Source organism: Manis javanica, chromosome 12 (genome assembly GCF_040802235.1).
Source record: "Manis javanica isolate MJ-LG chromosome 12, MJ_LKY, whole genome shotgun sequence".
Classification (NCBI taxonomy): Eukaryota; Metazoa; Chordata; class Mammalia; order Pholidota; family Manidae; genus Manis; species Manis javanica.
The window spans coordinates 64699478-64771566 of NC_133167.1; the positions used below are offsets into that span (position 1 = coordinate 64699478).

The window sequence follows — 72089 nt, forward strand, 5'->3', positions numbered from 1 at the left end:
CATCAAGACACATAGTAATTAAAATGGCAAAGATCAAAGACAAGGACAGAGTATTAAAGGCAGCCACAGAGAGAAAAAAGGTCACCTACAAAGGAAAACCCATCAGACTTCTCAACAGAAACCTTACAGGCCAGAAGAGAAATGGCATGATATACTTAATGCAATGAAACAGAAAGGCCTTGAACCAAGGATACTGTATCCAGCACGATTATCATTTAAATATGAAGGAGGGATTAAACAATTCCCAGACAAGCAAAAGTTGAGGGAATTTGCCTCCCACAAACCACCTCTGCAGGCTGTCTTAGAGGGACTGCTCTAGATAGGAGCACTCCTAAAAAGAGCACAGAACAAAACACCCAACATATGAAGAATGGAGGAGGAGGAATAAGAAGGAAGAGAAATTATCATCAGACTGTCTTTATAATAGCTCAATAAGTGAGTTAAGTTAGACAGTAAGGTAGTAAAGAAGCAAAAAGGCAAAAGAAGTAAAAGGAAAAGTCTCACAAACACATGGAGGCTTAACAACATGCTACTAAATAATCAAGGATCAATGACCAAATTAAAATAGAGATCAAGCAATATATGGAAACAAATGACAATAACAACACAAAGCCCCAACTTCTCTGGGATGCAGTGAAAGCAGTCTTAATAGGAAAGTATATAGCAATACAGGCATATTTAAAGAAGGAAGAACAATCCCAAATGATTAGTCTAATGTCACAATTATGGAAATTCGAAAAAGGAGAACAAATGAGGCCTAAAGTCAGCAGAAGGAGGGACATAATAAATATCAGAGAAGAAATAAATAAAATTGAGAAAAATAAAACATTGGAAAAAATCAATGAAACCAAGAGCTGGTTCTTTGAGAAAATAAACAAAATAGATAAGCCTCTAACCAGACTTATTAAGAGAAAAAGAGAATCAACACACAGCAAGAGAATCAGAAACAAGAAAGGAAAAATCATGACGGAACCCACAGAAAGACAAAGAAGTATTAGAGGAGACTGTGAAACCCTATATGCTAACAAGCTGGAAAACCTAAAAGAAATGGACAACTTCCTAGAAAAATACAACCTTCCAAGACTGACCAAGGAAGAAACACAAAATCTAAACAAACTAATTACCAGCAAAGAAAATGAATCGGTAATCAAAAAACTACCCAAGAACAAAACCCCCAGGCCAGATGGATTTACCTCGGAATTTTATCAGACATACAGAGGAGATATAATACCCATTCTTCTTAAAGTTTCCAAAAAATAGAAGAGGAGGGAAAACTCCCAAACTCATTCTATGAAGCCAACATCACGCTAATACCAAAACCAGGTAAAGACGCCACCAAAAATGAAAATTACAGACCAATATCCCTGATCAATGTAGATGCAAATATACTCAACAAAATATTAGCAAATCGAATTCAAAATACATGAAGAGGATCATACACCATGACCAAGTGGGATTCATCCCAGGGATGCAAGGATGGTACAAAATTCGAAAATCCATCAACATCATCCACCACAGAAATAAAAAGGACAAAAACCACATGATCATCTCCATAGATGCTGAAAAAGCATTCAACAAAATTCAACATCCATTCATGATAAAAACTCTCAATAAAATGGGCATAGAGGAAAAGTACCTCAAAATAATAAAGGCCATTTATGAAAAAACCAACAAACAAAATCATACTGAACAGTGAGAAGCTGAAAGCTTTTCCTCTGAGATCAGGTACAAGACGGGATGCCCACTCTCCCTGCTGTTATTTAACATAGTACTGGAGGTCCTAGCCATGGCAATTAGACAAAAGAAAGCAATACAAGGAATCCAGGTTGGTAAAGAAGAAGTTAAACTGTCACTATTTGCAGATGACATGATATTGTACATAAAAAACCCTAAAGACTTCACTCCAAAACTACTAGAACTGATATTGGAATTCAGCAAACTTGCAGGATGCAAAATTAACACACACAAATCTATGGTTTTCCTATACACTAACAATGAACTAATAGAAAGAAAAATCAGGAAAACAACTCCATTCACAATAGCATCAAAACGAATAAAATACCTAAGAATAAACCTAACCAAGGAAGTGAAAGATCTATACCCTGAAAACTATGACACTCTTAAGAGAAATTAAAGAGGACACTAGCAAATTAAACTCATCCCATGCTCTTGGCTAGGAAGAATTAATATCGTCAAAATGGCCATCCTGCCCAAAGCAATATACAGATTCGATGCCATCCCTATCAAATTACCAACAGCATTCTTCAACAAACTGGAACAAATAGTTCAAAAATTCATATGCAAACACCAAAGACCCCGAATAGCCAAAGCAATCCTGAGAAAGAAGAATAAAGTTGGGGAAGGGGATCTTACTCCTCAACTTCAAGCTCTACTACAAAGCCACAGTAATCAAGACAATTTGGTACTGGCACAAGAACAGAGCCACAGACCAGTGGAACAGAATAGAGACTCCAAACATTAACCCAAACATATATGGTCAATTAATATTCAATAAAGGAGCTATGGACATACAATGGGGAAATGACAGTCTCTTCAACAGATGGTGTAGGCAAAACTGGACAGCTACATGTAGGAGAAGGATACTGGATCACTGTCTAACCCCATACACAAAAGTAAATTTGAAATGGATCAAAGACCTGAATGTAAGTCATGAAACCATAAAACTCTTATAAAAAAATATAGGCAAAAATCTCTTGGACATAAACATGAGCAACTTCTTCATGAATATATCTCCCTAGGCAAGGGAAACAAAAGCAAAAATGAACACCTGGGCTACATCAAGTTGAAAAGCTTCTGCACAGCAAAGGACACCATCAATAGAACAAAAAGGTACCCTACAGTACAGGAGAATATTTTCATAAATGACAGATCCTATAAAGGGTTGACATCCAAAATATATAAAGAGCTCACGCACCTGAACAAACAAAAAGCAAATAATCCAATTATAAAATGGGCAGAGGAGCTGAACAGACAGTTTTCCAAAGAAATTCAGATGGCCAACAGACACATGAAAAGATGCTCCACATGGCTAGTTATCAGAGAAATGCAAATTAAAACCACAATGAGATATCACCTCACACCAGTAAGGATGGCCACCATCCAAAAGACAAACAACTACAAATGTTGGCAAGTTTGTAGAGAAAGGGAACCCTCCTACACTGCTGGTGGTAATGTAAACTAGTCCAACCATTGTGGAAAGCAGTATGGAGGTTCCTCAAAAAGCTCAAAATGGAAATACCATTTGACCCAGGAATTCCACCTCTAGGAATTTACCCTAAGAATGCAGCAGCCCAGTTTGAAAAAGACAAATGCACCCCTATGTTTATTGCAGCACTATTTACAATAGCCAAGAAATGGAAGCAACCTAAGTGTCCACCAGTAGATGAATGGATAAAGAAGATGTGGTACATATACACAATGGAATATTATGCAGCCATAAGAAGAAAACAAATCCTACCATTTGCAACAACATGGATGGAGCTAGAGGGTATTATGCTCAGTGAAATAAGCCAAGCAGAGAAAGACAAATACCAAATGATTTCACTCATCTGTGGAGTATAAGAACAAGAAAAACTGAAGAAACAAAACAGCAGCTGTGTCACAGAACCCAAGAATGGACCAACAGTTACCAAAGGGAAAAGGACTGGGGAGGATGGGTGGAAAGGTAGGGATAAGGGTGGGGAAAACAAAGGGGAGTTCTTACGATTGGCATGTATAATGTGTGTGGGGGCACCAGGAGGGATGTGCAACACAGAGAAGACAAGTAGTGGCTCTACAGCATCTTACTACGCTGATGGACAGTGACTGTAATGGGGTTTGTGGTGGGGACTTGGTGATGGGGGGAGTGTAGTAAACATAATGTTCTTCATGTAATTGTAGATTAATGATAACAAAATGAATTTTAAAAAAATGAACAGACATTTCACCAGAGTGGATATACAGATGGCAAGTAAACACATGAAAAAATGTTCAACATCATTGGCCACTAAAGAAGTGAAAGTTAAAACCTCAATGAGATATCAGTACACACCTATGTAAATAGCTAAATTAAAAAATTGTGGCAACACCAAAGGCTGGCCAGGATGCAGAGAAACTGGATTACTCATATATGACTGCTGGGAATGTGAAATGATATAGCTACTCTGTAAAAGTTTAGAGTTTTTAAAACAACTAAACATGCACTTACCATATGACCCAACGATTGTACTCCTGGGCATTTGTCCCAGAGAAATGAAAAGTTAGGTTCACACAAAAGCTGTACACACATTTTCAAAGCAGCTTTATTTGTAATAGACAAAAACTTGAAACAAACCAGATGTTCTCCAGTAGGTAGAATGTTTAAACAAACTGGTACATCCATTCCACAGCAATAAAAAGGAACGAACCATTGATACACACAACTTGGATCTCCAGAAAATTACAGCGAATGAAAAAAAGCCAGTCCTAAAAAAAGTTCACATAGTGTATGCCTCCATTTATATAAAGTTTTTGAAATGGTACAAGTCAAGAAGTGGAGATTGTCAGAAGTTATTGAGGAGTGGGTGCAGAAGTGAAGTGGTTGTGGCTAGAGAATTGCAACAGGAAGGATCTTTGTGGTGATGGAAGTGCTGTCTTGACTGTATCACTGTCAATATCCTAGTTACCATACTGTACTATTAAGTTTTGCAAAATATTATTGGGAGAAACTGAGTACAAAATATACAAGATCTCTAATATTTTTTATGGTTACATACAAATCTAAAATCATCTCAAAAATTAAAAATTAATTTAATTTTTAAAAATTGCCTTGAATTTCCAATGGGCCAATTGTTTTTCCATATATCCAGCTAGTTTCAATCATTCTTTTGGCTCAGACCCCTTACTTCAGCCACTTCCTTCTCAACAGATAACTACGATCACAACCACCATTTCCAGCTATCATTTACTGGGCATTTGTTATGTGACAAAGGATTTTACGTACTAAGAACTTTATATGTATTAAGTCTTTTACTCCTCATAACAGATAACTCTGAATTCTGTTTTTCATAGGAAGTAGCAGCCTCAGACACCAGTCCCTCTACAACCTCATATATCCACATCTTTCCCTTCCTTTAATAATGAAAACAAGTGTCCTGGAAGTCTGGAGAAAGGAAATGCTGAGGCAAAATACTCCTAAAAACCAAAATCAATCAAAGGGAGAAATAAAGTTCAAAACCTGTTTATTGCTCACAAACTGCAGTCCCAGGCCATCTTTCTTCTCTACTCAAGCAGCAACCACACCGGCCCTCCCCCTCACCTCTCAGGTACAGATAATCCCTCTGTTGCCCAGGTAATCACCCAATGATATGGAGATGAACTTTTCCACCCCTTAGGAAAGATGCAAATGCACTAAAGCAATACTGCTTTCCACCTCTGAACGCCTATTGATATGAAGATATACTAAAGCCAGGTGAGATATTCTGGAAATGTTTCAATTTTACCCACAGGCCACCCCTCCAGAAATCTCACCTTACAATTTACTCAATCCCTCTCTTCCGACCAATCTAATTACATGCAATAGCAACAGCAATAAAATCTTGATAATCCTCAAGCCGGATGATTCAGCTAGGTTACTTTATAGCACAATCTCTCACTAAGCACAAAAATACGTTTCTACTTGTTTACTCATTCTTAACAATCATACTAGATTGCTCACAAAACTTTTACAAAAATTAGACAAAGTCAAGCCTCTCTTTAAACATTATTTTCTTGATAACAGCAACACAATCATAATTCTCAAGCCAGAGGATTCAGCTTGGTTTAAAGTCCCATGCAGATTAAGTCCAAAGCTAATCCATTCCAGCCATCATGCAGCAGCTGCAGCCAGGGGGCACATCCAGGACACAAAGACCGTAGAAGCAAATAACCATGATTGCTGGGGGCCAATTTGCTGTTATTACAGGAATACACAGAAGGCCAGCTTCCAGGCCTTTTCCCCAAGGTGCCAGAAGAGCCAGCCATTGCTGATCCTGTGTTGAAATGTCCAGGGCCATGTCCATTTTACTCCTAATTGCTGCACCCATCCTTGCAACACATGTCCAATAAAATGGGTACCTCGATGGCTCTCTCAGTAACCGGCGACCGACCATAGGCTGCAGAGAGACGCTCTAGGCCCCTCTTGGTGGTTTGGTGATCTGCACAACGTGCAGGGCACTCCTTCCAGGGTCAGCTGACTTCTTCAAAGGTGAAAGGCAAGCCCCACCGACAGGCTCACATTGTCTTTTGAGGTGTCTGTGCCACACCACTCCGTGGCCTTTGGGTCCAGTCTCGCACACACCCCACGATGGTATAGGAGGTTATTACCTTGGTTGGAGCTGTTCCGGCGATGGGCTCTGTAGCCAGCAAGGCATGGTACACAGCCGCCAGTTGCTTCTCTATCAAGGTGACCCGGACCTCTGCTCCTTTTCATGGTTGTGGTCAGGCTCCGGCCTGCAGCAAGAGCAGCAGCAGTGGCAGAAGCAGTAGCCTTAGGCTTGGGCCATGGGCCGGGGTCGACGTGGCCAGCAGCGGTGGTGGCGCCTCCGTGACCACACGAGTGTAGACACATGTCCCTTGGCGCGAGCGCCACTTCTCCCCATCATTTCTAGGGGCAGCCCTCCCAAAGGTCGCACCATTATGACAGGTTTCGGGTTCACAGGAACCCTGCCGACTTTTGTCAATTGTAAGTCTGGGGAAAGGAAATCCCAGGGCAAAATACCCCTAAAAACCAAAATCAAACAAAGGGAGAAATAAAGTTCAAAACCTGTTTATTGCTCACGAACTGGTCCCAGGTCGTCTTTCTTTCTTGCTTGAGCAGCCACAACCCCGGCCCTCCCCCTCACCTGTCAGGTACAGATAAGTCCTCTGTTGCCCAGGTAATCACCCATTGATATGGAGATGAACTTCTCCACCCCTGAGGAAAGATGCAAATGTACTAAAACCATACTTCTTTGCACCTCTGAACGCCCATTGATACGCAGATATACTAAAGCCAGTCGAGATGTTCTGGAAATGTTTCGATTTTACCCACAGTCCATTCCTCAGATTAAAGGGTATCCTTTCCCTTGAACACTGGAACTTATCTTCTTAAGATTCTAACTCCTTTCAACATCCTCTTTCTGGTATTTTAAACTCCTGTCTATTAGCTATACACTGTCTGAATTTAGGTAAGCTCCTGTCTCCCCCTATCGTTTAAAAGAACAAACTTCCCCCAACCTCACTTAGCATCAACTATTCTCATGCCTCTTTTTGTAGCCACTCTCCTTAAAAATTGTTTACATTTACTCTGATTCCTTACATTACATTCAGTTCACAAACCACGACATTTCTGCTTCTACTCTATGAAAGATGACCTCTTCCCAGCCTTTGACACTGTAGGATCTGAAGAATCAAAAGTTAGCATAAGCACAGCCATCTTAAAAAGCTTAAACACCACCCTCTAACCTAGAAGGAGGAAAATTATTAGAACCTTGAAAAACAAGTTAGTCAGCCAGTGTTAATTGTAGTGACCTTTAGTTAGCTAACCTCAAATCAGTTAATCATACATACCAAGCTTATCTTGCTAGAACCACCCTAAACATTCTGAAAGTGATTTTATCTAACCAGACCCCCAGGATGTGGTGACAGCCGAAAATTTATGTGTCTATGGAAAAACACTGTATTGTGGCTGTGGAAAATGCTGCCCTTTTGAAACTGCTATAAAAACCTCTGGCTTTGTGTGTTCAGGGTCCTTGTTGAGACCCGCTGCGTCGGGCTAACTTGGACCCTAGCTAGCTGGTTCCTGAATTAATTCCTCTTGCTTGTTGCATCAAGAGACGCCTTTCGTGAGTGATTTGGGGCGGCGTCCTCCTCTGGGAGTATCCAACAACACCACCACCTATTCCTTCCTTTAAACAATTTTTGGACTTTTCTGACATCACCATTCTGTGACAGTTGAGGTAAGTGACACAAGTGACCTAAAGGGAGGTAAATAAATTTATAATAAAGTTAGGTAAATGTAAGATAAATTTTAGCTGAAATAAGCTGGCGAAGAGGGGCAACAAAATGCCAGGTAGTTTATTTGAACGCAAATTCCCGGGTGATATTTTCCCGTCTATCACAGGCCGGGGAAATGACACTTAGGGCAGGCAGCGAGTTTTGAAAGCAGGTAGGGGGAGGCAGAGCTTAGATTTACGGCGGCACGAGGATTGGCTCGCCTGAGGCACATTTTTCAGGTTGGGAGTGGCAACAGCTGGGGACTTAAGCACGTCCTCAGTGTCTTACGTGCTCACCCCTCCTCCTAGTGCCTCCAACCTTACAGTAAGGAAATGGATTTAGCCATTTAGGTAAATGGGACTGAAGGTTGCTACCTTTTGAGAGGAGACTTGGAGACAGGAAACAGAAAGGACACTGACATTAAAACAATGTGACCGTGACTTTCAACGCTCTCTTCCCCATCCTTTAAAGGCCTGCAGGTACTCAAGGAAAAGCTAAAGGGCGAAAGGCAGCGGGGGCCGCCCGGCGCCTGCGAGAAGGGCAGGCTGTACGGCGGTGCAGATCTTGCCCCGTGGAGGTGAAGGAAGGTCCTGGGTCGCTAGCGGAACCCGTGCGCAGGACCCTGTTGCAGCCCGGCGCCAGGCGGCGGTGCGGTGGGTGCCACGCGCGTGCGCGGCGGCGCTTCCGGCTCCGGCAGCCTCTGCAGTGTGCACTCTAGTTCCGGGTTCCCTGCAGTTCCCGAGGCCGTAGGTGCAACCGGCTTCTGCGGACCTCGAGCTCGGCGCCGGACACCCTGGAGGCGGGCCAGAGGCTGCCGGAGCCCACGCTCGTCCCCGGCGCCGGCGCCGGCACCGGGAGGAGAGCGGGAGCGGCGTGCGCTCTCCGAGCCTGGCATTCCAGGCTCGACCGGGCGTCGCTGGAAAAGGGACCCGCGGCGGGGGTGGAGGAAACTTGGGTCGAATAGGTTTCTCAGCAGATTCAGGGCTATGAAGCCATTCGAGCTCGCACTTTTTAAAAAAGATGAAGAAATTAAAGCTTAAGGAACTGGAGAGTCGCCTGCAACAAGTGGATGGATTCGGGAGGCCCAAGCTATTTCTAGAACAGTATCCGACGAGGCCGCACATTGCAGGTAGGGCGGCTGGTTACCGCGGCCGTGCTTGCCGGGTTAGTCCTGTCCATCCACTCCACAATGACAAATAGAACAGTTATCTGGGCACAAAGAACGTCTAGAGGAAATTCCGTATTACGCTAGAGAGGACTTCCTTGACTCCGAAGCTGGAGACACCATCCACACACACTTCGTTTTCCTGTTTGGTTTTCTGCATATTCCTTAACACTGTCAGACATCTTTTTATTGTGTTTTGTTTCTTTCGTTACGCTATAAACTCCTTGAGGGCAAAGAATTTCCAGGTCTTGTTAACACAATTACCAGTGCCTCGGAGAGTTCTGATACTAACAAGTTAGGAGATTAGAAAATATTTGCCAAACAAGAATTATTTTCCTATTTCAATGAATTGCCAGTGCAAAGATTCCTGTGCTATATACACTGCCTTATAAATGAGTGCTAGAGTTGGTAGCAGGAAGACTTGAGTTTAACAAATCGACAATAAGTACTATAGATAAAGATGAGGATGCATTTCAGTTTTAACAAATGATCTGAGAATCAGCAGTGTTGCTTGACGCAAAAGATTGATACTAAGAGTTACAGGAGAGAACACTGGAAAACCCATTTACATTGATAAAACCTATTGCCAAAGTCACTGGGGACTCTTAGGGAAATTAATTTGTTGGGAACCCTGCAAGAAGGAATTCCGTTGCAGTTCCAAAGTAGTTTTGTTTCTGAACTACCAATGAAAGTCAAGGAAAATACATGCATACCTGCGTTTAACACCAACATACTGTATGTTTTTTTAAATCAGTTCTGCACCCAGTGTGTATGTAACATGCATGGGGGTGCTAATTCTTTGAGATACCAGCTTCAAAGTCACACCTGTAGCGATACTCAGGACAACAGAGTCAGCCTGAGATGTCCCTGGGTAATTGTGTTTTGATAAAATCTTTGGATCCTGGGGGTCATTTTTGGCAAGTAGTCTTTGCTAGGTTCAGATATCCATAGGGAGATACCAACGGGTATCTCTACTTATACCTCACCTTCAGTGTATCCCAGAACTCTGTATGTTTGAAAGGTCCCTTTCCAATCTCAGCAACTTCTGCTCTGTTCCTCAGTAGTTCTCTTATTAGGTCTCATTAGATTTTGAATATATTGTGTCTGTAGACCATGAATATATGTGTCTAAAGGCTGTATTGTGGATGTAGGTCTTTTCCTTTCCCATTCTAGCTTGAATTTACGGCATTTGTGTTCTGGTGACAAACTTGTTGCAAAAAGTTCTGTGCCATTTTAATGTTAATTCTTGTTCTATATTTACAAGTGATTCTCCCAGACTTACAGGTTTCACAGATTGGTAAAAATTTCAAAACTATTTTGAAAACTGACACAGGGTTGCCAAGTTTTTATTTTGACAAGGAAAGATATTTTTTAAACCTTTACTCTTACCATCCTTTCATAAAAATGTCAGTATCAAAGAAAGAACTGATATATATGAATGGCAAGATTTTGAACAAGCTGAAGAAAAAACATTTTTACCTTATTTTTCTCATTTTACTTAAAAGTTTTGTCATTCCTGACATTGTCAGCAGAGACTACTTTTTGGAAAGCTTTGGTATGTTATCATCCTTTGTGGGTCCTCTTACTGATGCCGGGGTTCTTGTTCACGAAGCCGAAGAATGAGCTTCACAAACAGTCAAGGTAGGAGAGCAAGGTACAGGCTGTTATTTAGAGATAAAATGAAAGGACAGAGCTCCCGGCTCACGCCAGGAGGGGACAAGAGAGTTCGTAGTGGTGCGTTGTCTATGGGGTTTTATAGGCAGTTGAGGATTTTTCGAGAATGTGAAAAAGAGTTTAGGGGTGTGGACTTGTTAAGTGGACCCTGAATATTAAAAATTAACTTAACGTAAGAAATTTCCTGCCTTGATTTCTCTCTGGGACACCGGCACCTTGGTCTGGGAGCACATCAAAAGGCTGCCTGCCCAGCCCCCAAGGTGGGCTGAGGTATTGTCTATTTGCTAAAAGAATCCTGCCTCTTGAACTTCCTGGGTGTTAAAATGCAATCTTATCTTTAAAATGGAATTCTTCCTGCCTTTTACCATGTCGTCTACAGCTGGGTCTGCATGCTAAGTAAGTTGCTCAGTTTGCAAAATTACCTCGTCAGATCTGAAGGAGGAAAGACAGCACATAGGCCTGGGTCTTTTAATATGCTAAAGTGAACCTTACACATGGTTACAAATGATTAGCATAATAAAACATGTGCTACTCTCCTTTATCTGGGGAACATTAACTGATGTCACTGAAGAATGATTCTAGAGCTCAATGTTTAACCTAGAGTTTTAGTAGGGGGGTTTCCTTGCATGTAGTTACATTGCTCAGACTGCAAATATCCCACCCTGCCCCCTCCGGAGGCCCTCACCCTACTCTGACTACATCCATGGTCCCTGTCTCAATACCGCATACCAAGTTACCTTATGTGTTTTTAATAATCTGCAACACCATTTGGGGGAGAACTGAATAATGCAATACAAGATATTGTTTTAGAAGAATCGTTTGTACAAATTTGATTTTGGTCATCACCTTGCTTATGTATTCCCCAAAATGTTCTTTGATCTTTCAGCATGTATGCTATATACAATCCATAACACATATGATGATATTGAAAATAAAGTGGTTGCAGATCTAGGATGTGGTTGTGGAGTGCTTAGCATTGGAACTGCAATGCTAGGAGCAGGGTAAGTGACCCAGTGTGTACTACTTGGGTATGGGTGGCCTTGGTAAGCATAAATAGAATCAACTGAATTATAGTTATGGGACTCTACAGTATGAGATGAGTAAGAATCTGATACTGTATATTTTGAATGGGTAGAACAGCAAAACAAACTAAAAAACAAAATGGTGACACATCTGAGTAACACTCCCTAACACACCTGCCGGGATGGGAAATCATGCTGTTGAAAGGTAACACTCACCCTTACTTTGCCAGTTGAGTTAAAAAGTATGTTTTTGGTTTTGTTATTATTCTGACTTGGGAGCTGTAAGTAGTCATTCTTCGTGTTTTGTATTTATAGGTTATGTGTTGGATTTGACATAGATGAAGATGCACTGGAAATATTTAACAGGAATGTGGAAGAGTTTGAGTTAACAAATGTTGACATGGTTCAATGTGATGTGTGCTCATTGTCTAACAGAATGTCCAAGTCATTTGATACAGTAATTATGAATCCTCCCTTTGGGACCAAAAATAAAGGTTGGTAATAAGAATCAGGTATACTGGTGTATTTGTAGAAAAGTACGTTTTAAAAACCACTGTCTCGTCATTGGGTCAAGTGATTTTATCAGTGTTTACTAAATAAACCAACCTCTTACCTGTATAGTTATTATAATTTCAGTTTGTTAATGCATGGCTATGGAATTGAATTTTTAAGTCTTTTTCACAAATTTATACTAATAAAGTCTTTTTATTATTACTTATACTACATGTTTTAAAGAATGATTTACCTAACCCTGTATATGATTATGAGTCTTATAAAGGATATTAAGCTTTCAGAACCTTTTAATACCTTAACACACTCAAAGGTTTCAACATATGTCTGTCAGTGACTTACTGTGACCACTTATTTTGTGCATGCTATGGGCAAGGAGCATAGGAAGTTAGTAAGAGGAGGAAAAGAATGCAGTTTAAAAAGTCATCACTCCAGACCCCACTTGATTCTGATTGCTACTCTATTCCCTTCTCCCTTCTTTCGAAGTTGTTAATTTGGAATTTAATATTGAAATTTTTACTTTAACCTTACTTAACACCAAGATAGTATCATTCTGGTTTTATTCTATCAATCTTAAAAAAAAGTATTTAGATATTTTATTTATTTGTACCCTCTCATTGCAGAAAGAATTTGAAGTGGCTATTTTGGAATTTAGAAAAAAATGTTTTAAAATACCTAGTATTCATTTGATTTTCTGTTCTGATAACAGGTATATAATGTAAACAGGAGCTTTTTCTACTCTTGACAGGGACAGATATGGCATTTCTGAAGACTGCTCTGGAAATAGCAAGAACAGCAGTATATTCTTTACACAAATCCTCAACAAGAGAAGTAAGTTCAAATCATTTTCTGTGTCATTTGTTTTGAATTTATGACTGTTTTAAGGATTTGCTGTGAATACTAAATACTAGGGTATCTATTTCTTCTGACATTTTTTAACATCTGGTACTTAGAAACTGAATTTTCCCTTTAACTACCTAGCATTTGTAATCAGCTTTTTCCCAGCCTCTATATAACTTCTTTTGTCAAAAATTTGTTCTGGCAGAAACTGTTAATGGGAACAAGATTATAAATCAGTAGAGAAATATGGTATACCCAGGGTTATAGTATGTCCTGGTTTTCCTGGGTAAATCCTGATTGATGCCTGTAGTCCCAGTGTCCCTGTGTGTGGTTTGGTGTGCATAAGGAAGGCAGTTAAGCCCTGATTTTTAAGACCAGTGAACCTGGAGTCAAACTGATCTGAGTTCAGAACCTACCTCCTTCCATTATTCTCTTGCCAGTCATGTAATACATGGGGATGTATAAGATGTATTTCCAGAAAATTGGGGGTGAGAGTGGTGCATTTTTTTTAGTGTCTATATAATATAGTGATCAAGAACATAAACTGTAGAGCCAGACAGCCTAGGTTCAGATCTGGACTCTGCTGCTTCCCAATTGTTATCTTGGTCAAAGTACTTGAGTTCAATTTCATCCCCTATACTGTATTTACCTACACTCTTATAAAGAACTGAAAGTACCTTATACCTTGCAAGGTTGTTGTAAGGATTAAATCAGCCAATATTTGCAAAGACACTTAGAAGTGTCTTGCATATGTAACTGCTATGTTAGCTGTTACTTTAAATCATACATGTATACTTTAAATCATACATGTATAGATTTTGAAGTAGTTTTGTAGGAAAAAACTGTAAATACACTGTACTGGAATCAGGTTGGAAAAAATAAGTTCTGCATATGCAATAGTCTGATTACCCTTTAAAATACATAATTACGTGGCTACAAATATATACACTGCTAACATGAGTAATGGTACATGTAGAAGCTTGTGTTGAGGAGGTTCCCAAGACCCCTCAGGTTTGATGATTCACAAGGAAATCACACACTATCGCATACAGTCATACTCATTATTTACTGCTAAAAGATACAGAGCAAAAATGGCAAAGTACAGGGGCAACCAGGTGCAGGCTTTCAGAGTTCTCACTTAATTCCTCAGCAGCAACTTTTTGTGACAAAGCATGTGAATGTCAACCAGGGAAGCTCACAAAGACTCAGTGCCCAGGCTTTTTATTGAGGTCTGATCACATAGGTACTCCTCTGCCTGGCAAATCCCTAATTCCAGACTCCCAGTAGCAAAACAGGTATTCAGCATAAAAGGTTAAGCACAGTGAGCCACTATTATCAATTAAGGGGATGGAGAACAAAAATTCTCTGAAAGTCTAAGTTTCCATATTCCAGCCAACTAAGGGCCAACCTTCTACGTAGGACTCCCTAAGAAAAAGCAGTCAGGCCTGCTGCTGTGAATTCTCTGTGCAGCTTGGCATAACACAAATTTTATGTTACTCATATACAGCAGACCAAGTAAAAATAGAAGCAAGCAGCAAGTCTAATTTAAATGAATTCTTGTCGCCATGTTACCAGAGAACTCCCATCTTGGTTGTTTGGTATTGCCATGTTCCACTATTAGGAGGCAGCGTTATCGGCATTTTATTAAAAATTTTAAGCAAATATTTCATTAAGTGCATTTTTACTTAGTACAAAAGTATTTCCATTGAACCAATGATGAAATAATGTGTGTGTGTATTGTGCATACTGTGAAGGAGGTATGATGAGGAATGAACTTCTAATATTAAGTCCTTATTTTATCCTTTTGTAGAGATATATCTGCTCTAAACTTGTGAAAATGCTTATTACTACAGTAATAATTCACTGAAGATTACCCCAGATCCCTTGTCTTTTAAAAGTGCTTGGCCATCTATTTGTAATATAGTTATATTTGACATAGAATAATTTTTTGCTAGAAGTACTTACGTGAAATATGTGTATCCTGGCAGCTGTTAATAAACTGTTAACTTTCAAAGCTGTTGCCATATCTTCCTTTAGACATTGTGAATATTTAGCTTTTGGCTTGTAGTAAGTAGGTAAGCCAGGCACTGTTGTTTCAGTGTTTATCCCAAACTTAGCCCATTAATTCTTTGACATTTCTGTCACAACCAAATATATTCCACTGTATAATCTAACATGTAAAATCTCTTTCATTAACCTTAGGGCTAAGACAGCAAAGAAATACCATGTTTCTCCCAAACTTACCAAGGATCAAGCTTCCATTAACTTGTATTGTTTGCGCTAAAGGCTGTATCCTTATACAGAAATTCTAGATTTCAGTTTCCTCAGAGGAAAAGCAAGCCTAGAGTTGGGACTATTTAAATTCAAGAAAAAAACTACAAGCACAAACATTGTCAGTTTGTTTATAATGGAAATATTTGAAACTAAAATTTAGGGAAAGTTAGTTTTATCAGTCAATTTAATGCCAGTTAAATACTATTATGAACACTACCAACGTGAACAAAAGTTTTGATACCAAATATTGATGTCTCTACTATAGTATTTCTAGAAAATTATGCACATAACTTATTTAAAGGATTGTGGGAATTTGTTTCCATTTCTATTAATGTTGGAGTGTTGTATATAGATTTTTTGAAATTCATGAAACAATTTTTTATAACAAATTGAGAACCAAAAATTTTATGAAGTAGTTTTGAAATAGCTAACTTAGTACTACTATCTGTGCTGGCACAGTTCAAACTACTGTTCACATTCTTTAATAGTCTGATGAAAGATACTATTATTCTGTTCTAAAAATGCACTTAGTGAAGTATTTGCTTAAAACTTTTAATCAAATGCTCATTAAATACTAGGTAGATACTACTATGCTACTATTTCCTCATTTAACAAAATGGTTGCCAGGATAGCTGTATATATTGATGAAATAAATGCTATAAAACCATATGAATACATTGTGCATATTGGATGGGTTTCTGAAAAAATAACTATTTCTTTAATTGTAATTTGGTTCAGATTGTTAAAAATATATAAATGGCTTGGTTTATTTCCAATATACTCTCCATACAATTGAAAATTTTTTAAGAGTCTAAATTCTAAGGAAATATTCAGAGCTTTAAAACTTACTATCAAGTATTAGTAGAAAGCAGTTTTCAAAAAGTATTTAAAGATCAGCTCACATTAACATGTTATTTATATTCAGCATATTCGAAAGAAAGCTGCAGAGTGGAAAATAAAGATAAATATTATTGCAGGTAAGACAATTTATAAGTTTCTTACAAAACAGAACTATAAGGCAAACATGCACTAGTGCAGCTAGAATATTTATACAAGTGCTGAGGAGATACTATAGAACACGTTTTCCAGTGTGGCAAATGTGCTTGCTGGGAATGGGTTGGAAATGGAATGAAGGCAGGGTACCAGTGTTTGCCTAGATGGTCCCAATTTATGCATTCCACTGAAAATTTCTAATAGTACCCAAGTATGTGGTCACTACAGGCTAAGAGAACCCTGTATAGCATCACAGTGACAAGAACTTGGGCTCAGAGTTGGTCAGACCTCAGCTTGAAATCTATTCATGGAAAATACACTACCAAATTATAATTGTCTTTCTACTCAATTTTCTAATTGTCTCTAGAGTCAAGTAACATGAAACTTTTTTTAAGTGGAAGATACAATATAATCATCCACACTCTAAGTAAATAATATTTGATCCTTTTATTAGTAAATTGATAATATTCACAAACGTCAAAATGGGAAAAGCATGTTAATAGCTAAGTATAATCCAAATAATTCTGAAAAGCCTCAAGTAAGAGGCTTGGTAAGGGGAAATGTTTTTTACATAACCAACTACGTATTACCACTGTGATGTTTACCATATAAACAGATACATTACTATTCATAAGTAATGTAGTGTGAAAAAGGTCTATCACTCTTCCTATTTATATTCAGTATTGTCATTCCTTACCCAGTGTAAGGTATTGTAATATGCAACATGGAGCATCTTAGAACAGTTCCTGTAGCATACAAAGCCAGAACCTTGCTACTTCCAAATAATGTCCTCAGACCATCAGCACAGCCATCCCTTGGGAGCCTATTAGACTTGTTTCCCCTAACCTTTTTGGCCAGAGATGTAGGTTACGTGCTAGGTGCTAGACAGAAAAATGGCGTGACAGCATGTGGTTTATAATGTCTTTTGCTTTTAAGCATATGAGGTTATATATAAAGTTTATTTATATAGTTCATATTTAGAATCTAGTTATAAGATACTCAGGTTATAAGATTCTTTTCTAAGCTAATACCATCTTATACTCATTGTCTGCCACTTGGGTTTACACCCAAGTTATCCATCCCCATCCTATTTTAAGGTATGGGCCCTCACAATCTGGATCTAATTTCCGTATACAGTATAAACATTTTATTCTGTCATAATAATCATTTCACATTTTTTTTTTTTGAGAGAGCATCTCTCATATTTATTGATCAAATGGTTGTTAACAACAATAAAATTCAGTATAGGGGGGTCAACACTCAATGTACAATCATTAATCCATCTCAAGCCTAATTCTCGTTAGTCTCCAATCTTCTGAAGCATAACGAACAAGTTCTTACATGGTGAACGAATTCTTACATAGTGAATAAATTCTTACATGGTGAACAGTACAAGGGCAGTCATCACAGAGACTTTCGGTTTTGATCATGCAATATGACCTATAAACAATCAGGTCAAATATGAATATTCGTTTGATTTTTGTACTTGATTTATATGTTGATCCCACATTTCTCCTATTATTATTATTATTTTTATTTTTAATAAAATGCTGAAGTGGTAGGTAGATGAAAGATAAAGGTAGAAAACATAGTTTAGTGCTGTAAGAAGGCAAATGTAGATGATCAGATGATCAGGTGTGTGCCTATGGACTAAGTATTAATCCAGGCTAGACAAGGGCAGCAAGACATCCACGGATGCAGAAGATTTCTCTCAAAGCAGGGGGGGTGAGGTTCTGAGCCTCACCTCTGTTGATCCCCACTGCGACTGTGCCTGTCTTAGGTTGTTCCTCCCTTGAGGAATCTTACCCGTCTCTGGCTAACCAGTCATCTTCCGGGGCCATACAGGGAAATGTAAAGTTTGTAAGTGAGAGAGAAGCCATATTGTTTGAAAAGGTTAGCTTTTTACTTCTTTGCAGATTTATGCCCTGTGGCTTCTATGCCCAGCACTTCTCTCGAGGTATCTTTACCACCTGGAGGAATTATGATACTCGGTAAATTCGATATGAGGCACGAATTCTATTTAAGGGTTGTAATTAGGAAGGAAGAAGAAAAGCTATAGATGTAGCATATGAAGGAAACATGGGAGGATTGATTATATCTTTGACATATCTTCTTGTACAGTACCTTAAGTATGTATAGGTTTTAAACTACTAACTAATTTGCACACACATATTAACATAATAGGAATACGGTGACATAAACAAAGCAAATCTATAATTACCATCCATCTCCAGTGAAGCCAAGAAAACCATTTAGGCACCCTAGGCATTTGTGAAAATTTATCTATGATATGATGGATATTGTCCAACTGTACTTGAACCATCAGACAAATTAAAGCAGCCCATTTCTGGGATCTGTTCACATCCCATATGTTCTTTTAACCATAGATAGTCTATAGTCATGAGATTTTGGAGTGCTACAACTTGCACCCCTCCCAACTCCTGGTTGAGTTCCAACAGTACAGATCCGGTCAAATTTGTTGTCTCACTGTATGCACATGCCAGCCTAGACATCTCCCTCCTCATTCTTATGGCAAGTCCAGGAGACGGTGGGCTGGATGCAGCCACAACCGCAGCATCGTCCGGATCCCTGTGGAGGCTTTTTGATGATCATCCCCCGGCACAAGTCCTCCAGAGAGTGCTGATGCCGGAAGCTCCTCCTCATATCGTATCTTAGTTCATTTTCTGGGTATCCAAGCTAGGCCTTGATCTTCTGCGTAGAAACAAACAGACCCTTTGCCCACACTTTGATATGCCCTCTATACCACTGTGCAGAACTCATTGGAGGTCAGCACACAGTAACTGCTTTTTTTTTTTTTTTTTTTTTAATTAAGAGAAAGGAATATTATCAGAAAAGAGTACCTCCATAGCTGATCATCTGACACCCTTTAAGTGATCAACATTAAGGATATTTAAAGCATGCGTTGATCTTTGATTTACCAATAGTTTTACCCTATCAAGGAGTAATCCCCCTTTTCTTTCTTTCTTTCTTTTTTTTTTTTAATTTTTAATCCACAGTTACATGAAGAATACTATGTTTACTATGCTCTCCCCTATATCAGGTCCCCCCTAACAACCACATTATGGTTACTGTCCATCAGCTTAGCAAAATGTTGTAGAGTCACTACTTGTCCTCTCTGTGTTGTGCAGCCCACCCTCCCCTTTCTCCATCCACCCCATGCATGCTAATCTTAATACTCCCATTCTTCCTCCCCCCCCCATCATTCCCTGCCCACCCATCCTCCCCAGTTCTTTTCCCATTGGTACCTGTTAGTCCATTTTTGGGTTCTGTAATTCCGCTGCTGTTTTGTTCCTTCAATTTTTCCTTTGTTCCTATACTCCTGAGATGAGTGAAATCATTTGGTATTTCTCTTTCTCTGCATGGCTTATTTCACTGAGCATAATACTCTCCAGCTCCATCCATGTTGCTGCAAATGGTTGGATTTTTCCACTTCTTATGGCTAAGTAGTATTCCATTGTGTATATGTACCACATTTTCTTTATCCATTCATCTACCGATGGACATTTAGGTTGCTTCCAATTCTTGGCTATTGTAAATAGTGCTGCGATAAACATAGGAGTGCATCTGTCTTTCTCAAACTTGATTGCTGCGTTCTTAGGGTAAATTCCTAGGAGTGGAATTCCTGGGTCAAATGGTAAGTTTATTTTGAGCATTTTGAGGAACCTCCATACTGCTTTCCAAAATGGTTGAACTAATTTACATTCCCACCAGCAGTGTAGGAGGGTTCCCCTTTCTCCACAGCCTCGCCAACATTTGTTGTTGTTTGTCTTTTGGATGGCAGCTATCCTTACTGGTGTGAGGTGATACCTCATTGTAGTTTTAATTTGCATTTCTCTGATAATTAGCGATGTGGAGCATCTTTTCATATGTCTCTTGGCCATCTGTATTTCTTTTTTAGAGAACTGTCTGTTCAGTTCCTCTGCCCATTTTTTAATTGGGTTATTTGTTTTTTGTTTGTTGAGGCGTGTGAGCTCTTTATATATTCTGGACGTCAAGCCTTTATCGGATCTGTCATTTTCAAATATATTCTCCCATAATGTAGGGTTCCTTTTTGTTCTATTCATGGTGTCTTTCGCTGTACAGAAGCTTTTCAGCTTAATGTAGTCCCACTTGCTCATTTTTGCTGTTGTTTTCCTTGTCCGGGGAGATATGTTCAAGAAGAGATCACTCATGTTTATGTCTAAGAGGTTTTTGCCTATGTTTTTTTCCAAGAGTTTAATGGTTTCATGACTTACATTCAGGTCTTTGATCCATTTTGAGTTTACCTTTGTATATGGGGTTAGACAATGGTCCAGTTTCATTCTCCTACATGTAGCTGTCCAGTTTTGCCAGCACCATCTGTTGAAGAGACTGTCATTTTGCTATTGTATGTCCATGGCTCCTTTATCAAATATTAATTGACCATATATGTTTGGGTTAATTTCTGGGGTCTCTAATCTGTTCCACTGGTCTGTGGCTCTGTTCTTGTGCCAGTACCAAATTGTCTTGATTACTATGGCTTTGTAGTAGAGCTTGAAGTTGGGGAGTGAGATCCCCCCTACTTTATTCTTCTTTTTCAGGATTCCTTTGGCTATTCGGGGTCTTTGATGTTTCCATATGAATTTTTGAATTATTTGTTCCAATTCATTGAAGAATGTTGCTGGTAATTTGAGAGGGATTGCATCAAATCTGTATATTGCTTTGGGCAGGATGGCCGTTTTGACGATATTAATTCTTCCTAGCCATGAGCATGGGATGAGTTTCCATTTATTAGTGTCCCCTTTAATTTCTCTTAAGAGTGACTTGTAGTTTTCAGAGTATAAGTCTTTCACTTCTTTGGTTAGGTTTATTCCTAGGTATTTTATTCTTTTTGATGCAATGGTGAATGGAATTGTTTTCCTGATTTCTCTTTCTATTGATTCGTTGTTAGTGTATAGGAAAGCTACAGATTTCTGTGTGTTAATTTTGTATCCTGCAACTTTGCTGTATTCCGATATCAGTTCTAGTAGTTTTGGAGTGGAGTCTTTAGGGTTTTTTATGTACAGTATCATATCATCTGCAAATAGTGACAGTTTAACTTCTTCTTTACCAATCTGGATTCCTTGTATTTCTTTGCTTTGTCTGATTGCCGTGGCTAGGACCTCCAGTACTATGTTAAATAACAGTGGGGAGAGTGGGCATCCCTGTCTGGTTCCCGATCTCAGTGGAAATGCTTTCAGCTTCTCGCTGTTCAGAATAATGCTGGCTGTGGGTTTATAATATATGGCCTTTACTATGTTGAGGTACTTGCCCTCTATTCCCATTTTGCTGAGAGTTTTTATCATGAATGGATGTTGAATTTTGTCAAATGCTTTTTCAGCATCTAAGGAGATGATCATGTGGCTTTTGTCTTTCTTTTTGTTGATGTGGTGGATGATGTTGATGGATTTTCTAATGTTGTACCATCCTTGCATCCCTGGGATGAACCCCACTTGGTCATGGTGTATGATCCTTTTGATATACTGTTGAATTCTGTTTGCTAATATTTTATTGAGTATTTTTGCATCTACATTCATCAGGGATATTGGTCTGTAATTTTCTTTTTTGGTGGGGTCTTTGCCTGGTTTTGGTATTAGGGTGATGTTGGCCTCATAGAATGAGTTTGGGAGTATTCCCTCTTCTTTTATTTTGTGGAACACTTTAAGGAGAATGGGTATTATGTCTTCTCTGTGTGTCTGATAAAATTCCGAGGTAAATCCGTCCGGCCCCGGGGTTTTGTTCTTGGGTAGTTTTTTGATTACTGTTTCAATTTCTTTGCTTGTAATTGGTTTGTTTAACTTTTGTGTTTCTTCCTTGGTCAGTCTTGGGAGGTTGTATTTTTCTAGGAAGTTGTCCATTTCTTCTAGGTTTTCCAGCTTGTTGTCATATAGGTTTTCATAGTAGTCTTTAATAATTCTTTGTATTTCTGTGGAGTCTGTCGTGATTTTTCCATTCTCATTTCTGATCATGTTGATTTGTGTTGACTCTCTTTTTCTCTTAATAAGTTGGGCTAGAGGCTTATCTATTTTGTTTATTTTCTCAAAGAACCAGCTCTTGGTTTTGTTGATTTTTGCTATTGTTTTATTCTTCTCAATTTTGTTTATTTCTTCTCTGATCTTTATTATGTCCCTCCTTCTGCTGACTTTAGGCCTCATTTGTTCTTTTTCCAGTTTTAATAATTGTGATGTTAGACTATTCATTTGGGATTGTTCTTCCTTCTTCAAGTGTGCCTGGATTGCTATATACTTTCCTCTTAAGACTGCTTTCGCTGCATCCCACAGAAGTTGGGGCTTAGTGTTGTTGTCATTTGTTTCTATATATTCCTTGATCTCTATTTTGATTTGTTCATTGATCCATTGATTATTTAGTAGCATGTTGTTAAGCCTCCATGTGTTTGTGAGCCTTTTTGTTTTCTTTGTAGAATTTATTTCTACTTTTATACCTTTGTGGTCTGAAAAATTGGTTGGTAGAATTTCAATATTTTGGAATTTACTGAGGCTCTTTTTGTGAGCTAGTATGTGGTCTATTCTGGAGAATGTTCCATGTGCACTTGAGAAGAATGTATATCCTGTTGCTTTTGGATGTAGAGTTCTATAGATGTCTATTAGGTCCATCTGTTCTAGTGTGTTGTTCAGTGCCTGTGTGTCTTTACTTATTTTCTGCCCAGTGGATCTATCCTTTGGGGTGAGTGGTGTGTTGAAGTCTCCTAAAATGAATGCATTGCAGTCTATTTTCCTCTTTAGTTCTGTTAGTATTTGCTTCACATATGCTGGTGCTCCTGTATTGGGTGCATATATATTTAGAATGGTTATATCCTCTTGTTGGACTGAGCCCTTTATCATTATGTAGTGGCCTTCTTTATCTCTTGTTACTTTCTTTGTTTTGAAGTCTATTTTGTCTGATATTAGTACTGCAACCCCTGCTTTCTTCTCACTGTTGTTTGCCTGAAATATGTTTTTCCATCCCTTGACTTTTAGTCTGTGCTTGTCTTTGGGTTTGAGGTGAATTTCTTGTAAGCAGCATATAGATGGGTCTTGCTTTTTTATCCATTCTATTACTCTGTGTCTTTTGATTGGTGCATTAAGTCCATTTACATTTAGGGTGACTATTGATAGATATGTACTTATTGCCATTGCAGGCTTTAGATTCGTGGTTACCAAAGGTTCAAGGTTAGCTTCTTTAGTATCTTACTGCCTAACTTAGCTCGCTTATTGAGCTGTTATATACACTGTCTGGAGATTCTTTTCTTCTCTCCCTTCTTATTCCTCCTCCTCCATTCTTCATATGTTGTGTGTTTTGTTCTATGCTCTTTTTAGGGGTGCTCCCATCTAGAGCAGTCCCTGTGGGATGCCCTGTAGAGGTGGTTTGTGGGAAGCAAATTCCCTCAGCTTTTGCTTGTCCGGGAATTGTTTAATCCCGCCATCATATTTAAATGATAGTCGTGCTGGATACAGTATCCTTGGTTCAAGGCCCTTCTGTTTCATTGCATTAAGTATATCATGCCATTCTCTTCTGGCTGTAGGGTTTCTGTTGAGAAGTCTGATGTTAGCCTGATGGGTTTTTCTTTATAGGTGACCTTTTTCTCTCTAGCTGCCTTTAAAACTCTTTCCTTGTCCTTGATCCTTGCCATATTAATTACTATGTGTCTTGGTGTTGTCCTCCTTGGATCCTCTCTGTTGGGGGTTCTGTGTAATTCCATGGTCTGTTCGATTATTTCCTCCCCCAGTTTGGGGAAGTTTTCAGCAATTATTTCTTCAAAGAGACTTTCTATCCCTTTTCCTCTTTCTTCTTCTTCTGGTATCCCTATAATACAAGTATTATTCCTTCTGGCTTGGTCACATAGTTCTCTTAGTGTTGTTTCATTCCTGGAGATCCTTTTATCTCTCTCTATGTCAGCTTCTATACGTTCCTGTTCTCTGGCTTCTATTCCTTCAATGGCCTCTTGCATCTTATCCATTCTGCTTGTAAATCCTTCCAGGGATTGTTTCACTTCTGTGATCTCTTTCCTGACATCTGTGATCTCCTTCCGGACTTCATCCCACTGCTCTTGCATTTTTCTCTGCATCTCACCCCATTGCTCTTGCATTTTTCTCTGCATCTCTGTCAGCATGTTCATGATTTTTATTTTGAATTCTTTTTCAGGAGGACTAGTTAGGTCTGTCTCCTTCTCAGGTGTTGTCTCTGTGATCTTTGTCTGCCTGTAGTTTTGCCTTTTCATGGTGATAGAGATAGTGTGCAGAGCTGGTACAAGTGACCGCTGGAAGAGCTTCCCTTCTTGTTGGTTTGTAGCCTTTTCCTGGGAGAATAGCGACGTCTAGTGGCTTATGCTGGGCAGCTGTGTGCAGACAGGGCTTCTGCTTCCTGCCCAGTTACTTTGGGGTTTATCTCCGCTGTTGCTGTGGGCTTGGCCTGGCTGGGGCTGTTCCTCCAAAATGGTGGAGCCCCGTTGGAGGGGGAGCGGCCAGGAGGCTATTTATCTCCGTAAGGGGCCTCTGTGCTCCCTGCTGCCCAGGGGGTTAGAGTGCCCAGAGATCCCCAGATTCCCTGCCTCTGGTTTAAGTGACCTGTCCTGCCCCTTTAAGAGTTCCAAAAAGCACTCTCCAAACCAAAACAACAAGAGGAACAATGAGAGAGAGAAGAGAAAGAAAAAAAAAAAAGGAAAAAACACGCGATTTTTTTTTTTTTTTATCCTCAAGTGCCTGTCTCAGGCACCCGCTCACTGGTCCTGCTGCCCTGTCTCCCTAGCACCAGGGTCCCTGTCCTTTCAAGGCTTCCAAAAAGCACCCACCCACCGGTCCCGCAGGGAAGGAACGCTCGATATTCTTTGTCCTCAGGTGCTGGTCCCAGGCACCCGCTCACCAGTCCCGCCGCCCTGCCTCCCTAGCACCGGGGTCCCTGTCCCTTCAAGGCTTCCAAAAAGCACTCGCCAAAAAGAGAGAAAAAAAGGGGAAAAACGCGCGATTTCCTCCGTCCTCAGGTGCCGGTCTCAGGCACCCACCCACCGGTCCCACAGGGAAAAACACGGGATATTCTTTGTCCTCAGGTGCCGGTCCCAGGCACCCGCTCACCAGTCCCGCTGCCCCGCCTCCCTAGCATTGGGGTCCCTGTCCCTTTTAGGCTTCCAAAAAGCACTTGCAGAAAAGAGTAAAAAAACAGGGGGAAAACGCGCGATTTCCTCTGTCCTCAAGTGCCGGTCTGAGGCACCCACCCACCGGTCCCACAGGGAAAAACGTGGGATATTCTTTGTCCTCAGGCGCCGGTCCCGCCACCCTGCCTCCCTAGCACCTGGGTCTCTGTCCATTTAAGGCTTCCAAAAAGGGCTCGCCAAGAAGAGAAAAAGAAAGGGGAAAAACGCGCGATTTCCTCCGTCCTCAGGCGCTGGTCTCAGGCACCCGCCTGCCGGTCCCGCAGGGAGAAACGTGGGATATTCTTTGTCCTCAGGCGCTGGTCCCAGGCACCTGCTCACCGGTTCCGCCACCCTGCCTCCCTAGCAACGGGGGCCCGTCCCTTTAAGGCTTCCAAAAAGCACTCGCCAAAAAAAAAAAACAAACCACTCCGGTTTCTTTCCACCCGCCCGGAGCCGGGGGGAGGGGTGCTCGGGTCCCGCCGGGCCGGGGCTTGTATCTTACCCCCTTCGCAAGGCGCTGGGTTCTTGCAGGTGTGGATGTGGTCTGGATGTTGTCCTGTGTCCTGTGGTCTCTATTTTAGGAAGATTTTTCTTTGTTATATTTTCATAGCTCTATGTGTTTTTGGGAGGAGATTTCCACTGCTCTACTCACGCCGCCATCTTGGCTCCGCCTCTCATTTCACATTTTTAACTCCTTGCATCTTTCCTCTCATGTCCATAGGCAGTATGGTTTTCTAGCTCTTTTCATCCTCTCATATAGTGTGCTACTTTGCCATTGATGTAACAGTATTTTATGTTTTCATCATAAATTCCTGTGTAAGGGATATCTGTAAATGTCCATCTGTCTATTTTGCCCATAGACTTCTTTCCCCTGGGAGGATACCAGAGGCGTCCCCTTATTTTATAAACAACATGGGGAGGCCCCTGACCGTGGAGATTATTGGATCTTTTAGTTTCACTTTGCTGTTTCATGTAACTTTCTAATAAAAATGGGATTTTCAGTGGCCCAAGTTCCCGTAATTCTTTCTTAGCCAATCCAGTAAAGAAGTCTTCATTAGTCATGTTTGTGTTATTGCAAAAGGGGGAACAGGCCATATCTAATTCTGTGAATATTTTAGGTTGTAATGTAATTGCTCATGGCAGCATGCGTGGGATGGCAAGTCCCAGAGCACTGCTTTCGTTCCCAGCACTATTATTTTGATCATAGCTTTGGGTCAGATTAGGGTTAGATTGTTAGTCAAAGTATTTGTCATGACAATTTTCCCATACATGAATCCAATTATCAGCATCATAACTGCAAAAACAAATACAGGGACTAACAAGGGGCCAGCTGTGAGGTTTCCTGACTTTCAGGATTCCTCCTGGTGCCTGGACCTTGTCAAACAGCATGAGTAGCATGGCCCGTGCCAACTGCCATCAACTGATCAGTAGTAAGTTTAGAATAGCTAGACTACTGCCATCAATTGAAAAGTAAATTGGTTTTTACTTGAGAGTTTAGTAGGGAAATAACTAATATAACTACATTACTACCATTACTAAAATCCAGGTAAGTTTTTCAAATAAGCATTGTTAGGAGATTGCTAAACTATAGATTATTAGCAAATTAAAATTAGGGAGGTACTATCATTTTCAAAGGATATACTTTTTTTGTCCTCATCACCCTTCTAACTTCCTCATGACCTCAAATTTCCACAACTAATATATAAGTCATGGGGATATATATGAAGTCAGCCCTTGTGTAAGTCAAGGTGACAGGACTAAAATATTGAGCTTACCAGCATTTAATACTTGCGGGGTTTTTTTTGAGTCAAGTGTGGTAAATGTTTGAAAATGTAATTTTTATCCTTTGATGGCTTTTGTTTTTCTAGAGCTGCGATACGACCTGCCAGCATCATACAAGTTTCATAAGAAGAAATCAGTTAAGTCTCTTGATTTTGGCTTATTTACATTTAGTACTGAAAAACTTTGCAATAATCAATAGCCAGTGCTCGTTTAGGATAAATTCTTAAGTGCTTTGGGCACAAAAAGAAAAACTAAGATTTTGCTCTTTTTATGTATGTTTTATTGGTTTGTACTAATACATTCTCATATTACAAAGGCAATGTAGCGGAAGAATCCTTTGATATTTGAATTATCTGCAATAACACAAAACAACTATACATTAAAAAAAGAAATCTTCATTTGGATTAACAAAAAAACAACAAAAAACTTTCCTTTCTTGCAGGTGGACATTGATGTGGACCTAATTCGGTTTTCTTTTTAAAAGCCTCCTAAGACAAAAGCAGCTTAAAACCTAATTAAGATGAGTAAAAAAAATGTCTACTCAACTACTGATCTCCAGCACCATTTTCTGTTTTCTGTTGTTTTGATGCAGGTTCTTCTTTGTCTGTTTCTTCTCTTGCTCTTTTTACCAGTCCTATGCAACAAGAGAATTAACTTCTGTTAAGTTTACTGTATTACTCTATTTTCATACTGAGCCTGAAAAATAATTGTTTAAAAAGATTTGCAGTAACTTCCTACACCAATGAGAAAAGTATTTTCCTTTTGTACAGACTTGTTCTCTAATCTTACCTTCCACACATCTGTTTCCCACTTGTCAAACAGAATACCCAGTATCACAATCCAAAACGTCACTTATACAGAAGTTGAAAAACCACTTGCCATTCTGTCCCACAAATAATTTCTTATGAAAGTACTAAAGGAGTAAAAAGCTTACCCGAGCAGTAAAGACAAGTAGTGACTCTATAGCGTCTTACTATGCTGATGAACAATGACTGTAATGGGGTATGTGGTAGGGAGCTTATGTATATTAGTGATACCAAAATAAAATTTAAAAAATTAAAAAAAAAAACTTACCTGATGCACGATTTTCATCATGTTCTTCATCACTATCAAATTTAGTTTTCTTGCCCTGAAACTGTACTTTTCCTTTAGCAGACCCAGTCTGGGCAGTTTTATTTCCCTTTCCTTTTCCTTTAAATCTGCGACCTGTGGAGACATAATGCAGAAATCAGTAAAGAAATGTTTTAAATCTCTTGTCAATGTCTTTCAACACATTAAATTTTTTTCTTCACATTAAATTTTTTACTCAAGCAAATGAATTAAAATAACAACTGTCAAAGAAAAATCAGAACTAAGGACCTTTTGACTTCCATTTGCTTAGGGATTCTTGTTGATCTTCAATGATTTTTTTCAATGCTTCTTTTTCCACATCTCCTTCTAGTACTTCCCATGTCACTTCTTTGTTTCTTAATTGTAAGTTACCATTATTTGCATCTTTGGCTTTATCCAGTGCTTCCTTAGCTCTTTCTTTAAATAGAATTATTCCCTACAGCAAAGACAGATGAAAGCCACATCCTATTTAGTACCACAGTTAATTTCTTCACACAAACTATTTTTCCTACACTGCAAACCTTGCACACCATTACCAGTTTCAATGAATTTTACTGAACATCAGGAACTTACTGTAAAACTTCAAGTCTTAACAGTTATTCACAGCAAAATTCAGAAAATATGAGACATCACATCCAGTGATAGTAACAAAATGGAAAGTAAATGATCAAGTAGAAACTATTCACAAACACATTAATAAAAAATTGCTTTTCTATTAATTTTATCTTCTAAAAGGTAAGTTTCTATGGATTTTTAAGCTGATTGCTAAAAAGCATATGAATGTTTCCAAACCTCTTTTGCTCCTCTGACAAAGTCTATCCATTTTATTTCACCATGATTTGAGAAAAGGATGTGCAAATCTTCTCTACAGGTCTGATCATCTAAGTCACCTGAAAACTTCAGCAAGCAGCCAATCTTTTCTTCTAAAGATTTCTACAAAAATATACAAAGTAATAAAAAAGTTTCTTAATGCAACCACCAGTCAGAAATGGCTTATACCACTCTATACCTACACAAGGAAAAAGCTAGAAATTAAAATGCTGTTTTGAAGTAGGTTAATGGTGCACTTCCCTTTGTCGTCCTTTGTTTTACAGTGGCTTCTGATTTTAACTCACCTAATATCTCCAAGTAGTATTTGTTGTGTGATATTAGTTATGTCTGTACTACTAAGTAGTAATTTTAGCCAATATTATTTGGCTATAACTTCAGTGTAGTGACAACTACAGAATTTTTTCCATATATTCTTTAATGTTCAGTCTCATAATTATGGATTACAAGATTTCTTAGATACCATTAATACTCACCATTTCAGCATTTTCTGCTAACTTTTGTTTTTCTTCCTGCTCTCTACAAATAAAAATGTAATTAGAATGTTTCCATTCACTGTGAAAAAAATTAAATCCTGATAAAGTTAACTTTGATCATGATCACTAAACTAATTAGTAACCAAAGCCAATCCTTAGGTTTCCTGATGGTCTGATGCTAGAATGCAACAGAGTGGCCCCAGGGTTATCAAGGCAGCTTATGACCTCAATATTTCACTAGCAAAAGAAGAGCCTACTGCTACTCATTTCAGTGCACCTGAGCTCCACTTCCTGGAACCACTTAACTCTACCCCCTTGTCAAAGCTTTAAGGAATTAAAATGTTATGATTAGCTCAACATACTTACTGTTTAGCTCGTAATTTAGCTTCCACTTTATTTTGCTTCCTTTCTTCATTTTTTTTCGCGAAGTAATCTTCCCTAAAGGACACAACATAGAGGCTAAAGTTACTCTAAATGATTTAAGACAAAGTACAGGAAGGAATATTTTCTATCTAAAAATTAAAAAGATGCCAAGGCAGTTACTTATTTTTTAATAACAGCTTCACTGAAAGATAATTCACATACCATAAAATTCACCTGTTTAAAGTGTACAATTCAAATGTTTTTTAATATATTCAGAATCACCTCTGAATCAGTACTAAGATCCAGTTACTACTATCTAACCACTACTAATTTCAGAATATTTTCATGACCCCCAAAAGAAACCTCATATCCACAACAATCTCATGTTGGTTTTCATTTATCATTCATGTACAGAAAAAATACAAATAAACCAGAAGTGATGTTTCATAATTTTTTAGTATTTCACAGAAGAAAAATCTAAAATCCCTCAGACCAATTAAGAATTATGAAAATCACATGTTAAAAAATACTTTTTGAGGCTCTAACACTGATGATTCATCACAGTGCATCTCCAAGTCCATCAGGTTTAATACATAGCATTTAAAAGATTGTATAATAAAAAAGTAGGAGACTATGACCATATAACTAACTTTATTATGAAAATGTTCTCGTTCATCCTAATTTGTGGACACACACAGGCGTATTAAAGAATATAGTCCAACTCTCTTAAATAATCTTGTATGGTATAAAAAGTTAACATGTATATATACCAAGAATATGAAATATGACCAAGAAATATGAAGAGAAAAACTGTACAATGATTTCTTCTCTAACCACACCAAAAGCCCAAATTTTAGTATCAGTCTGTTAAGTACTAAAACTTAGCCTACTTTATTAACTGCTAACAGTGAAAAGGTACTAATAAACACTTTCCTATAGTCTCAAAGGACTAGTAATTCACACTGAGCAAATTTCTAGCATTTCTCAAAGGATACCTAAGGATACTAAAAATACTGGCCTTACAGGGGATGCTATCTATCCCATGCATCTTAGCCCAGTGCCTCTTCCATAGAACTAAATGATAGCCAGAAGAAACATCAGCAAAAAGACTTACTTGAAAAGTATTAGCAGGTCCGTGTCTTTGTACTTCTGGCCAGAGGTCTCAACGAACTTCTTAGCAGAGTCAATGCTATCAAACACAGCAAATATTGATCCCTATTTAAACGGGAAGACAAATTTTTGAAAGTTATGTCCCATATATTTTCAACTACAAAAAGTCTGTAACATTACCCAACCATACCTTAAATGCTTTGTGCAATGTTCTTCTCATCTGAATATTTAGTACTTGACCTTTATCTTCTAACCACTCTTTTATGTCATCAAGGGTTGCATCAGTTGGGAAGCCTTTCTGTGAGTAGTAGGGAGAAATACACAAATGACTTCTCAGAAAAAAAACAAACCATTCACTAGAAATTGATTCATTTTGTTCTGAAGCCAAGCTCTGCGTCTCTTAAATGTCTAACAGCTCGGGTTAAGAGCCATTGTTGTCTAGTTCAACAAAAGTGACTTACTGATCTGGGATTCACTTCAAAATAATCCAGTTGGGGCAGAGATAAACCAAGATTAATCATATGTTAATAACCGTCCACGTTGGGTAATGGTACATTATCTATTCAGTCTACTTTTGAATTTCTGGTATTTTCCAGAATAAAAAAATATATACTTAAATATGCTAAAAAGAATTGCTATTAAGTTTAGCTACTTATAAATAAGAACAGTTGATATGCACTAGGTGCTTAAAATATGCCAAAGATTTTGTATAATAGTGGATGGAATTTTTTTTCATTTAATTCTCTCAATAGTTCTACAAGGTAAAAAATAATATCCCCATTTATGAAGGTAAGGCTTAGAAAGGTTAAGAACATTGCCCAAGGACATTACACTACATGGTGAAACTATGATTCCTGAGCCCTTATTCTTAATACACCCCACTATATATTCTTTCTAAATAAATTTAAAATACAATTAAATGCATTAAAGACCAACTTACAATATAAACAGATCTGTTTTTTACATCATTTTTATACTCATCAGTCACTTCAGGGAGGGGTTTGGTTGGAGATCTTCGGATTTTAGTTTTATCTTCACTTATTTCCATGAGTTCTGCCTTTGATTTACTCAGTGCTTCTACTATTACATTAAAGTCTGTTGTTAGACGGTTTAACCTGAATATACATAAAAGAATTATAACACTTAATAGTAGAACTTGTTAATAAAAAATCTAAAGATGATTTTTAAAAAGGTTTTTACCTATTGAATTTTATCATTATCTCCAGAGGTACCCAGCCTTCATCCAGTTTAATCTGTTCCTTTAAAAATTTGTCCCGAGGTAAATTGAAATCACCAAAATAATACTGCAAGATAATTACAATTTATTTCAGAGCATTGTATAATATTGACTCTGATCCTGGAGTTTCTTTTCTTACCATTGCATCACTAAGTTCTAATCTATTAAAAATAACGTCATAGGAGGCAAAAAACACTCTCCTACATACACTAAAATGCAAAATATTTATAACAAATTAAGAAAAAGGGCAAACTAAAAATTGGATTACTGAAAATATAATTGATAGATAGGTCAATAGATTAGAAAGCCCTAGATATAAAAATATATTTAAGGATTTAGCATATGAAAAGTCTCATTTCAAATCAGTGTAGAAAGAATAGATTATTAAACAAAAGGAATTGGAATAAACTGGTTAATCACTAATTTTTAAAAGTTAAAAAATAAGCATTTATCTATTTTAAGTAGAAAGGTATTCTCAGTATAAAAAAACTACACATGAAAATAGCCAAGTGTGACTACCTGATATGCCAAAAGTAGCATAAAAAGTAAATAACATGTAAGTTTGTTAATAAGTCTTATAACTTAAGGCAAATTTAAATAACCAAAAATAATACTGCAGGATAATTATAACATATTTCAGAGCATTGCATAATATTCTGATTCTGAAGAAAGAAACATTCATTTTGGCTAACAGAAAAAGAGACATTAAAAATAGAAATGTACTACAAACATTTAAAAAGTTCAACTACATTATTAATCACATGCAATTTAAAACAACTGAAATAGCATTTTTCACCTAACAAATTGGCCCAATTCTAAAAACAAGAATACCTAGTATTGGCCTGAACGTAGTAATGGTCATACAGGTAGGAATGTATACTGGCAATAAGTGACAAAACTTAAAAAAAATTATGCATAATCCTTGAGCCAGTACTTCTCCTAGGAATTTTACCTTAAATCAGTAAACATGTTTACTAAGATTTATATATAAAAATATTCATCACAGCACAATCACAACTAAAAAATTGAAAATATACTACATATCAAATAGGGGATTGGGTTAATTTTTGACATAAATTTTACTCCCCCCAAAATGCATTCCATGTTCGGTGGGGGAAAGTATGTTGGTGAGAGCACCAACCAACCAAAGTGTGAAAGGGTATTCATCTGGCTTTTAGCCCTTGATTACCTCAGGAGGGTGGGATTTGAGAGGCGGCAGGTTGTTGAAGAGCCATTAACTTTTTCTATATACAGCTTTATATTGTTCTAAATATTAAACACAAAATAAATCATCTGTAATTTTTCTTAAAATCGTAAGGAAAACACTAAAGAAAGTTGTAAAATAGGAAATTTGAAATGGCAGAGAAGCACAACTTAAAAGACACCAAACAATATGATCTTAAGTTTCTCAGAATACAAATGACTTAAATTATGCTATAATTTCTCATGGAGCCATTATTGACACTGTAAAGCTTCAACTTAAATACCTACGTTCAAAAAAATGCTAAAAGGACTTTGAAAACAGGTATTATGTTAGAAGTTACAATAGCGGAGAACTAACTGGGCAGAAAAAAACTAGTAGGACCTTTAAGAATAGAAAGTGTTATTTAACAGAGAAGGTACTTTACAAAGAATTCTTATGTGCCAGGCACTCCACTAAATGTTTACATTTTACTAAACGAAGGTAATCCTCACAAACACCTTAAGAAGAGTGTACTATTATCCCCAATTTATAGACTAGGAAACTAAAGCAAAAAAAAAAAAAAAAGTAGCACTAGTTTACAGTGTTATCTTTTGAAATGTTTGTAGTGCTTAGGTACAGAAAACTACTTACTCTTACATGTTAATCTAATTCCAAGAATCAAAGGCAAGCCAAATAGGACAGTATGACATTAAATGTTCCTTCTGTATTCGTTTTGAGACCCTAAATTTCCTTTCAAAGGGCTTGTTTTTGCAGTTTAATAGCACAAGAATCATACCTCAATTTGATGACAGATTTTGGCCTCAAGAGCAGCCATTTTTTCATTATCGCCATTTTCGGCCATTGTGGCTATCTGTAAATTTTCCCAAATTAGCATAAAGAAGTTATTTTTTTTTATATAAAACTCAATACCAGAAAAAAAATGTTTTGAAATGATCACTATCGCATTGTTTTCTTAAATATCAGCAATTTTTAATTTCACAGGTTTGATTACTCAATTCTCAAATGTCAACAAAAGAAAACTTTGGAACAAGTGATGTAAAGTTGAAAAGCTATCAATAATCCACACAATTTTCAGTAAATCACTGTTCCATCTTCTATAACAAGCAAGTGGTTATCTTCATTTTTTGGGGTCAAGAAAAGTTTTGGGGGAAAAACTCCAACTACTCACCAAACATTTCCAGCTTTAAGCAGAACACTATGTATCAGTATATTACTTTGGACCTCAGTCCTATATATTTTGGTGTGGGTCACATTTCTTTCAAAATTAATCACAGCTTACGTGCCAAAAACTTCTCAGCAAAGATTAAGTATCATAACTTTAGGTGAAAAAAAATTCACTTACTACAGTCAGGGTTAGATTAGTTGCTGCCTGTTAAAGAACATATGAAAATGATAATTTGTGAGGGCATGGACACTAAAATAACGTTAAATGGGTGTATACCTACTAATACACTAACATACTAGTCAATCTTGCAGCCAGTTTCCTATTTCACACCCCTGACATTAACAATGCAGGAAACAACGAAGGTTGTGAGGTTGGTTTGCTAGAGATCACAAAACAAGTCTTCTGACATCAAATTGCTAGCTTCTGGTGCTCTATTTAGCCAGTCATCCATCCACTTTGTACAGAAGTATATTTTTAAGATTTCATCATGGGTGTCTACCATTGACTCTACTGAAGAACTATCATTAACTACACTTAAGAGATATAGCTTTAAACACTGTAATTGCTATGCAATAACCTAGATGCACCCTGGAAGCTCTTGCAATAAGAATTTGGATGGTACACATCCCAATACAAAATTTGCTTAATCATACGTATTGCTTTGACGACCACAATCAACATTCCTAAATTATCATGACCTAGAGCCCCTTATAAAGCAAGGGAACTATGTAACCCTTAGAAGACTTCTCTGGCCTATCCAATTTTGGAATTTCGTTTCATGAAATACTTTCCTTATGAAATATACCCACACTTTCCCATTTCGCACAGAAGCTTTGATGTGAGCGTATGAGGACCTTAAAAACCCAAGAGGGATGCCAGAACACCTGCCCCAGTCTGTCCCACAGGATACAACGAACCCTCCAACACCTAACCCACGCCAACCTCCCCAGAACCCCACTCAGGGGGCGGGAAACACCCGCCTTCGGATACGCGGGAAAGCTGTGGAGGAAGGAAGCCTTTACGGCGCAGCGGGGTTGCGGACAGCCCCGTCTCAAAGCAGCCACCACTGCTCGCCTGAGCCCCGGCCCGCGGCAGGAACCCTCGCTCCCGCCCTCCCCGAAGGGGCGGCTCGGCAGCTCGTGCGCCCGCGCCCCTACGCTCGCATAGGGCGCCCCGCCTGGGCCCACGCGGCGCGCGCCGGGACGGGAAGCAGGCACGCGGTGACGCGCCCACTGTGAGACGGCCGCGCAGGAGCGCGCCACCGCGCCCCACGCGAAGGAGGCCCTTTTGTACCGTCCTCTCTTGAGCCACCGAGGGTTGCTCACCTGAAGGTCCAGGCCCTGCAGAGCTCCGCCACAGGACCACTTACAGCGACGGCACTGACTGGGTTTCGAAGCGCCGCTGGGGGCCTGACGCGCGAAAGGAAGATGGGGGCCGTCCCAGGAGCCCTTGCGGCCAGAGCGGGCGGGGCTGGTGACGGGCCGACGCCAGCCCGCGCTGTGAGCATGCGCGCGGACGGCGGCTCTACGGCGCGGAGTCCCGCCCTCACTGCGAGGACATCGGGTTGGAGTATTGGGCCCGGAACTGGAAGGAGAGTGTTTGGATAAGTACTTATTTTTCAGTAGGTACTGACGGCGTTTGTATTCAGCCCTTACTCAGCTTCTCCATTCATATGAAGTATTTTGGCTTTTGTTTTATCAGATTATACTTTTCAAAAAGATTATTTTATTTCGTTACATCATGTAATAATTCTGAAAAAAATAACAATTATTAAAGTTTTTAAAAATCAAGGATTCATAAAATCTTAGAGTTAAGAAGACAATACAGTAGAGTGTTTAAAGCTTGGAGTCTGGAATCAGACTGTGTTCAAATAGCAATATCCCAGTTCACAGACTGTGTGACCTTGGACAAGTTACTCAACTGCTCTGTCCTCATGTTAAAGTGGGCCAGTGATAAAATATCACCTATTTCCTATAGTTGTGGGCATTATACACGATATACCTTGCTCAGATCTGCCTGACATATAGCAACAAAAGCAACATACGTTAATTTAAAACAAAAAATGTGATTATAAAAGAACAAAATGCCATATAGTGCAGAAGCCTGTTGCCTCTGCTACAGCCATTTACTATTAGTATATGTTTTTTGGTTTTTTTTGAGAGGGCATCGCTCATATTTATTGATCAAATGGTTAACAACAATAAAATTCTGTATAGGGGACTCAATGCACAATCATTAATCAACCCCAAGCCTAATTCTCAACAGTCTCCAATCTTCTGAAGCTTAACGAACAAGTTCTTACATGGTGAACAAATTCCTACATAGTGAACAAGTTCTTACATGGTGAACAGTGCAAGGGCAGTCATATCACAGAAACTTTCAGTTTTGATCACGCATCATGAACTATAAACAATCAAGTCCGATATGATTATTCATTTGATTTTTATACGTGATTTATATGTGAATCCCACATTTCTCCCTTATTATTATTATTATTATTATTTTTTAAATAAAATTCTGAAGTGGTAGGTAGATGCAAAATAAAGGTAGAAAACATAATTTAGTGCTGTAAGAGGGCAAATGTAGATGATCAGGTCTGTGCCTATAGACTAAGTATTAATCCAAGCTATTAGTATATGTTTTGCACAATAATTTTACTCACTTAATTTCAGGGAACTTTTCCTTGTGTTGAGGCCATCTTTTATTTTCCCTCATTTTTCTTGAAAATTTAAAATGATAATGGTGAAATAGCCTGTTTAAGTGATCTCAGGACTTCTTGACAGCCCCCAAACAAATCAAATGTATTTATTTGGAAAGAAAAATTCATTTACAGATTCACTCCAGACATTGCATCAAGCCAATGAGAAGAAAAAAGAGAACTATGCTCTGGTGGTTTAAATTCAGATTAATCAGTTCTCTTTTATTCCTTCAAACATTTATCTAGTATCAACTTTGTGCCAGACATAATTAAAAACTTAATTCTTGTTTTGATCAAGTCACTGAGAATATAGATATTTAACGGAACAAATCACATGTGTCAGGGTACTCTCTCTCATCCATTCAGCAAACTGTTTTATTACGTGCCTGCCAATAAACTGGTATGGAGCTTGGCACTGGGAATAAGAAGACCAAACTCGTGTAACTCTGTGGGGCAAATCCTGGGGCAAAATACCTTTGAAACGGAAATCAGTCAAAAGAGAAATAAAGTGGGAGAAACCTATTTATTGAGTACAAGCAGTCTTCCACTACTGCTCGGCCATGTCTCTTGCATCCCAGCTGTAGAAGAAGGGGACCCCACCCAACCTCTCCAGTTCAGATATGCCCTTGCTTGCCCTTATAATTACCTATTGATATGGAGATAGACTACTTCTTTCCACCCTTGGAAACACCTATTGATATGGAGATGCACTAAGGCTGGGCGAGAGATTCTAGAAATATTGCAATTTTACATGGACCCCACCCCTCCAGAAAGCTCACCTCATAATCTACACACTCCCCATCTTCCACAATGGCCCCTGTGCAAGAAAACTGGAGCACTGTAAATAGACTAATAACAATAACAATATAATCCTCAAACCAGAGGATTCAGCTGAATTCAAAGTCCTTTGCAGATTAAGTCCATAGCTCACCCATCCCACAGTCAGTAGCTGAACAGACAGGGAGTTCAGAGTAATCATCACACAGCACATGCAGATGGGGTGGGTCCAGGCCATAGGGACTGTAAAAGAAAATAACCTTAAGGGCAATAAGATACATGTTTTAATGACACCAGCATAGGCAAATATTGTCCATCAGGTAGGATACATTCAGAGAGTGGTCCTGTGATAGGACAGTGGCAGGAATGGGATCTCATCCTGGCCTAGTATACCAGACTTTCACTCCCCTCCCTGTGGGAGTTACAGATAGGTCAATATATAGGGCTATGGGAGGTACATGCACTGGCCATAAACATAAAACTTCCCCATAAGATGCTCTTACCTCCTGGACATTTTGGGTACACTACTGTGATCTTTGGGGGTCACTCTGCTGTTACTCCAGGAATATACATGAGGTCAGCTTCCAGGCCTTGTCCCCAAGGTGCCAGAAGGGCCAGCCATCACTTGTCCCTGTGTTGAAATCTCCAGGGCCACGTCCACTAACAGTGTATGCAGGATTTAATACAGTTGGAGTTGGTAGCAGGATGTTGCTTGGCTGGCCATATTCTGACTTCAGTAACTCCTCTTTGGTTTGCACATACAGTTGTATAGGAGAGGCAGCAGTGTGTGTTAGCATATCCACAGGGCTCAAGGCTCCTTTCAGGGCTTCTCATTCAAATGCCACAGCACTGTCCGTGGGTGAACTCACCAACCCTGTAGACTGTTGGTGTCTGACTTCAGACCAGAGTTCAACAAATTGTTGTACCTCTTTATCATGCCTGCCCCAGTAGGGTTATATAGTACATGAAACTTCCACTTTATTCCTAATTGCTGCATCCATTCATGTAACACATGTCCTGTAAAGTGGGTGCTTTGATTGCTCTCAGTCACCTATGACCAGCCATAGGTTGCAAAGAGTTGCTCTAGGCCCCTCTTGGTGGTTTGCACAATGTTCTGCACATGTGCTGATCTGCACAATGTTCAGGAAAAGCAATTAACAGTCCAGTAGACATGACCACCAAGTCATGGCATACCAGTATTCTTCTGATAAGGGCAGAGGCCCAATATAGTTTATCTGCTACCTGACAAGGGGTATCGACCCCTTTACTCTTGTCCCATGTTGCTGTGGGACTCAGTGTAAGTCCCTCTTAGAGCACAAAAGGCACTCCCTCCGTACTCTGCTGACTTCTTCAAAGGTCAATGACAAGCCCCAGTGACATGCTACAGACCACATTGTCTTTTGCCCTATGTGCAACAAACACTAATGTAACCATGGGGCCACATCAGAGGCAGGCTTTCCTTGTAGCCAACACACTTGGGCCAATATGTCTGCTTCATCATTCCCTGGGGATGCCAAAGGCAAATGGCCTGTCACATGATATACAGTAAGAGTCTTATTCTGGTCAGAGGCCCATACGTCTTGCCACAATTCTTGCCCCCAAAAGGACCAGTGACCAACCATCCACTTAACATGGTACCATGTCAGGAGCCACAGGGTCAAGCCCCAATAGACAGCCCAGCTGTCAGTGCAGACAACTCTAGGGGAGGGCTTCTGGGTGATCAGGAGCCATACTGTCCACAACTTAGTCCATTAGCTGCTCTTCTCCTCTCCATCCTCCATCCATATGGTCTCAGTCTTGGAATGAAAAGCCACAGCCCACCACTTCAGGGGCTGCCCACCATCTGTATACCAAGCATCTTCAGGTATAGGTGCTTTTCTCCCCTAATAATGACTCTCAGCTACCAATGGTTCAAAAGCAAGTTCTTCCTGCTTTCCACTGGTATATGTCACTGGCCCCAGTAAGCATTGGAGTTCTCCACTTAAGGGGTGAGTAGACAGGGTGCTGTGCTGCTGTAAGTATGCACCCCATTTGGCCAGCTTAGGTGTCTGTGCCATACCACTCCATGGCCTTTGGGTCCAGTCTCACACTCACCCTGCAATGGAATAAGTTGTTATTACCATGGTTGGAGCTGTTCCAGTGATGAGCTCCATAGCCAACAAGGCATGGTACACAGCAGCCGGATGCTTCTCTATCAAGGTACACTAGACCTCTGCTCCTTTCCATAGCTGTGACTAGAATCCAATAAGTTGCTGTGTCTCTTCTAGCTGCTGCCAAAGGCCCCATCCACAATCATCTTTGGTTACATGAACATCTAGCTCACAGGGCCTTTATGAGTCCATTACACTCAAGGCCCATATGGCCTTGACTGCCCGCTTGGCAGCAGTAAAAGCAGCTGCACATTTCATCCCAGTCCCACCTGCTGCCCTTTCGTACCAACCTGTATAAGGGCTTCAGAATTTGTGCCAAGTGTGGCATAAACACTCTCCAGTGGCCCCAAAGACCCAAAAACTCTTATAAGACTGCCGCAGTTGTAGGGTTAGGGAAAGCCTGGACCTTGTCTGTGACTGCTTCTGGAACAACTTTAGTCCTACCTGACCAGACAACCCCCAAGATCTTTACTGACAAACCAGGTCCCTGAACCTTGGTGCTTTCCACAGCCTATCCTTTCTCCCGCAGATGTTGTAGCAGTCTAGGAACTGCCCCTTCTTAATCTGCAAGAGGTTCAGACATGAGCATGATATCATCAATGTAGTGATACAGCCACACCATTTGCGATTTCTTCCATGTGGCCAATTCCTGGGCTACAAGTCCATGACAGATGGTGGGACTGTGGAGGTATCCCTGTGGAAGGACCGTGAATGTTCACTGCCACCTTCCCATGTGAAGGCAAACTGTTTCTGACTTCCCTGTTCTATGTCAATAGGAAAGAAAATATTAGCAAGGTCCACAACATAATAATACGTCCCTATGTTTATGACTGAGGGTGTCCATAAGGCTGCTATAGAGGGGACAGCAGAATGCAAAAGGAACTTACTTCAATTCCCTGTAATCCATGGTCATACACCATGAGCCATCTGGCTTTTTCACTGGCCACTCTAGGGAATTAAAAGGACTATGAGTGGCCATTATGATGCCCACCTTCCCCAACTATAGAGTTTCTCCAATTTCCTTGTGCCCCCCAAGCAATTTATACTGCTTAGTATAAATTGTCACCTGTCACTTAGTATAAAACTGCTTAGTATTTGTCACCTGCCAAGGTACAGGAAGAGCTACAGGCGAGTGCTTAGCATATCCCATCAGAACTGTCTTTGAAGGGGACTTAGTTTTTCCCCCAGAAGTTAATTTTATTTTTAGAACCTTCCTTAGCATAAGTGCTGCCATTTCAAGGATACTACCTCAGCCAATCAGAGCTTCGGCTCTCTCCTCACCAGTCAGCAAGAAGCCCACCAACTACCCCTAGACCCAGCCAATCAGCCAATGCCACACCTCTCACCCCACCAACTGCCCCTAGATCCCCAATAAAACCTTTGTACTTTTGAAACTCGCACTCTTTCTCTGCCATCTTGCCACTGCGTTGGTGCAGATGAGAGATTGAGCTCAAGCTAGCTCGAATAAAGGCTCTTTGCTTTTGCATGGATGTTGGCTCTTTGGTGGTCTTCTGGGATTCACAACTTTGGGCACAACATCCTTACCACACGTACCCTCAGTCTGAACTCAACTGCAGTGGTCTTTAACCACAGACCCTGCAGGATGTCTACCCCCAAAATATGTTCAGGGATGGGAGAAATGTACACAGTATAGTCCTTTGGGGGTAAACTCCCTATTCCTAATGGGATTTGGGCTTTATTCACTCTAATTGCCTTAGCCCCATAGTCATCTATCACAACAAGGGTCTCAGGAAAACACTCAGGGTTACCATAAGTCAGAGAATATTCAGCTCCTGTGTCCACCAGTGCCAGGATACATTGTACATTCACAGGGGACCACTGAATTGCTAATCCTAGATGTGTCCTGTGGTCCTCACAATGTCCCCCAAGATGGGGACCTTGAACACCCCCATCAGTCAAACCATGATGCCCCATCATCCTCCTGTGGGAGTGAGGGCCTAGGTGGAGCCTGAATACTGTCCCCCAGGAAGTCTTTCAGGGAGACAGGCTGGGCATGGGGCTTTGCCTCTGGCTTCCATTTCCTGGGCCTCAGCAGCTGGAACTGTTGCTCTGGCTTTAATTGGTGCCACAGTTCTAACAAGATCCTGTTGGGCTGTCCATCAACTTTTTCTTTCACTACTCCAGCCTTTATCAAATCAACCCACATCTGGGTCCTTGAGACCTTCATGGTGCTCTCTGCACCTCTCCTTTCAGTTGTAGCCTGTACTTCCTTCTGTGCTCTTATTGTTTCAACCTCCCCCAGATCTGCTAAAGTACGAGTAGCCTCACTTATGGGTTGTCCTATGTGGGGGGCAAGAATAGTCACTAGGGAACCAAAGAGAGATGGGGGAGCTGTATGGAGATCCAGATTTCTCATTCCTACAGAGAGAAATGCCTCATCAGGGCTCTCAGGAGTCCATATTATAGATGACATTTTTCATGCCCAACTCCCCTAACACCTGCTGCAGCTCTGCATGTTTTCCAGCTAGTTGGTAAGTATGGTAAATCACCCTGTTTAGGTCAAACTGCCCTCATGTTTGCTGTCAGTCAATTCAGAAGCACTTGATTCCCTGAGATGTGATGGGCACATTGCAAACGCTGCCAGAGGGAAGGGTGAGTCATCAGGAAAGCCAGTCTACCCATTTCAGAATTCGACATAACAACATTTTGCACCCCTATATCCCAGAGACTGAAAAGCCATGTAGGCAGAGGTTCCAATGCCTTTAGCTGAAACCAGACACTCATTTCCACCAGCTCATCCTGGGTATAGGGGTGGAGCATGGAGCGCTCCACAACCTGGGGAAGAGGCTGCTCCTCCCAAGGAGCCCATGGTAGTTGTGTTTTCATTTTCTTAATTACAACCAGGTGAGCCTTTAATACAGGAGAGGCTGGTGCCTTGGGCAGTATCCTCAGTGACAGATTGGCCCTCAGCCTCACCCTCTCATCCTCTCCTGACATGTCCTCTACCATCTTTGGGGCTGAGGGCACTGCTCTTCCCACTCACCCCTATGGCCTCCTGCATTGCAGCTTCTCCTGCTGCCTCCTCCCTCTCTGCTAACATATCTTCCTGGAGCACAACCTGTCTTCTTAATAACCATCTCTCTTTCTTAAGGGCATCCAAGCGATGTGGAAGTGTGTCTCCTGACAAAGTCTCTCTCTCTCTCTCCTTGATAGTCCTCTCTTTCTCCTCAATAACCCTCTCTCTCTCCTCAATAACCCTTTCAACTACCTCAAGAAACAGACATCCCACAATCCTAGGTGCTACATGGTCACTCAGGGCCTCTAAGCTGTCTTCTATCTCACAGAGAGCTAATTCCACAGCTTCTAGTGTCTCCACCCTTCCTGAATTCTGGGGAAGGCCCCATGCATCTAGGAGGTGCTTTATCCTAGACAATTCCCCTTTAGGGGCTCCCAATTGGAAGCCCCACAGATAGGGGGCTCCTGGGTGAAGCTGCACCCTCTACTGCTGCAGTCACTTGGGCTTCTCCACTATCCACAGTGGCCATTCTGAGTATCTGTGCACCATCTCTAGGGGCAGCCCCTCCAAGGGTGCACCCATGAAGACAGATTTCGCATTCAGAGGTCCTGCCAACTACTGCCAGATGTAACTCCACGGGGAAAATCCTGGGTCAAAACACTTTGAAACTGAAATCAGTCAAAGGGAGAATTAAAGTGGGAGATACTCGTTTATTGTTTATAAGCAGTCATGCACTTCTGCTCACCCATGTATCTCACGACTGGGCTGCAGAAAAAGGAACCCAACACACTCTCAGGTCCAGATATACTCTCACTCTCCCTTGTAATTACCTATTGATATGGAGATGGCTACCTCTCTCCATCCCTTAGAAACACTTATTGATAGGGAGATGCACTAAGGCTAGGTGAGAGATTCCGGAAATACTGCAATTTTACCCACACTCTGCATGGAGACAGTGGCACCTAAACAAATGTAACTGCTCTTTTATGCAACACCGTGTCTGTATAGAACTGCAGATACAGTCTACTACACACTTACTGCAGAACACTTATTTAGTATCCCTATCAGGTCTCTGTTCCTTTACTCTCCCTCTAGCTTTTTATTCTCTGTCCCCTCCAGAGGCTAAGCTCTGTGCAGCCATTAGTCTTTGGAGAAAATGGATTCCTGGCTACATGTCAAGAAGTTTCATTTTTTCAGGTAGGAGCTAAGAAGACTCTCATGATAACCTCCATCTCTCTCATAGTATAACTTTGTAGGATAATATGCTAAAAGACTATCTTGGTGTAAATTTAAAACAATTATTTTAGAGAGCAACTTGTTGTATCTGTCGAAGTTTATGATGTACATAGTTGATGGCCCCAAAGCCCACTTCTAAAAATATATTCTAGGGAAATGTTCACATCTATGCACAATAAAGCACATTCAAAAATGTTTATAGCAGCATGGTCTATAAATGCAACAATTTGGAAATCAACTCAAAGACTATCAAAAAAGAATGGATAACAAATATTGTGGTGTAAATGTAACAATGAAATAGTAAACTATATGGTGATGAAAACAAACCAGATATGCATGCACTGACATTGATGAAATTCACAAACATAATGCTGAGTTAAAATTTTTTGGAGAAATATAATGTTAGGGTCCGGGCTTCCGAGGCTTCTCCAGAGAACAAACTACACAGGCATAGAGATGTAAATTCAAGCAAAGTCTTTATTCAGCCAGCTAGCTGGGGTCCAAGTCAGCCCATCGCAGCGGGTCTCAACAAGGACCCCGAGCACTCAGAGCCAAGGGTTTATATAGCATTTTCAAAGCACTTAACTCATAGTAATTTCCCACAACTATACATTATTCCTGCAAGACATACATCCTGGGGTTAAGCAAGGGCAGGATAAGACTACTCCTCAATGGTTAGGGAGGTTCTGCACGATAAGCTTGGTATGTAAGATTAACTGAGCAAGGATCACAGCTGCCCACCACCCAGTGCTCATGATTAACTTGTTTTTCAAGGCCTTACCTAGTTCTAGTTTTTCTTTTTAAGTCACATACTCAGAAAATGGCTTCTAGGCCTTTAAGATAGCTATGCTTATGCTAACTTATTTCTATTCTTACATTTCGCTCTTCTTCTTGTATCTATTTCAATCATGAAATTAGGGGTCATCTGTTTGGTTAACACTCTGATAGTTCTGTCTCAACACTATGATTTGCATGGTGCTAATGCGTTCTTTGATAAAGGTAACACATGGAGTGACTCCGGTTTGGCGGGCTTACTACTTGTTAGAATAAGCTGGGGTGGTGCTGATTACTTCTGTCCTGTTGCAGAGGGAGGTGTAAGTTTTAGGAACTCTCTCAATGCAGGTTCTTTGCCTACTTACAGAGGATAAAGTGAGTCTTGGTCTTTGTCTCATTCTCTCTTCTACAGATAGGGACTCTAGCTGCTGCTAGGGAAAAGGGGCGATGACCGCTCTGGCTGCTTCGTGCTGAGAAGGGGACGCAGTAAAGGGTGCAGCTAGGTCTCCATCACTGGTCAGTTGAGAGGGCTTCAGAAGGCTGGCGCTTCTATTCTGGGTTTCATTTCTATTACTATTTGCAGTTTTGTGGCTTCTAGGCAAGATAAAACAAATTGTGTTATTAGGTTATGTAGCAACATCTGGAGTTGGATTTTCTATTCTGGAAGGAGGCTGCCGTTATTGAAACAATACTTTTCTCTAAAATCACCCTCATTTTTATTAGAAATAACCAGGTTAAGAAAATAATTAACAGCAGGCTTGATCATTTGCACAAGTGCAGCAAGAAGAGCAATTGATTACACAGGTTCTTTTAAATATGCTTTGCTAGAACTTTTTGTAAGGAATTTCAGATTGAACTTTTAAAGGCCTCTTGAGGCCAGACAGCCAAGCTAGACTTGCCATCAGGCTTTGCCTGCAGTACTTGTAGATTTGGATGAATTCTTCTCTTCTCGAGGTCTCTGCACCTGCCAGGAAGTGACTTTCTTTACTCACCTGGTAAGGCTGCTGGGAACTCTGTAAGCAAGGTACCAGGCCAGTTCTTCCAAGGGGCTTTGTTGGCTTTATAAAGTCAATCTTAGTTCTTTAAAGTTGTTCACATCTGAGTCCATGCACATGTCTCTCAGGTATGACATTCCAGTCAAAGCCCTGGCAGTATAACCAGTGTTCTTAAGTAGTCTTATCACAAGGAAAGCAGATTCTTATTGAACTCGTGCAAATAAACATACTGCCATGGAATACAAAAACAGTCACTGAAAGTTTTAAACTCTGGAGGGATTAGGTAGAGAGAAGGATGTTTCAATTCTGCTCATAAAGATAAGTCATTTACTAAATGAAGGGTCCCCACCAGTAAGATGGCAAACTTCCGGCTTCTTTTCAGGGTCCTCGGTTCCCGCCGGCGCCACCTGAAGCCCAATCACCTCTCGCCCCCCTCCCAATCCCAGCACCTAGCCAACAGCCACCAGCCCCATAGAAGTAACACCACAATCACCCTATGCCCCATCCTATATAACCCAGTACCTTTCCCTAATAAAGCGGAACTCTCCGGTGAATTGCTGTTGTGTGTCGCTCCTTTCCTTTCATTGGTGCCGAAACCAGGGAGACGGGACACCCCAACTGGGCCCCGTCTTCCCCCAACACCAGCAGCAGCTTGCCCTCGTCCTCTTTTTCCGGCGCTGGCTCATCACACTCACCACTCCTCTCTGGCCTTTAGGTAAGTTCCCCCCCCCCCGGGGTGGGCCACTCTTCCCTGAGCTATCGCAGTGCCATTGACCGTGATCATCCAGCAAGGCCCTGACGCTCAGGGACGAGGAGGGAACGCTCCCCGCCTCAGGCCTTCACGGCTGCGGCGGACCCTCAGGCCCCTCCTCCAAAAGCCATAAACCCCCGCCTCAGCTGAAACTTTTTAAGCAAAATTTTCCCGGGGTGGGCCACTCTTCCCTGAGCTATCGCAGTGCCATTGACCGTGATCGTCCGGCAAGGCCCTGACGCTCGGGGACGAGGAGGGAACGCTCCCCGCCTCAGGCCTTCATGGCTGTGGCGGCCCCTCAGGCCCCTCCCCCGACAGTCATAAACCCCCACCTCAGGCCTTCACAGCTGCAGCAGACTCTCAGCCCACCCCCCGCCTCCAACAGCCATAAATGAGGTGACTCCTTTGCGGATGAGAACGCTCCCTTTCCCGCCCCCTCCTCCTTCTGTTCCGTCCGCCGAAACCTGTTCGGTCTGCCGAAAACGCCTAGCGCTAGGTACCTCGTGACTCCGGCACTCTGCCTTCTTAGGGAAGTCTGGGTGACGACCCACACTTCCCAAGAAATTCCGACTCGTATACGAGTTTCCGCAGACCACCAAGGATCATCGGGGATGCCCTTTGTCTCCTTGTGGTCTGCCTCCAGTCCGAGGATCTCCCTTTGTCTTCCCCTGTTTGTCTCTTTCTCTGTCCTTTAGCCATGGGAACCTCCTCATCCCTCCCTGAAAGTTCACCTCTTGAATGCCTGCTTAAGCATCTGGCTACCCTCTCCCTGACGCCTGATATAAAACCAAAACTTCTCCGTAAATATTGCTCCCAAGATTGGCCGACATAACCCCTAGACAATAACAACCAATGGCCCGCAGGGGGAACTCTTGATCCTAACATCACTCGCAATCTCTTTAACTACTGCCAGCGCCTGAAAAAATGGAAGGAGATTCCCTATATCGAAGCTTTTCGCCTCCTAGCTCAAAATCCCAGCCTCTGCACCACCTGCTCCCCGCCCCAAGTTCTCCTAGCCTGCAAGCTGTCTCCCTCCCCTCCACACACTCCCAGTCCCTCTTCAATTACCTTTGACCCAGCCGACGAGCCTTCAGCCCCTTCCCCTCCTACAACCCCTCCACCCTCCGCCCCCGCTGCCGCCTCTTTCCCCATGGCAGAAGCCTCCCGTCCTCTCGCTTCCCCTTCTTCTCCTACAACAGCCCCTCCCCCTTCCTCTACCGCCGCCACCACTGCCTCTTTTCCCGCAGCAGAAGCTTCCCGTCCTCTCCCTTCCCCTTCTTCTCCTACAACAGCCCCTCCCCCTTCCTCTACCGCCGCCACCACTGCCTCTTTCCCCGCAGCAGAAGCTTCCCATCCTCTCCCTTCCCCTTCTTCTCCTACAACAGCCCTTCCCCCTTCCCCTATTGCCGCCGCCGCCTCCACCCCCGCAGAAGCCTCCCATCCTCTCCCTTTCCCCTCCTCCACCATCTCCTCCTGCACCTCACCACCTCCTCCTCCATCCCCCTCACCTTCCCCCCTCCCGCAAATCGAGCCTGAGCCTTTCAGCCCCCCTTTAACTAAGTTCCAAGAGCCTCGTCTGTCTTTGCCCCCTCAGATTCGGTCCGGAGAGCCTCCCAAAATTATCGTGGCTTTGCCCCCATCACCTGTTTCCCCTGCACAGACTGAGCCAGAACCCTTCAGTCCCCCTCAGACTCGGTCCCGAGGGCCTCCCAAAATTATCGCCTCGCTCCGGGAAGTAGCAGGATCCGAAGGCATCTTGCACGTTCACGTCCCTTTCTCCTTAGGAGATTTAGCCCAACTAGAGAAACGCCTAGGTTCCTTTTCCACTGATCCCACGACCTACATCAGGGAGTTTCAATGGACCCTCCAGTCTTACAGCCTCACGCATCATGACATTTTCATGCTCCTGGCCAATACTCTCCTCCCTGAGGAGCGTAGACGAGCTTGGGACTTGCCCAAATGCATGCTACCGAAACCCACAGGACTGACCCCACCTGTCCCCCTGGTCCCACTGCTGTCCCCGAACAAGACACACACTGGGATTATAACACCGCTGTGGGTCTCCACTCTCGAGATATTTTTGCCTCCTGCTTAATAGCAGGTCTAAAAAAGGCAGCTCGTAAAGTAGTCAATTTTCAAAAGCTCCAAGACATAATTCAAAAGAGAGACGAAACCCCCTCCGAGTTCTTAGACTCACTCAAGCCCTATTACAGTATACCAGCCTGGACCCAGAAACACCTGAAGGAAGACAGGTCCTTATGACATACTTCCTAGCTCAAAGCTACCCCGACATTAAAGCTAAACTCAAAAAGTTAGAACAGGGCCCTGCTACCCCACAGACTGAGATCCTAACAGTGGCCTTTAAAGTCTTCCATAACCGGGAGGAGGAGAAAGAATGCCATAAACAAAAAGCTGATCAGGCAAATTTCCAGATGTTGGCCCAGCTGATAAAACCACAACCTGGGCGCCCCTCTACAGACAAGCCCCCCCCAGGAGCTTGTTTCAAGTGCGGAAAAGAGGGACATTGGTCAAGGGCGTGCCCCTCCCCCAGATCTCCTACCACCCCATGCCCCAGATGCCACAAAAAGGGCCACTGGGGGTCTGATTGCCCAACCACCCGAAGGGGAGGCTGGACGAACAACCCCCATCCTAAGCCCACCGTAGTGGGGCTGGCAGAAGAAGATTGACGGGGCCCGGGGGCTTCTCGCCCGACCATTTCCATCACCAAACAGGAGCCCAGGGTTACTTTAACAGTAGGCGGTCACCCCATCTCCTTCCTCCTAGATACAGGAGCCACCTTCTCAGTCTTGCGAGAATACCGGGGCCCTACCACACCAGCCATTACTCCTATAGTCAGGGTAGGAGGCAAACAGATTTTCCCATTAAACCCCCCCCCTTTTATGCACAATCCTAGACAGTCCCATACCTTTCTCCCACTCCTTCCTAGTTATGCCCCAGTGTCCCATCCCTTTACTAGGACGGGACATCCTTTCCCTCCTCCACGTTTCCATAACTATATCCAATACCACAGCCCCCAGTACTCCCTTTCTGATGGCCCTCATAGCCGACAACCCCCCTCTACCCAATGAAAGCTCCAGTTCTGCCCTTATACACCCTGTAAATCCCAAAGTTTGGGACATTACAAGCCCCTCCATGGCCCTATGTCCCCCTGCCTCTATCAAATTATGTGACCCCTCTCAGTATATCTGTCAGGCCCAATACCCCCTAACCACTTCAGCCCTCATAAGCCTCCAACCCATCATTCAAGATCTCTTAAACAAAAACTACCTCAGACCCACTCACTCCCCATTTAATACCCCCATATTAGCTGTTAAAAAAAACAACGGATCTTTCCGCCTTGTCCAAGACCTTCGCCTCATCAACATAGCCGTTGTCCCTATCCATCCCTTAGTTCCAAATCCATACACCCTTTTATCGCAGATCCCTGCTTCTGCATCCCACTTCTCAGTCCTAGATCTCAAGGACGCATTTTTTTCTATCCCTCTAGACCCCTCCTCCCAAGATTTTTTTGCCTTCACCTGGACGGACCCATATACCAGACATTCTGTACAACTTACTTGGACAGTTTTACCATAAGGCTTCCGAGATAGTCCCCATATTTTTGGACAAGTCCTAGCTCAAGACCTCAAACAGTTTCACCATGATCACCCCGAGTCCACTTTATTACAATATGTAGATGATCTTCTGCTCTGCAGTCCCTCGTGGGAACAGTCTCAACTTGACACTGCGTCTCTACTTAACCTTCTAGCTTCCAGAGGTTACCGAGTATCCCCTGTCAAAGCTCAAATCTCTTCCCCTTCTGTCACTTACCTTGGATTCCTTCTGTCTCAGCAAAGAAAGTCCATTACGTTAGACAGAAAACGACTCCTCTCTGACCTGCCCATTCCCAAAACCAAGACAGAAATCCTTTCCTTTCTAGGCTTGGCTGGGTATTTTAGAGCGTGGATCCCTAACTTCTCCCTGTTGGCAAGACCCCTATACGACCTCAGCAATGGCCCCCCTGAAGAACCATTATCATCCTCACCCCGACACTCCTTCATTAAGCTCCGTCAAGCTCTTGTAGAAGCTCCAGCTCTCCATCTCCCTGATTTGTCAAAACCCTTCTCATTATACATTCATGAGAGGTCCAGTCAAGCTCTAGGAGTCCTAGGCCAATATTATGGCCCATCCTTTGCCCCAGTAGCTTATCTCTCCAAGCAATTAGACCCCACAGTTCGGGGATGGGCCCCCTGCCTACGGGCATTAGCCGCTGGACAGCTCTTGCAGAAAGAAGCTAATAAACTAACATTCGGAGCGCCCCTTACCATTCTGTCCCCACATCACCTAAAAGATCTCTTAACCTACAAAAGTTTACAGACTCTCCCTCCCTCCAGACTCCTGACCTTACTGTCCTCTTTCCTCCAAAATCCAAACATTTCTTTCCTCCCCTGCCCGCCCCTGAATCCGGCCACTCTTCTTCCTCTGCCCTACTCTCCTCATACTCCCTCGCATGATTGGCTGGAAGCCCTTCACAACTTCCTTCCGTGCCACTCCACGATCTCTGAAGGAGCCCTCTCACACTCCGACCTCATCTGGTTTACTGATGGGTCCTCCTTTAAACATGAGGGCACCCACTACTCAGGATATGCAGTAGTCTCCCTCGAAGATGTCATTGAAGCACGAGCCCTACCCCCTGGTACAACCAATCAGCAGGCTGAACTCATTGCAGCCACCAGAGCTTGCACTCTGGCCCGGGACACGTCTCTCACATTGTACACTGACTCCAAATACGTATTCCACATTCTCTTGTCCCACGTGGCAGTATGGAAAGAACGAGGCCTCCTCACCACAAAAGGGAATTCCATAACTAATTCAGCCTTAATTACTAAACTTCTAGAGGCTTCACAACTCCCACACCGACTAGGCATAGTCCACTGCAAATCACATCAAAAAGATGACTCCCCCATTGCAAGAGGTAACAACAAGGCGACAGAGTAGCCCGGTCAGTTGCCCTATCAGAAAACGCACCAGACAACAATCCGTCTGCCCTTGCAGTTTTATCCTTATCACAAGACGCCCTCTGCTCTCAGGACAAAGAGTCTCTCTTCCGCCTCTTACATGACCTGTTCCATCCCAGCCCCCAATCCTTAATCCATTTTTTACAATCTTTTTATCCTCTCTCTCCTGAAGACAAAACCCTACTTAACCAAATCACCTGCAAGTGCATCATCTGCCAACGCACTAACCCTAATACCCCCCTCAAAGCCCGACCCTTCCCGGCTCATCAAGCAAGGGGTAATGTCCCCGCTGCAGATTGGCAAATAGACTTCACTAACATGCCCCCGGTACGACGTACCAGATACCTACTCGTGCTAGTAGATACATTTTCAGGATGGGTCGAAGCTTTCCCCACCACTAACAAATGAGCATCCGTAGTTGCCTCTATCCTCCTCACCCAGATCTTTCCTAGGTTCGGGATGCCCACTTCCCTCCAATCGGATAACGGCCCTGAGTTCACTGCCCAAATTATCCAGAACCTCTCCAAGTCGCTCTTGCTCCCCTGGCATTTACATTGTCCTTATCGACCACAAGCTTCAGGAAAAGTAGAAAGAGCCAATAGGACTCTAAAAGACATCCTGACCAAACTATCTCTAGAACTACACCTTGACTGGGTTCGCTTACTTCCCTTAGCTCTACTCCGCATTCGAGCCCTCTCAAAGAAACCTTCCTTCTTGTCGCCCTTTGAGATCATGTACGGCCGCCCGATTCTACCCCCGGGGCTCCCTTCCCACAAAGGACCAATTCCTCCCAATATAGCCCTTCCACTACTCTCTCTGCTCCGCACTGAATTGTGGAAATATCAGGATTGGCTCCTTCCTGATCCATCCGCCTCCCAAAATCCTCCTGTCTTACAGCCCGGCCAACTAGTGTTTTATAAGCCACCAGAGGATCAGCTCTCTCTCACCCCGAAATGGGAAGGTCCACACCCAGTTATTCTCTGCACCCCCTCGGCCGCCAAGCTCTCACTGCCTGATAACTCTGTCACCCCTTGGATTCATATCTCCAGGTTGAAACCAAATACCCAAGACTCACCTTCTCTGGACACCCAAGACCCATCAGTCACAAACCAGATTCCTTCGGATACAGCCCAAGACGCTGTCTACTCTACCACGCCTCATCCCTCTGATCCCTTGAAGCTCCGCATCTCCCGTGCACCCTCTTTGCCATCCATACCTGAATCATGACTTTTTCCTCCTTTACTGCTCTCTCGCTTTTTTCCCTCATTCCTATTGTCTTCCCTGCTGCCCCACCCTCCTTTGTATGGCGATTCAAAGTCAAGCAGACTTACACACAGCATCAAACAAAAGTTACTGCCCTCATTGCCACATCAGACTGCCCTCTGAAAGGCTGCTCTGAGCCTTTGTACCTCCACTTTCCTCCCTCCACTGAAGTATTCATTTACAGCTACCTTTATTCTCCCCACCTCTGCTTCCTCTATGACCAAAGACAAGCCTATTGCAGGCAATGGCAAGACACCTACGGGGGATGCCCCTACTGGTCTTGCACCATTCACTACATGGGTGACTTCCAGTACCCACAGTATTACTCCTCCAACTGTTTCATGAAATATCCCAACGGCTCATTCTCCTTATCAATCCCAGATCCCTGGGACTCTCGATGGGCTGCTGGAGTAACAGCCTCAGTTTACTACAAGGGGTCCTCGACCCCCCATGGTACCCTTCATATCTCTCGAGAGTATGTTCCCTCTCGCTCCTAGATCTTTCAAGTTGCATCAGATATCAGACATTCCGAAAAAGTCATTATCCAAACTCTTGGCGGCGCCACTTCATCTTCTTATTCCTCCTACTCTTGGTTACAGCTCATTCAAGACACCACCATCTTTCTCAACCACACCCTCAACACCGCCCATTGTTTCTTGTGCACATCACTACAGCTCCCACTGCTGGCCACCGTGCCCCTTAATATTTCCAACTACTCCTTCCATGCAGAAGGACAACCCCTCCGTCCCCTGGCAGACATACCCCTATGGGAACCAGAATACCCAGATAATCTCACCATCCACCACTGTGTAGTCCCAACTCCACCCCCCTCCAGTGCACTTCACTGCCTCTCTATCTACACCCCTACCTCTGGCTCTAAGAATTTTACGCAACCGGGACACTTCTTTTGGTGTAATGGCAGCCTTTTCAACTCACTACCTCTCAACTCTGATACACCCTGCATTCTCGTCACCCTAATCCCACAGCTTACACTTTACAGCATGGCAGAATTCCTTGAGCTCCAACCTCCCTTGCACTTGCGCACAAAAAGGGCTGCTTTCCTTCCCATCATGGTCGGTATCTCTTTAATCACCTCAGCCATTGGGGTGGGGTTTTCGGGAGGAGCCTTGGGTCACTCTCTATGGGCAGTTAGAGATCTCGACGCCAAACTTGAGGGAGCCCTGACATCCACTGCCGATTCCCTAGCCTCTCTCCAAAGACAGGTCACTTCGCTAGCTAAAGTCACCCTTCAAAACCGGCGGGCCCTAGATCTGCTTACAGCCGAGAAGGGCGGCACCTGCGTCTTCCTCCAGGAAGAGTGCTGCTATTACATCAACGAATTCGGCATTGTAGAAACTGACATCACCAAACTCACTGACCTTGCCTCCAGCCTCCACTCTGCTTCCAATTCCAACCCATTCTCTTCAATACCAACAAACCCCCTCCTCACCTGGCTCTGGCCCATTGCAGGCCCCATAATAGTCATTCTTCTCGTCTGTCTCTTCTTACCCTGTATAATAAAGTTCATCAAATCCCAAGTTGGAAAAATCTCTAATCAAGCTTTCAACCAGCTTTTACTCAGGAACTACCAGCTTCTGGCCACGGAAGACCCCTCACCCTCACGTGACCTCCTCACCACATGCTGAGATGGACCCCTCTCTCCGCTGGAAACTGTTCCTGGAAACAATGGCCGCAGATGCCTGGCTCCTGACACCCATATCCTCTTGGCACCATTGGAATCAACAGATCCTCAACCTATGGTTACAGGGAACCTTCATTGATTTCCAACCTGAAGAAATCCACATTTACTCATCCTTACTGTGGGGAGTCCTATCAACCCTTTCCTCCCAATCCTCAAACCCTCACTCCCTTCTCCACCCCTGTTCAGCAGGAAGCAGTCAGAGAGAAAGCAACGTCCACAAACCCATAGAGGAGAAAGGGGGAAATGAAGGGTCCCCACCAGTAAGATGGCAAACTTCCGGCTTCTTTTCAGGGTCCTCGGTTCCCGCCGGCACCACCTGAAGCCCAATCACCTCTTGCCCCCTCCCAATCCCAGCACCTAGCCAACAGCCACCAGCCCCATAGAAGTAACACCACAATCACCCTATGCCCCATCCTATATAACCCAGTACCTTTCCCTAATAAAGCGGAACTCTCCGGTGAATTGCTGTTGTGTGTCGCTCCTTTCCTTTCACTAAACTGTTGTCAGTTTAAGAGAACAAGGTTAAAACACTTTATCAGCAACATTTGAAATAAAAAGACACAAAATCATTTTCTTTAGTTTATGTAATCTTATGTAACTAATACTTGTTCTGCTGAAATCTAGTTCTTTACCAGTTTAGGGATAATACTATAAATGACAAAAGACTTACAAATGACAATGGTTAAAGATCTGATGAGAGCTTACTGTAAGACAGTTGACATAAGGAAATTCTGATATTTCTGTAATACAAAACATTCGGTAACAAAGTTTAGCATCATTTTCTTTGACAGTGTTTTCTTGGTAAATATATATATATATCAGATAAATAAGCTAAATTAGTCAAATACTTTCTCTAATGAGAAAAAATTTTTCTGACATGTTCCAGGGGCCCTCTGGAAAATATCAGAATTAACTAGAGGTAAAAGCAATTTTTTTGAACTTAGCATAAGTGTCTAAGACCAGATACAAAAAAACAGAGAAAGTGCTTAAGTCTACAGGTCTTCCCTGAAAGCTTCAAGAATGTTTTACTCTTTAATAGTAGATATAAGCTGCTATGCAAATTCTATTAAAAGCTCTAAGATCATTTGCATTAAAAAATATGGAGAGTCCCCTGAAGGACCACTACCAGTAAGATGGCAAACTTCCGGCTTCTCTTCGGGGGTCCTTGGTTCCCGCCGGCGCCACTTGAAGCCCAATCACTTCTCGCTCTCCTCCCAATCCCAGCACCTAGCTAACAGCCACTAGCCCCGTAGAAGTGACACCTCAATCAATTCATGCCCCTTCCTATATAACCCAGCACCTTTCCCTAATAAAGCGGAACTCTCCGGTTAATTGCTGCTATGTGTCGCTCCTTTCCTTTCATCCCCCATGTTTTTTTTAAAACATATGTTGGATTCCCCTGAGGAAGGCGCTGCCCCAAATCACTCACCAAAGACGTTTCTTGATGCAACAAGCAAGAGGAATTTATTCGGAAGCCAACTAGTTGGGGTCCAAGTCAGCCTGTCGCAGCAGGTCTCAACGAGGACCCTGAGTACTTACAACTAAGTGGTTATATAGGATTTTCTGAGGCATTCAGCCCTAGAGAATTACCATGGTTACAGATTATGTTGTAGTAACAAGATAACAATACTACATAGCAAGATAACAATACTACAAAGGCAGTAATTTTTCAAACCTACGATTTCTGGGTTAGTGCCACGTCCTGGGGATGTAGCAAGGTAGGGTCAGCTTTTATGCTTAACTAACCGAAAGGTTAGCGCTGCCAGCAGTCATGATTGATTAACTTGTTTTTCCAGAGGAGTTACCTGGTTTCAGTTGTTCCCTCTGAGTCATATATCAGAATGGCTTTTTGGGCTTCAAGATGGCTACTCTTAGGCTAACTTATTTCTCAGGGAGGTTGGGGTCCTACATTCCCCACTTCTTTTTCTGAACATTCTAATCATGGAATGTTGGTGTCTTCTTGATGTGTGAGGGTATGATACTGTTGTCTCAGCATTAGCACCTGCACAGCACTTACTCTTTTTCTAATAAAGGTTATTACTCGATTTAAAATGCAGGGACCTAAGGTGAGGAGCAATATAAAAATAAGCAGGGGTCCTGCCAAAGTGGATATTAGAGTTGTAAGCCATGGGGATCTAGAAAACCAGGATTCAAACAGGCTCTGGTTAGCTTCTCGTTCTCGCTTTCGCTGATCTAATCTTTCTCTTAATTTAGACATTGAGTCTCTTACTACTCTAGTATGGTCTGCATAGAAGCAGCACTCTTCTTTTAGAGCTGCACACAATCCACTTTCTTTTAGAAATAGTAAATCTAACCCTCGTCTATTTTGCAGCACTACTTCAGAGAGAGAGGTTAGGGACTTTTCAAGTTTAGAAATAGACTGTTCTATAGTTCTCAAATTTTCATCGATAGCTATTCTTAGTCCTTTGTAATGTTGGTTTCCTTGTATAATTGCAGCTGCCCCTGGTCCTACTCCGGCTGCGACTCCTACTCTTAGTAATACAGCTAGAGTGAGTGAGACTGGCTCTCTTTTATACCTTAGTTTAGGTTCTAATTCTGCCACGAATGATAAGTCATCATGATACATTAGTCTGGGTACTAACTGGACTATGATACAGAAATCACGGGAGGAGTTGAAGGCAGAAGTAGAGACACATGGGGTCACTCCAGTGTTACAAGCCTACTATCCCTTGGGAGGAGGGATTAAATACCTGTTTTTACCAGGGAAGGCTATGGGTATGGTCTCATTCTTTCTTCTACAGATAGAGACTCTAGCTGCTGCTAGGGAAAAGGGGCGATGACCGCTCTGGCTGCTTCGTGCTGAGAAGGGGGTGCAGTAAAGGGTGCAGCTAGGTCTCCATCACTGGTCAGTTGAGAGGGCTTCAGAAGGCTGGCGCTTCTATTCTGGGTTTCATTTTTATTACTATTTGCAGTTTTGTGGCTTCTAGGCAAGATAAAACAAATTGTGTTATTAGGTTATGTAGCAACATCTGGAGTTAGATTTTTTATTCTGGAAGGAGGCTACATTATTGAAACGATACTTCTCTCTAAAATCACTCTCATTTTTACTAGAAGTAACTAGGTTAAGAAAATAATTAACAGCTGGCTTGATTATTTGCACAGGTGCAGCAAGAAGAGCAATTGATTACACAGGCTCTTTTAAATATGCTTTGCTGGAACTTTTTGTAAGGAATTTCAGATTGAACTTTTAAAGGCCTCTTGAGGCCAGACAGCCAAGCCAGACTTGCCATCAGGCTTTGCCTGCAGTACCTGTAGATTTGGATGAATTCTTCTCTTCTCGAGGTCTCTGCACCTGCCAGGAAGTGACCTTCTTTACTCACCTGGTAAGGCTGCTGGGAACTCTGTAAGCAAGGTACCAGGCTAGTTCTTCCAAGGGGCTTTGTTGGCTTTATAAAGTCAATCTTAGTTCTTTAAAGTTGTTCACATCTGAGTCTATGCACATGTCTCTCAGGTACGACATTCCAGTCAAAGCCCTGGTAGTATAACCAGTGTTCTTAAGTAGTCTTCTCACAAGGAAAGCAGATTCTTATTGAACTCGTGCAAATAAACATACTGCCATGGAATACAAAAACAGTCACTGAAAGTTTTTAAACTCTGGAGGGATCAAGTAGAGAGAAGGATGTTTCAATTCTGCTCATAAAGATAGTCATTTACTAAACTGTTGTCAGTTTAAGAGAACAAGGTTAAAACACTTTACCAGCAACATTTGAAACAAAAAGACACAAAATCATTTTCTTTAGTTTATGTAATCTTATGTAACTAATACCTGTTCTGCTGAAATCTAGTTCTTTACCAGTTTAGGGATAATACTATAAATGACAAAAGACTTACAAATGACAATGGTTAAAGATCTGATGAGAGCTTACTGTAAAACAGTTGACATAAGGAAATTCTGATATTTCTGTAATACAAAACATTTAGTAACAAAGTTTAGCATCATTCTCTTTGACAGTGCTTTCCTGGTAAATAAATATATATATATCAGATAAATAAGCCAAATTAGTCAAATACTTTCTCTAGTGAGAAAAAATTCTTCTGACATGTTCCAGGGGCCCTCTGGAAAATATCAGAGTTAACTAGAGGTAAAAGCACCTTTTTGCATTTAATTTTTTTAGAACTATCATTACACATTTATTGTCTATATACTCAGCACAGTAAACGAGGTATCTTAAAAAGTGGGGCAGCAGGGGAGATTGCTGCTGTCAATTTTTAAAGACAACCTACAGAAAGTCAAACTAATTTTAGGTTACTAAGCATTCTTGAGAGAATGGTAGCAGATGGTAGATTCTTCTGCTTTCATCTTCAGGAGGGGAAAAAAGCTACAATAAGAATTCATATTTAGCTGAAAGAACTGTCTAAACTCAAGGCAGAGTATAATATCACCAGGCATACAAAAGACTTGTTAGAGATACATACAAAGAATGAATATGGCTATAGTCAAATTTAACTTAAAAGTTTAAGCAGAATCTCAAATTTAAATGTCTCTTTCTTTCACACAGATTTTCAGATATGACCAGAAATATGATTTGAGATGAAAGAGGTCAGGCATTTTACTTCTTCATTTAGGGACTGAGAAATGATGACCTTTGGCTTACAATCAATAGCTTACAAACAGTGAAAATAATAAGAACATAACTCAGCATAAGTGTCTAAGACCAGATACAAAAAAGCAGAGAAAGTGCTTAAGTTTACAGGTCTTCCCTGAAAGCTTCAAGAATGTTTTACTCTTTAATAGTAGATATAAGCTGCTATGCAAATTCTATTAAAAGCTCTAAGATTATTTGCATTAAAAAATATGGAGAGTCCCCCATGTTTTTTTTTTTTTTTTTTTTTTAAACATACAGCATATAAATTAAACAAGAAGACCTGGTGGTTCTCAAAAAATCTATTACAACTTTTCTCAAAAGTGGTCACACGTTCGTCTATCTAAACCTTTACAGTGAAACCTGTTTTTCTGGGAGAAACATAATCTTGTCCAGATTCTACAGTTTAATAAATTTTGGTTTGTTAACTAAGTGCATTTAATCAGCTGAAAAAAGCTTTGTTACTATTCTGCTTAGGAATTCAATTTTTCAGGCCATGCAATCAATTTTAATAGCAAAATATTTCAAAGGCAAATAAAAGTTATACAGTTGTTAACAAACTTTAGCTTTTAGTCTCTTTAACATTACGATTTCATGGCAACTCACTGAGACTTTAAGCATGAGAAACTGCTGTGATCTTTCAACATTAAGAGCAGACTAACAGTTAAAGAAAACTGTTTAACTGGAAATGAGATTTTAATTTTGCTGTGCACTTGATATCAAGACTCACTTGCTTTAATTTCACTAGGCACGACTATATCTGTAAGAATATAGTAATTTATTCTTCATTTGCCCCATGGTCCCAAGCACATAAGCCGGTGAGAATTATGCCTGGGCTTGCCTGCGGCTTGACTGGGTTTATCTCCCTAACCCTTCCCCCAAAGCAACAGGCTGAGCGGATCTTCCACAACAAAAGGCACCACGCTGTTTTCTCTCTTTGTCTCTCTTTAAATAAATAGCTGTACTTTAGAACAAAGTTACTTTCTTTTATCATAAAACACATTCTTTAGCATGCAGAAGAGTTTTCATTTTTTTATACTTTTTCTTATTAAAACATGCATCTTCTAGCATAGAGAAATGCCCTCTCTATCACTTTAAGCAGTTCTAACCAGAACTCAAAACTATTAGAAACTTCAAGCTCCAGTGAACACTGAGAAGCAGGACACTGCAAACTGTCAAACTAACATTTCCTAGACTGACAAACTTACGAACACATTCTACAATTTCTGCAACCATGAGCTTCACAGCACAATCTCCCAGAAAACACAGAGCACATCTTCTCAACTTAACAAAACTCTAAGGCCTTAAAGTTACTACAAAGATTCTCAGGCTGCAGGTAGGCATACACACTGCAACACACAATTAAAAAGGTGTTCACTTGCCACACTTATCCAGTTCACCTACCTGCAACAACTATGCTAGCCTACTCACAAGACCCCCACTCAACACTAGACAAAGCCAAGCTTCTAAGCATTCTATTCTTAAAAGATTTAGCAGATAACATGACTCAAATGACTCTAGGTAAACTCAGGCAGCCGACAACTACCAGGACATGCCCGCCTCAGGCAAACTCAAATTAGCATTAATGCTTAACACTTTTTTATCAGGTTTTCTGGAAGTTTTAGAACACTCAATTTTCACAAGCGCTTGTCTTTAAATCAATTTCATTAATACCATCCGGAGGTAGAAAGATATATTCATTTACACACTTAGGGGGTTGTCTGAGTCTGTCCCATTGTCAGTATAACAATTATTAGGCACATGAAAGACACAAAAAACAGAGACACACACAGATTAGACACACAGCGGCCGCTTTTTGTTTTTTCTCAGATTTTCAAACAGAAACCGAAAGGAATCAGAGGGTTGATATTCCTGGCGCCTGAAAATCAACCCTATCTCATCAGATTCACCTTGCCAGAAAAACAGACGGGAGGCTACCAGGCGTCCCTGGCCTCCCAACCTCCCTGGGGCGTCCCCCAGGGTTGCAGCCTGCGGTGCTCTAGTACGTCTACCGACCGCAGTCACAGCCCCTTTACGGGATTGAGACGGCTGCCAGACAGCGGGTACCCTTCAGAACTCCGACCGGTCTCACTGAAACAGAAAACAGAACACATACAACTCAAGGCGCCACTAATCTTACCTCTTCCTCCAAGAGCGACTTCGGGAGTGAAGCGGGGTGGACGCCCGATCCCGGACGAGCCCCCAAATGTTGGATTCCCCTGAGGAAGGCACTGCCCCAAATCACTCACCAAAGACGTTTCTTGATGCAACAAGCAAGAGGAATTTATTCGGAAGCCAACTAGTTGGGGTCCAAGTCAGCCTGTCGCAGCAGGTCTCAACGAGGACCCTGAGTACTTACAACTAAGTGGTTATATAGGATTTTCTGAGGCATTCAGCCCTAGAGAATTACCATGGTTACAGATTATGTTGTAGTAACAAGATAACAATACTACATAGCAAGATAACAATACTACAAAGGCAGTAATTTTTCAAACCTACGATTTCTGGGTTAGTGCCACGTCCTGGGGATGTAGCAAGGTAGGGTCAGCTTTTATGCTTAACTAACCGAAAGGTTAGCGCTGCCAGCAGTCATGATTGATTAACTTGTTTTTCCAGAGGAGTTACCTGGTTTCAGTTGTTCCCTCTGAGTCATATATCAGAATGGCTTTTTGGGCTTCAAGATGGCTACTCTTAGGCTAACTTATTTCTCAGGGAGGTTGGGGTCCTACACATACAGCATATAAATTAAACAAGAAGACCTGGTGGTTGTCAAAAAAATCTATTACAACCTTTCTCAAAAGTGGTCACACGTTTGTCCATTTAAACTTTTACAGTGAAACCTGTTTTTCTGGGAGAAACATAATCTTGTCCAGATTCTAGTTTAATTTTTAAGAATAAATTTTGGTTTGTTAACTAAGTGCATTTAATCAGCTGAAAAAAGCTTTGTTACTATTCTGCTTAGGATAAATTAAAACAAATAATCAGTAACAACTTTAATCATTTGTTGGTTAGAGATTTTTCCACTTATAAAAATATATGGAATAAATAATTCAATTTCTCAGGCCATGCAATCGTTTTCAATAACAAAATATTTCAAAGGCAAATAAAGGTTATAGAGTTGTTAACAAACTTTAGCTTTTAGTCTTTTTAATATTACGATTTCATTTTTTTTTTTTTAATATTCTGGCAACTCACTGAGACTTTAAGCATGAGAAACTGCTTTGATCTTTCAACATTAAGAGCAGACTAACAGTTAAAGAAAACTGTTTAACTAGAAACGAGATTCTAATTTTGCTGTGCACTTGATATCAAGACTCACTTGCTTTAATTTCACTAGGCACGACTATATCTGTAAGAATATAGTAATTTATTCTTCATTTGCCCCATGGTCCCAAGCACATAAGCCGGTGAGAATTATGCCTGGGCTTACCTGCGGCTTGATTGGGTTTATCTCACTTTATCTCTAAACATCCTGACCCTCCCCCCAAAGCAACAGGCTGAGCGGGTCTTCCACAACAAAAGGCACCACGCTGTTTTCTCTCTTTAAATAAATAGCTGTACTTTAGAACAAAGTTACTTTCCTTTATCACAAAACACATTCTTTAGCATGCAGAAGACTTTTCATTCTTTATACTTTTTCTTATTAAAACATACATTTTTTTAGCATAGAGAAATGTTTTATTACTTTAAGTAGTTTTAATTAAAACTTAAAACCATTAGAAACTTTAATTTCCAGTGAACACCGAGAAGCAGGCCATTGTAAACTGTTAAACTAACATTCTTTAGATTGACAAATTTATGAACACATTTTATAATTTCTGCAACCATGAGCTTCACAGCACAATCTCCTAGCAAACACAGAGCACATCTCAACTTAACAAAACTCTAAGGCTTTAAGTTACTACAAAGATTCTCAGGCTGCAGGTAGGCATACACACTGCAACACACAATTAAAAAGGTGTTCACTTGCCACACTTATCCAGCTCACCTACCTGCAACAACTACGCTAGCCTACTCACAAGACCCCCACTGAACACTAGACAAAGCCAAGCTTCTAAGCATTCTATTCTTAAAAGATTTAGCAGATAACATGACTTAAATGACCTCAGGTAAATTTAGGCAGCTGATAACCACAAGGACATGCCTGCCTCAGGCAAACTCAAATTAGCATTAATGCTAAACACTTTTTATCAGGTTTTCTGGAAGTTTTAGAATACCCAATTTTCACAAGCGCTAGTCTTTAAATCAATTTCATTAATACCATCCGGAGGTAGAAAGATATATTCATTTACACACTTAGGGGGTCGTCTGAGTCTGTCCCATGGTGAGAAAGAAGAAGGAAAAAGAATATGAGGGAGACAAAGGCGAAGGATGAAGATGCCACTTCAAACAAAATGACTGTTGTATGTGCTTCTGAACGAGTGCCTGTCATTGCACAGTTTTCTTTCCACGGGAGACGTGAATTTATCTGGGATCCGCGGCTGTGACCCCCTTATCCTGTCACTGGTGTCTTCTAGCAGCGGGCGCCCTAATGGCTCTTAATTGCCCGACCCGTGCCCGCGGGGAATGATGTAGTGGCAGAAAGGAGGAACGGAGAGAGCAGGAGAACCTTAGAACAAGGAAACTTAAAATGAGAAGCGCAAAAAAATATAAACTGAAACCAAAACACAGTAAAACAGTCAATGATAACACGAAGCACACACACCACATCTGATCGCACTCATTCGGACCGGTCTTTCTCTCACTCTGGTGCGCACCACACTCACCACTTTCAGGGTCCTCAAAAACTCTCGTAATTCTCCTGAAGGGCGTCCACTCGGACTGCCGCAGGGTGACGAGCTCGATCTTTTCCTCCTCGGGCACCAGTTTTCTGCCGATCGGATTTGCCTTCCTAAGGCAGAGTCACTCGGACCCTAGGGCCAGCATTGGTTACCTGGGCTTTTACCCAGGGTCGCTAGCCTGGGGGCCGGGACTACCAGCCCGGACTTCCTCACTCGGGACCACTAACCCGAGACCATACACGGGATGGCGACTCCCGCTTTATAATGGATTTATGCAGACACGAAGGGGCGACCTTCGAATTACACTGCCCCGTCTGGACAATTAGACCTTGCCTCCAGCTGTCCTTTGTTCTCAGGGAAGCCGCTCGTATCCCGGACGAGCCCCCAAATGTTAGGGTCCGGGCTTCCGAGGCTTCTCCAGAGAACAAACTACACAGGCATAGAGATGTAAATTCAAGCAAAGTCTTTATTCAGCCAGCTAGCTGGGGTCCAAGTCAGCCCGTCGCAGCGGGTCTCAACAAGGACCCCGAGCACTCAGAGCCAAGGGTTTATATAGCATTTTCAAAGCACTTAACTTGTAAAGGAGTGCAGAGAGCATTAAGAGTCAGGAAAAAGAACTAATAAAACTTAGCTAAACCTTAACAGCAGACCATTCCGGAATAGTAAGAGATTCAATGTCTAAACTTAGAGAGAGACCAGATCAAAGGAAGAGAGAGCGAGAGGCCAGCCAAGGGCTATTTGAATCCTAGTTTACTAAATCCCCATGGTTTACAACCCTGATATCCACCCTGGCAGGGCCCTTGCTTATTTTTATACTGCTTCTCACTTTAGGTCCCTGTATCTTAAACCAGCTAATAGCCTTTGTTAGGGAAAGAGTGAGTGCTGTTCAGGTGCTAATGCGGAGACCGCAGTATCATTCACTCACACAGCAGGAAGAAACAAACATTCCATGATTGGAATGGTCAAAGGAAAGTGGGGAAATGTAGAATCTAAGCATTAGTAAGATTAGTAAATTAGCATAAGCATAGCCATCTTAGAAACCTAGAAACCATTTTCTGAGAGTGTGACTCAGAGGAAAAAAAAAAAAAAAAACCCTGGGCCTGGGTAAGGCCTTGAAAAACAAGTTAATCATGAGCACCGGGTGGTGGGCAGCTGTGACCCTTGGTCAGCTAACCTTGGTCAGTTAATCTTACATACCAAGCTTATCGTGCAGAACCTCCCTAACCATTGAGGAGTAGTCTTACCCTGCCCTTGCTTAACCCCAGGATATATGTCTTGCAAGAATAATGTATAGTTATAGAAAATTGCTATGAGTTAAGTGCTTTGAAATTGCTATATAAACCCTTGGCTCTGAGTGCTCGGGGTCCTTGTTGAGACCCGCTGCATCGGGCTGACTTGGACCTCAGCTAGCTGGCTGAATAAAGACTTTGCTTGAATTTACATCTCTATGCCTGTGTAGTTTCTTCTCTGGGGAAGCCTTGGAAGCCTGGACCCTAACAAACTCATAGTAATTTTCCACAACTATACATTATTCTTGCAAGACATACATCCTGGGGTTAAGCAAGGGCAGGATAAGACTACTCCTCAATGGTTAGGGAGGTTCTGCACGATAAGCTTGGTATGTAAGATTAACTGAGCAAGGGTCACAGCTGCCCACCACCCGGTGCTCATGATTAACTTGTTTTTCAAGGCCTTACCTAGTTCTAGTTTTTCTTTTTAAGTCACATACTCAGAAAATGGCTTCTAGGCCTTTAAGATGGCTATGCTTATGCTAACTTATTTCTATTCTTACAATAAGAAGCACCCCCAGCCATTGTGGCAATGGGAAAATCCCATCCACACTTCTAAACACTAAGAAATGTGTATTGCTCCTTCTGTTCCCCTCCTCTCATATTGAGAACAATTAGTCTAGAATAATGGCCTTTTTCTATTTTGGACATTTAGATTTACTCTACTTGGACTTAACAGACATCCAGGTAGAGATGCCAAGGAGACAGTCAGCAAATGAGTTTGGAAGTTAGGGGTGAAGTCAGGGTTGGGGATACAAATTTTGGTGTTATTAGCATTTAGAAGACATTCAAAGTTATGCATTTCCTTGGTGACTTATCATGTTGAGCACCTTTTTACATGCTTACTTTTCATTTGGACATCCTACCTTGAGAAATGCCTATCCAAAAGTTTTGTCCATTTTTAAATTGTGTGTTATGTCATTTTAAAAAATTATTTTTAGGAGTTTCTTTATGTAATCCATACATAGGATTGATATAGATCCTGTCGGACATATATATTGAAACTATTTTCCCCTAGACTGTGGCGTGCTTTTTCATCTATTGGTGTCTTTGGATGATTATTGCTTTTTATATTGTGTTTAAGAAATCATTGCCTATTCCTAAGTCATGAAGAATTCTCCCCTCATTTCCTTTACAGCTTTATTGTTTTATTTTCACATTTAGTTCTGTGGTTCATCTCAAATCGATTTTGATATACAATATAAGATAGACAACAAAGTTCCTTTTTTTCTATATGGATAGAAAATGTTCTAGGTCTTTTTACTGAAAAGACTGTTACCTTGGCTAGTTATAGAATAGTTATCCAAATTTAGAAAGAGGTATTTTTGAAAGTCAAGAATAGAAATTAGCCAATTAAAAAGTTCAGGTTGTATACTTACCTTTAATAGTAGCATTATTCACAATAGCTAAACTGAGGAAGCAACCTAATTATCTATTGACTAATGAATGGATAAGCAAAATGTGGTATATACATACAATGGAATGAAATTCAATACATACAATGGAAGACATATAATAGAATTTAGTCTTAGAAAGGAAGGAAATTCTGCAATATGCTGCGGCATGAATAAATCTTGAGGACATTATGCTAAGTGAATAAGCCAATTTCAAAAATACTAATACTGTAGAATGCCACTTATATTGGGTACTTAGAGTAGTCAAAATCCTACGTACAGAAAGTGTAACTGTGGTTGCCAGGTGCTGGGTGGAGGGGCATCTGGGGAGTTATTATAAAATGGGTATGGTACTCCATTTTTCTAAATGAAAAGAGTTATGGAAATCGGTGGTGGTGATGGTTTCACAACATGAATGTACTCAAAACCACTGAACTGTGCATTTAAAAGTGGTTAAGATTGTATTAAACAACAAAACTCAACTGAGTAATTTAAAAGATCAAATTGGCTTTAATTAACAATTCATGAATCAGGCAGCATCCCATCTAGCATATAGAAAGGACCTTTGAGATATTGACTAGGAAACGTTTTTAAAGGCAGAAAGGGAGGGGGAAAAAAAGGAAATCATTAGCAAAGAATGCATTCTTTTAGGCAAGGTCACTCTGAAGATGTCTATCTAAAGTTCCTGTACTGTCCCGGAAATTCCATGAGATGGGTTAAAGGTTACATTCCTAGGTAGGGGGTTGAAATTGCATTTAGGTTAGGTATTAAGTCTTGGTTTGCTGACTTGGGGCCTTAACATAAGTGACTCCATTTTGGGCCTGTGGTTTTCTTTTTAACAGTGGTAAATTTTATATGTATTTTACCACAATAGAAAGAAAGGAACAAACAAATCAACCCAGGTAATTCTCTGATCATTCACCTTGGAGGTATGACTATTCTGATCCCCAGAAAATAGAGACATTTATAAAGAGTGATTTTAGAGAGGAAGTTAAATGTAGAGTGAAGAATTTGCTGCCTACACAAGGCTGATACAAACTGTATCCCAACAGGAAAGGAAGATATTTTCAGATTAGGTAATTTGAAGACAGTTTAATAAACTACTTTCTGCAAGGTTGTGGGAAGGGCATAAATAAATTCTGAGGGATAGAGCAGTGTTCCAGGGCAACTCATATTGAAAGCCTTATTACTGTTCAAAGGGCTGACCAAGTGAAAGGAATAGCCACTGGTGACAAAGAGGATGGTGTGGAGCAGGCCATCACAAGAGTCATCCAACTCATGCCAACCCCGCAGCAGAGGAGCCAGGGGAGCAAAAGACAAAATGCATCACCCCTCTCCTTCCAGTCTCTTGTCGCGCTCTCCTTCAGCTCTAGCCAAGTGGAAGCTATCAATGTAATCCATACAGATCAGCCTGGGTGGAGAAGGAGCTGGTGGAGAGTGTGCCTGGAGGGGAAAATTGATCATCCAGCACACAAAACACAGGAACATACTTTGTAAAAGAGGAAGAAGAGATCCGTGTTGTTTACTCAATATCAGAGGTGGATTTACAGTAAAGATAATGAAGTTGAAGCTTCAGGACCCTGAGGGGCCCTGACAGGAACTCTAGCACTGTGTTCACAAGATCATATGCTTTGTTCAACTTGCAAAAGTAAAATATTTTAACCCAAATCTTTAAAACTGCTGCTCTTTTCATATCAAACTTTTTTCCATCCCATTTCCCCTGGTGTCCGGTAGTGCTGAAGTGACATGGGCATTTTTGGTATCTGTTTATTAAAGAAGTTGAATAGAGAATAAGCTATTGTATCTATAATTCTAACAGATGTTTTAGAATATTTCAAAAAAATGTGAAGAAATTACAGGTTCCTGATTTATTTATTAAAGAACTGAGAGAAATTCAGATGAAATAATGGAGTATGAAGCTCAAGCAAGCCATAAAGAGAATGAGAAAATCATTGGAAATTATTCTGACTTCAAGAAGCAAATTATGCCAAACAACTTTTAGATCATACCAGTAGCAATGATTTATTAAGAAGAAATAAATTTCAAAAAATAAATGAATAAGCTTCTTGGATTGTTTATAATCCAATTGATGAAGACAAGAGAATCATAAGAACATATTGGAAAAAAGTAAGGTTTTTGCTGATTTGAAAATAATGACAAATATAACCTAAAACTAGAAAACACCATTTAAAGAATTTCATCAAGTACATTTACATGAGCTGAAATCTTACAGCCCATATGTGAAAAAGACTGATAGTTTTCCCAAATTTAAAAATACTCTTAAATATTTACAAGGCATCACCAATAACAATAGACTGATACTTTTCTAAGCAACTAATAATAAAAAACACTCTAGATCAGTTCTAATTATTCTAGGAGAAAAACTGAGTTGTCTTTATACCCTTTCCGTAGAAACTTCACTGTCTGTAGAAAATATTAGAAAATCATTGGTATGTGAAGAGTAATCAAAGTTTAGGCAGCCACAAAATATAGCAACAAAGTATTATAGACATACTTTTATGTCTATAATAAAAGTTAGCTAATGAAAAATGTTAATTTTTCCTGGATTTTGTGTTGTCTTTGTTGTGATTTTATCTAAGAAGATACTCATTTTCCTACCTAATTTGGTATTCTATTTTCTTAAAAGTGTGCCCCTGCAAATTGCCTTTAGCACCATGACCCACAAATTCTGATATGACCCTGCTCAGAATATACACAAAAGAAGCAGGTACTGCACTAACTTCAACAATACCAACAAAAGCAATTACACTAGAACATGAAGCATTCTCCTTTGGCTAGACAGCTGGCATATTATTTATAAGAGCTTAGGAAACTCCTTAAGGAAAAAGGGGAAAAAAAATGAGCCGAGATGGCTAACTTGCCTTCTGGAGGAAATGCTGACCCATACATCTTTGACAGCAAAGGGGTAGAAAATCACTCCAGAAGCAAAGCAATTCAAGAAATTCACTATCACACAGAGCGCTCCCAGGAAAGCTTTGTGCTGCAGCACAGGAAGGCCTGAGGGATCTGTTTATGCACAAGCTGAAACCATAGTTTGAAGGCAGCGCCTCCTGCTGGGAGAGTTTCTCTAATCCACACATTGTGGAGCAAAACTGATGCAATTTGAAAAATCCAAGGGAAAGAATTCTATCCTATTCATTCCAATACAGAAATGAAGCAATAAATTAACTTGAAAGGGTAAGAGGAATTTTGAGAGAGCCAGGGGTTCCCAAGGAAAGAAACCAGATAAAGCATTGTAAAGATATAACTAGTAAATCATTCATAGGCTTTAGGATGAAATCTCAAGGAGAAAGCTCAGAGGGTTGCATTTTTTTTGCCTTTTTTGTTTTTTTGTTTCTTGGTTTTCCCTTTTATTATGGAAATTTTTAAGCATACGCCAAAGTAGAAAGAATACTATCTTAAGTCCCCAGGAGTCCATCATACAGTATTTACATTCATCAGCATGACCATGTCAATATTTCATCCATAAAATATGTTTCTGTATCTTGGGATCAACAGAAGTGAGGCTTAGAAACTCACCCCCCCTGTTTTGAGAGAAATCTTCTGCATCCGTGGATGTTTTATTGCCCTGGTCTAGCTTGAATTAACACTTAGTCTACAGGCACACACCTGATCATCTACATTTGCTCTCTTACAACACTAAACTATGTTTTCTACCTTTATCTTGCATCTACCTACCGCTTCAGCATTTTATTTAAAAAAAAGAAAATAATAATAATAATAATAATAATAATAATAATAATAATAGAGAAATGTGGGGTTCACATATAAATCAAGTATAAAAATCAAACGAATATTCATATTTGACCTGATTGTTTATAGTTCATAATGTGTGATCAAAACTGAAAGTTTCTGTGATGACTGCCCTTGTACAGTTCACCATGTAAGAACTTACTCACTATGTAAGAACTTGTTCACCATGTAAGAACTTGTTCGTTATGCTTCAGAAGATTGGAGACTGATGAGAATTAGGCTTGGGGTGGATTAATGATTGTACATTGAGCATTGAGTCCCCTATACAGAATTTTATTGTTGTTAACAACCATTTGATCAATAAATATGAGAGATGCGCTCTCAAAAAAAATTTGTTTCTGTATCTTTAAGAATAAGTCTTTTAAAAAATATAACACGTTTACCATTATCATACTAAAAAAATTAATTACCTCCCATAAACCACCTCTACAGGATATTTTAAAGGGACTGCTCTAGATGGAAGCACTCCTAATGCTAAATGTCAACAGAGAAAACAAAATCACAACAAAGAAAGTTGTGACTAATACTAATGACAGGCAAAAAATAAAACCAACTACTCACAGAAGTAGTCAAAGGAAATGCAAAAGAGTACAGAATAAAAAACCTAACACATAAAGAATGGAGGAGGAGGAGGAATAAGAAGGGAGAGAAATAAAGAATCATCAGTTTGTGTTTATAATAGCTTAATAAGAGAGTTAAGTTAGATGGCTAAACAGTAAAGAAGCTACACATGAACCTTTGGTAACCACGAATCTAAAGCCTGCAATGGCAGTAAGTACATATCTTTCAATAACCACCCTAAATGTAAATGAACTGAATGCACCAATCAAAACACACAGAGTAATAGAACAGATAAAAAAGCAAGACTCATCAATATGCTGCTTACAAGAGACTCACTTCAAACTCAGACCTACACAGACTAAAAGTGAAGGGATGGAAAAAGATATTTCATGCAAACAATAGGGAGAAAAAAGGAGGTGGTGCAGTACTTGCATCAGACAAAATAAACTTCAAAA

At 41.1% G+C, this 72089-nt stretch overlaps 2 protein-coding genes and 1 long non-coding RNA gene across 7 annotated transcripts; 1 reads left to right on the top strand and 2 right to left on the bottom strand.

Annotated features, from left to right (window-relative positions):
• The first annotated feature begins 8414 nt into the window (after positions 1-8414).
• On the top strand, positions 8415-29884 carry METTL5 (methyltransferase 5, N6-adenosine). 3 transcript variants are annotated; one of them, XM_073218715.1, is made up of 8 exons: positions 8415-9121; positions 11718-11832; positions 12169-12347; positions 13112-13194; positions 16403-16454; positions 18387-18461; positions 27484-27533; positions 27840-29884. In XM_073218715.1, exons 1-8 carry the CDS (start codon positions 9013-9015, stop codon positions 27876-27878), a joined length of 702 nt encoding a protein of 233 aa, XP_073074816.1. In that variant the 5' UTR covers positions 8415-9012; the 3' UTR covers positions 27879-29884. The 3 variants fall into 3 exon arrangements, with proteins under 3 accessions (XP_073074816.1, XP_036850933.1, XP_073074817.1); XM_036995038.2 differs by lacking the exon at positions 18387-18461 and having other exon boundaries at positions 8471-9121; XM_073218716.1 differs by lacking the exons at positions 16403-16454; positions 18387-18461 and having other exon boundaries at positions 8476-9121.
• On the bottom strand, positions 27655-36372 carry SSB (small RNA binding exonuclease protection factor La). 3 transcript variants are annotated; one of them, XM_017658614.3, is made up of 13 exons: positions 36216-36334; positions 35068-35094; positions 34501-34575; positions 32485-32588; positions 32225-32399; positions 31475-31582; positions 31289-31389; positions 30178-30249; positions 29812-29854; positions 29300-29440; positions 28757-28943; positions 28472-28603; positions 27655-28031 (listed from the first exon to the last, which is right to left on the bottom strand). In XM_017658614.3, the coding sequence occupies exons 3-13, from the start codon at positions 34564-34566 to the stop codon at positions 27943-27945; spliced, it is 1218 nt and encodes a 405-aa protein (XP_017514103.1). In that variant the 5' UTR covers positions 34567-34575; positions 35068-35094; positions 36216-36334; the 3' UTR covers positions 27655-27942. The 3 variants fall into 3 exon arrangements, with proteins under 3 accessions (XP_017514103.1, XP_036850931.1, XP_017514102.1); XM_036995036.2 differs by lacking the exon at positions 35068-35094 and adding an exon at positions 33711-33787 and having other exon boundaries at positions 36216-36258; XM_017658613.3 differs by lacking the exon at positions 35068-35094 and having other exon boundaries at positions 36216-36372.
• Positions 36373-44482: 8110 nt separating this feature from the next.
• Positions 44483-58566, bottom strand: LOC140845073 (uncharacterized). The gene is made up of 3 exons (XR_012123712.1): positions 55166-58566; positions 54980-55039; positions 44483-46096 (listed from the first exon to the last, which is right to left on the bottom strand). It is a non-coding gene; the product is annotated as an uncharacterized lncRNA (long non-coding RNA).
• Between the last annotated feature and the right edge of the window lie 13523 nt (positions 58567-72089).

Excerpts from the sequence above, each read along its gene's own strand:
- SSB (XM_017658613.3), bottom strand. The coding sequence starts at position 34,566 with ATGGCCGAAAATGGCGATAATGAAAAAATGGCTGCTCTTGAGGCCAAA. Across the intron at positions 31,583-32,224 it reads AAAACAGATCTGTTTATATT|AAAGGCTTCCCAACTGATGC; the intron begins GTAAGTTGGTCT and ends TACTACTCACAG. Across the intron at positions 28,944-29,299 it reads TTGTCAGAGGAGCAAAAGAG|GGAATAATTCTATTTAAAGA; the intron begins GTTTGGAAACAT and ends TCTTTGCTGTAG.
- METTL5 (XM_073218715.1), top strand. The coding sequence starts at position 9,013 with ATGAAGAAATTAAAGCTTAAGGAACTGGAGAGTCGCCTGCAACAAGTG. Across the intron at positions 12,348-13,111 it reads CTTTGGGACCAAAAATAAAG|GGACAGATATGGCATTTCTG; the intron begins GTTGGTAATAAG and ends TACTCTTGACAG. Across the intron at positions 18,462-27,483 it reads TGGAGGAATTATGATACTCG|AGCTGCGATACGACCTGCCA; the intron begins GTAAATTCGATA and ends TTGTTTTTCTAG.